The following is a 72089-nucleotide window of genomic DNA, read 5'->3' on the forward strand; positions in this document are numbered from 1 at the left end:
CAGAAAGGGTATGAGAGCTTTCCCTCTAGTGTCGTCCTCTCAGGACCTCCTTATCTGTGTGCATAAGCTTGTATTGTATTATACTCATATTCACTGCAAGTTAAATGGTGCGAATTGTGAGCTAGAGTCCAAGTCTTTTAAAAAAACAAACTGAATTACCTAAAGCTGGAGATTCAGTTCCAAATTCCCCAGCTGTCTGGAAAAGCCCGTAGTTACTTCACACTACCTTTTGCGTTGATTTGCTGTAACAGACTTTCATTATGCAATCATATAAGATTTCTGGTACTGGATTGCCTTCCTCATTCTGTGTGTTGTGTGGAAAGAGAATTTGGCAGACTAGTACAGGGGGGTTGTTGGAGACCTGAAACTTTCAGTACTGAAGCTTTGTAGTGTGTACAGAATGAAGGATGAGTCTGCTGGAAAGAAAAACAGCTCTTATGGCTTGCTAGAGAGGATATAGATCTAGATTCTTTCATGGCTTCTGCCATTGACTTGCTAGTCATGATGGGTAAATCTCTCTTTCCAGATCAGGGAAAGGTAGTAGTACTCCCTGGCCCTTCGCCGCTGTTGTGAAAAGTATTTCTTAAAAATAGTGAAAAGCACCATGAGAGCATCTGCAATGTAAAGACACAGCAAATAATATCTAAAGAAATTTGGGAATGATGAGTTTCAACAGCAATACAGAAAATCTGCCTAGAAGTCAGTTTGAGTCAGAAAAGACAATTCATGTTTCAGCAAAGTATGAAGAAGAGAGAGGGGGGAAGCTGTATTGTTTCTGTTATAAAGTAATTGTTGGAATGTTAGAATAAAGTTGATAAAACAAGGAGCATAAATTTAAGAGCTAGCATAAGCAATAAGTCTTCCTTCAGGAGAACTGCCTTTAAAAGCTTCAGAGAAAACGAGATGAAAAGTAACTTACATAGATTTTGTTGAAAAAAATCTGTGCAAGAGCAGTACATTTTGTATAATGTCGTGGTTGAGGTTTTGGTGTGTTCTTTTCCACAGGACCCTTCAAGGGCTGAATCCAGACCTCACTGCAGAGGTAACTAAACAGATAAATACGCAGACATGTAGAGGTAACTAAACAAATGCAAACTAAACACATACTGCAGCATGCTTAATGGATATTTCCTGATTTCCAGGTTCATGACCATTACCAGGGATGTTTATGGGTGTAGAATGGTGGACATAAACTGAAGGGGCTAAGATAGTTCCATATATCAAAGGAAAAGGTAAAAAAAAAAAAAAAAAAAAAAAATTACTGTTTGAACAGAACTGAGTTTGATGCCAATGAAAAGGAACAGTTCTGAACAAAAGAAACCCATTTTGACATGTAATGTGGTTATGCATTTGAGCGATTGTCAAAATTTTAGTTTACTGATATAATATATGCTTTCTCCCCAGCAAGTGCCCTAAGTACCACTCTTCCATATGTTCAAACAGCCACAGTAACAGCCACAGAGCTGTTTCACAGTCTATGAAAAATAAATCTTTTGCGAGATCCTATTAAGTTGCGCAACATGTAACTTATCAGCAATAAAAATTATTCCTTTTAGAAAGTTAATGCCACCTAGAAAGTTAATGAAAGCTTTTGCCAAATTGAAGTCCTTCTCATAAACGTGGAGTCAAGCTCGCGTTTATCCTGGTCTTCTGTGTATTCAGAGACTGAAGTTTCCAGAAGGGTGATACGTTCTGCTGGGTTTCTCCTCCCATCGTTTACAGAGTCCTTGGATCACTTCCAGGGATTTGCCAATGGAGAGCTCATGAATTGCAGCGTGTGTTATGAAACGAGTGTTTCATGGAAACATCTCAGGGTATGGGCACAGGGATAGGCTACTGTCAAGTAAACACTGAGGCTTTGCAGTGTGTCAGCTGTTTTGGGATTGTCGATATGCCCATACTCAGGATTAAAACAGTAAATCTTCTTGGGCCTTCCGACTTGGTGTCCTTGGAAAGATGAGATATTAAGGTATTGTGGCAGGCAGTACTAGTCTTGGCAGCTAAGAAATAGCTGGTCTGTGGATCCCCAGGGGGAAAAAAAACAGTGAATAGATGAGGCTCATTTCTGACCTATTCTGAGCTGCTGTCCTGGGTAAACACAGAAAACCACCTTCATTTCAAGCGATTTCTGCCCCACAACAAAGCTCTTAAAGCTTCCCTGGTTCATCATCTCTTTGAGGCTGGCTGTGCTTACTGCATTCACTGCGTTCGCACTTCTGCTTTGAGAGGACACTGAGTCGCTTTTACAGCAGGCAGAATACAAGAACTGACGGCTGGTAACCAAAGGCTTTAGTTCAACACCTGTGTATCTGTGTATATCATTTTAAGAGAAAGTGAGTAAATAAAAATTGGTGCATGTTCTCTAGAGCAGCAGGTTTCCCTAATACCTTGTTTGGGACTGATACTAGTGGGGTATGCTGTACAGTCGCTGCAGTTCACCAAACATATTCTGGATCTCCGTGATCATGCAGGGAGAAAGCCCATCAGAACACAGTAGAAAATACAATTAAGTGAAACTGGATCCCTCTGTTTACTGGCAGCAGTATTTAAAAGGAAAAATCCTTCCCTTCTACCCTTCTGTTCACTTCCATTCGCTTATCCTTCCGCTTCCCCCAAAGGCTGCCAAAGCCACAAGGAAATTAAATGTTGTCTATTACAGTTTACATGTTACAGGCTTGTCTCCAAAAATCAGTTTAACCACCACTAAAAATGTGCCCTGCTCATCCTGAGAAGAGAAGGGAGGAAAAGAAGACTCTTTTAGGAAAACTTTCTCCAGACCTTGTGTAAAATCTGTTTGAAAGGATGTTTCCATAGTGTTTCAGAGCATAATTTAATGAGTGTAAAACACAGAAGTAGCTGTAACCATCTGAAATGAATTGTAAGAACAGCTTTTCAGAAGATGTGCTCTAATCAAAGGTATTCATCAACACAGAAGCGGAATCTGGGGAACTACAAGACATATTTAAACTTGGGGTTTAGAAACACTCTCTGGCATTTTTGTTCCTGTTGTTGAAAGGATGGGGAAAAGTAGCCAAAAGGGACAACAGAAAACTGTGATAATTATTTTGTTTTGTTTTATTCTTAGAAGCCTGACCCCCACATATTTTAAGTAGAACATTTACGTAACTGTTTTAGGAGCATCACTTTTTGTTGCACCAGGAATTGCACAAGCATGGGAATTTCTTATTCTGAAGGAATATAGCAGGATTTCAGTCCTAGTCTGAGGAGCTGAGCAAACAAACTGACAATTTACTCCAGCGTCAATTCAGTGAACAACCTAGGTGTGTATGTAAAGTTTAGCACATGCGTGAATGGCACGTGCTAAGTCTCTGTTGGCCTGCTTCCTGCACTGAAGTGTTTCCAAAGCTCTCGTGTTTATACACGCATTGTATGCATTTGCTATATATGTATACATGTCTAAATACATACATAGACTGTTGTCTGTCTTATTTATTCCATGTAATATGGCTATTTACTTTTGCTGTCTCTGTGCTCATGGGAGAAGAAACCAATCTGAGAGGAGTCAGTCTTGCTAACAGCTGAATATGTGAATTACTGTTGATGACAAAGTGGTAGTGAACTCTCTTAAACTATCTTTTCTCTATTGACCTTTCTGTCAGCTGGATGCTTTGCTTCAAAGGCTGCAGCAGCACTGCAGCAGTTTTACCATCAGCTCCTTGACACAAACCATTTACTCACAGTCAGTCCTGATCTGATAAGCTGTAAGGGACTATTTCAGGACATCTACAAAGAATTTGCACTGAAATTCAGGTATTTTGTAAACTGTTGTGGGGAACTGAAGTCTTCTGTGACAAAAATAAATCCAGCTCAATCCCAGTAAAGCCTTGCCATATTTTGATCCTAAAGGGATCAGTAAGGGGATAGAGCCTCAATGCTTGTTAAAAGGTCATGCTGGTATATGTCCAGAAGGGGTATAGTCAGTGCTAATTGTAGTTTGTGCTGTTGGACGTAATGAATCTCAAAGTCCAAGTTTAAGACCAAAAGAGGAGGATAGAAATTACAGCAGCCTGCTACAGAGTAATCTGGATTGATCATTGGATCCACTCTTTGATTCAAAAACAATTTTGCAAACATCGAAGAACTCTCTTGGAAAATGAACAGTGAACTCTCTTGGAAAATGCTTCACTCTCAGTTGCTGCTGATTTGAAGATGACACTATGAAGATACATTTGTCAATTCCTTACACTCTTCCAGGTGGAACTGGAATCTGTCACTAACTTGCTCATATGAACGTGTTACTATCCATTGCATGAGAAAATGAATGTATGTGAATGTAAGTGAGAGAATGTGAATATATGGAAGCAGTTGAAGATCCTATGTCAGTGCAGGCTCAAGTATCCAATTGGATTAATCTGATCTTGAAATTAAGGCCTTGGAAAATTTCTGCAAAGATTACAAACATGTTTGTTTTACTTATTATATCTAAGTAGTGCCTTGAAGCCAAAGGAATTGACTATGCTAAGCATTAGCATACACACACGACCTGCTTGTCTAGGACCATAATAAGGGCTGATAATTTGATAATACCTCATGCTTGGTATAAACATTCAGGAACACAGACATCTCCTGATCATCAAATTATTTTTTCCAAGACTGGTGGCATGTCATACAATCTCTTCCATAACCCTATCAAGCTCTGTATAGATCGGTGCCAAAGGTACTCTGACTCTTGACCTTGATCTCCGCTCAACTTCCTTGGGGACCTTTTGAAGGAGGTGCTGGATGTGGCTTCTGACCTCATTAACTGCATTGACTAGTTCTTTGACATATGACTTTCTCATGAGAGGGAGGTTTCAAAATACTGTTAAATCAAGCTTTGACATTTTTCTGTTCATGTGCACTCAAATTACTAAGTTCAAAGCCACACACTGCAGGTATGCACATCGTATTTCCAATAAATGTCATTCATTTTAAAATGATAACAACTAAAAGTATGCATATGGAGAATCAGGAGGATAGTGCATAAGTAGCATTACACAATGATTTAATTCAATGATGCATAGTCAATTAACAGAAATGGCAATGTGCTTGGGGTTTCAATTCATATATCCAAGATAAAATATCCAGGAGCACTGCTCTTGACATTTGATCAGTAACACCTTTTGAGTTTCTGGAGAAGCCTTAAAGGTTACCACTATATTTCATCCTTCCAAGCTCCACGTTAGAGGGCTCAGTCTCATGAAGCATCACCTGCTACCAAGGACTGGCACTCGTCCAGTGGTTTTTTAAATCACATTCTGACATGGGCTGCACAGAATTTTCACTTGGCATCTTCTTTCCTAGGAAAATCAGTTCCTTTATTTCAAGCATGAGTAAAAGTAGATGAGGCAGACAGAGGCAAGAAGGGGAGTGGAGAGGGAGATAATTAGCCCTGTATTGCAGCCTGGCCTCCAAAAGGAGCAAATGGAAAGAAACCAAACTGCAGAGGACAGAAAGTGAGGTAGAAGAGCATTCCCCACCAAGGATAACATAGTCTGAGAAGTAAAGAAACAGGAGCAAAGGGAATTTTGTGTCCAAGGGGAAGTCTGACGGGCTGAGTGAAAAAGTTTTGGATAGCTGCCCTGCTTAAACCTGCATCTGGGCTTTGGGACAATGTCACAAACCCTGCCTCTGGCAGCTCAGCACCAACGTGCCCTAGGGACAATCTGCATGTGACATGCTCCAGTTACAGGGCCTAAGACAGCCTGAGGAGAAAGCCTTGAGGAAGACCTGGAAAGATAAGCAAACCAGCCTAGTCTGCAGCCTGGGGAATGCTAAGTAGAGGCTCACGCTGAAGACACCTGCTGTAACAGTGGATTGACTTCTGCCCCAAGCAGGAAATGGGATAGGAAAAGTTGAATACCATAGAAATATTACTTTGGTGGTAACTTTAACAGGAAGATTAAATCCCTGGTTCAAGAACTGAAGACAACTGTGGGAGGAGAGTGGCTTACAGCACGGTCAAGGCCCATGTCTGCTGAAGTACCAGGGGAGCATCTGCTACGAGCTGAGAGCTGAGCCACTGAACACTGGCAGGCTACATGCTGGCAGGAAGCAATAACTGCCCTACGAGCCCTTCTCATGACTCTTAGGGTGATGTGGTCCTTGTCCCAGAGTGCTGTCTTTCATTGATTAGAAAGAAAAAAATACATAAAAAGCTAAAAATATCTCCGCTGCCCTTGTGCCTGTCTGACAAAGCGACAGACCCAGCAGGCATACCTCCACAGCGGGCACAGGTCTTGCAAAGAGAAGTTGCTTACTTCTGTATGCCTGCAGTGTTCATCCTTGCACAGTAAAAGATAGATAAAAATAGCTTGTACCATACAAGTCTCTTAGGCCCAATCTGGAAGGACTTACAAAACTTTTTCCAGTGTCTTTTTACTCATGCAACTGCGTATTTCTTGTTTTTCCTTGTTTTACAAGTGAAGAAGTGATTAGAAAGCATAATTTGTAGTGCAGTGTAAGATACAAAAATAAAGTATGAAATGTCACAAAGACCTGATTTTTAATTCTGCCTCTGAGCTGTGGTCTTCTGTTTGCTACATTGTGGAGAATAAGACAGTGGAGATATTTAACAACTTCTTAGGTAAGGCTTTGCAAGCTCTGATACTATGCTATGGTCAGTAAACCAAGCCCATTAATGGAGCAGTTTATGTGTAATAGCTGCTTTTTCCAAACACAGAATAAGAAGCCTTTGAAGAATAATGCCTGGATTTTTTAGAATTACACTGCAAAAATAACTTCTGCATCTTGTTAAAAAATGGCTGATCTAATCCAAAACCAGAAATGAGATGAATATTTTTAATATATATATATATATATTTACAAACATATATGCACATAAACAAACATACATTTATGTGTGTGTGTGTGTGTGTATATATATATATATATACATACATGTGTGTGTGTATATATGTTAGCAAATATATATATATATTTACAAAACTTCAGTGGACTGAGCTGGTGGAAGGAAACAAACTACCATATTTGAATATATAGTCCTAATGAAAGCATAAAGAAGTAAAAAGCCTGTAAAAGTAGTTAGGATTTCACACTATCTGAACTCCTAATATCTGTGACCCTTGGAAAAAGAGTTTCTAGTAATAATGGTGACATCTGCTTTTTTTGTTCTGGTTCCTGAACGTTCTTGTCTGTAACAGCACAGAACCAGCAGAAGTGCTGTATCCTCTTGGCTGCATGCTTTTGAATTAGCATTCCAAGGCAAAAAAAGATAATTTTGTTAAATGTAGTCATACAGAGTGGCAGATTTTTAGTTTTTGCTCCTCATTCTAAAAATTCTTCAAAGCCTTAGTCTTCTCAGAAGAATAATTACAAGGAAAAAAGGGTTTGAAGTGCTGGCAGACTGTTCTTGCAGAGGGGAAATCTCTTATGTCTAGACTGCTTGTGCAAATCTAGCCCTGAGGTTAATTTTCAGTCTCAGCCAACTTCAGGATCTTATCACACCAGAAAATGGTGCATCTGAACTAAATAGCTGTACATTAAAGTGACAGGATTAACAGCTCACAGGGCTGCTGACAGTGTTGAACTGGGCAGAAGGGGAGGCTTCCACTCCTGATACTGGAGTTTCCAAGGGCTCATCAAACATACACAGTGGTGCAGCAGGTCCATCTGTACATGCTATGCAGAGCTACACACCAGCTTCTTCAGGATCACTTGTTTACAGGCTATCAGGTACACTGTGAGATACTAGGTTGCATGTACCAACAGATACTGCCAAAGATTTTGTAACCCAAAGTTCACAAAGCTTTGCTTTAAAGCCATTCCTAACCGATGAGAAGCTTCGGAAATTCAGGTTTCATATCCATTCCCTCTTAACGCAATGAGATGAGAACATGATACAGCCCACAGAGACGAGGGTTGAACTACAGGTGAGGACGTTCACTGGCTGCTGGTAATAGGGACAGCACAGAGAGCTGGCATGGGGTGCTGAAGCAAAAAGCTTAGCACACAACCAGATTTGTGAACTAACCCTAGATGTTTACACTGGCTGCCAATTCTGGTCTCCAATCCAGCTGTCAGTCAGAAAACTGAGGTTGGCAGAGTTCCTCCTGAGCGAGTGGAAACGCCACTAACGCCAGCCTTGGGACCTGGAGGACAAGGACTGGGGCTGCATGAAGTTTGACTTGCAGTGTGATGTGTCGCTCACATTTTATAATGCAATGGGATGCGCTTTCAGAGATGTGACTCCTCCAAGTATATCAGCCACAGTACGCTCTGTGATTCCACAGCACAGGCTGGAGATTATAATAGGATTTATAAGGGGAAATAAGTACTGAGATATCATAGTTTACCTCTGATTTGTCTTGAATATTCCATAAAAGTCTGTTCAGCTGCTCAGGTACATACCGAGAGCAACAGAGCTAGTGCCTGTGACCCAGCAGAGCCCACAGGTGCCAAATCTCATCAATGTGAAGGAAGAGTACACTGACCGCTCTGCAGTCACCAGCACGAACTTTGTTCCTTCCTGTTTTTTTGACAAGTTGTTGAACATGGTGCAGCAGGGCACAAAAAGATGCTGAATTCAAAGTTTTATTTTCAAATTTGCATAGGGCTGAGCTGTGTGATTGCCTCTAACCATCAAGCCAGGAAGGGCACTTGAGATCATTTGTCCGACTCCCTGCATAATTTCCCCAAACTAATCCTTCATGAAGTTTCAGTAACTACATTTGAGGATGTAACTGAATTTGAGGATGTCTTTTGGAAAAAGACTGAAAACTTCTCCAGGAATGGCAAATCCATCACAACCGTCATCCTCATTATTGAAAATAATTATGTTGTATTTCTCAAACTCATCTATCAGCTCTTAATGCAGAAGGGTGTTGTATCTTTATCTGTAACATCAAAACCCTTCAGCTGATTTGTTTTCTCTGTAGGTTCTTATAGAACCTTTAGAGAAGATAAATGGACTTTGCCTCTCATATCAGAGGGTTTTCAGTCCTTCAGATACTGTTGCTCTTTGCTGGACTTTCTCTGATTTTTTATGTCCCTCTTAGTGTGAACTTCAGGACTGGGCACCAAATTCCAGCTGTAGCAGTGCCAAAAGCAGAGTAAGAAAATTGCCCGCTCCTGCTCAGTAACAAGCTGGGGACTAAGTTCAAGAACTGCGTTGACTCTTAAGCGCCTGATACCATACTGCAATTTCATTGTAACTGATTATCTATCAGTAAGCCATAATCTCTTCCAGAATTACTGCTCTGCAAGACAGAGCACCTTATTAGGTGAATATGACCTGCATTTTTTTGTTCCTAGATATATACTATACTGTACCAAACTGAAATATGCATTATTTCTTGTGCCAATTTTTTTACCAACTGCCCCAATGTTGCTGATAATTATTTTCTTCTGGATCACTCCTGAAAAAGACTAAGCTCCAATCCCAGAGGATTCATGTTAAGGTCTTCCAGTTCTTGTTCCATTTTATGCATGTCACATCAATTTTGTCTTATCTTTTATCTCACTAAGAATATGGTTTAAGATTAAGCAATCTTCCTTACACAAGTCTAAGCACATTACTTCAATAGCATTGTATTTATCAGCCAACTTCTCAAACTAATTTAACATTGCTATTAAATTTAGAATATAATATCTTTCATAAATCCATGTTATGCAACACGAGTCTTATTACTTTTGTTCAATTATTTATTAATTGATTGATGTACCAGATCTTCTTATATTATTGGAGACAGGCAGGTCAGTAATTACATGGACCCGAACCACCTAACATTAACTAAACCTCCATAACCTCCATACAAAGCTTAGGCAGTGCACTACTGGGTTTAAAGAGCAGCACAATTCACACTGTATGTGACAAGCCTAAAATAATCAGATCAAGAAAAAAGTGTGAACTCCCAAGTTACCATGTCTGACAGACCTTATCTGACACAAGGGAGAAGCACCATGCATGCCATCAAGGAAGTGACTCATGCTCATGCTCACCCACACTTAGAGAGCGTGTTGTAGTCATGAAGCCCACACCCACATGGTCGCCTTGGGGAGCGCTGGGGTGCACCCAGGGCCCGATGTGGAGCATCCAGCCTGGCTCCCCACTTGTGTGGCTGCAGCTGGGTTGCAGCTGCTGGGCTGTGGCTTGCCTGGGCTCTGCAGCATCCCTGCAAGCTTTGTGTGCCACACTCCAAAGCAGCATGCTAGCCAGTATGTGCCTGCTGTGAGATATGCCCTTGACAGGTCACCTCTCATTTCTGAGGTATGCAGGTGAGATGGTGGCAGTGATGAGACTCCAAGGGCCCATTGTTTCCCACCGGAACCATGCTGCCAACATGGTGGAGAAGTCTCTAGGGTATGTATCCAGTGGGAAATGATCCTACCGCTAGCGCAAAAGAGCTCGGAGCAGCACCTCCGCCCACCTGTGAGGCAAACAGCTCATCTGTAGTGGTGCGGCAGACCCACCTCTGTGTCTATGCACCACGCCACCACATACCATATCACCTTGCAGTGCAACTCATCCCTAGCCTACGCATTCCAAAACCAAGGGTCCCACAGCCTGGAGACACACAGTTCTCCCACACTTTGAAACTGGCCCAATTTGGTACTGCTCCATTCCTACTCTTCTCCAAAGAGTCAAGATGTTTCAGATATCAGATCACATATGCTGTTTTCAAAGCAACCATGGTGGACAGACGTTAGTTTTGCCAAGCACCAGAGTGTGATGGCTTCGACCAGCAGCCACAGGTCACAGTGTGATCGCAGTGCTTAGTAGCTGGCAGCACACATACCACCAAGGAGTGCAGGCCTCCATGGCATTCCTAGTGGACATATGCAGACAGACCCCCTTTAGCCTTCTGTTCTCACCAGCTGTCAGAGCAGCACTTCCACAATGGTGCCATGCAAACTTTGAGGCTTTCTCAAGGACACCATTCTGACTGGACTGCTGGTTAACCTGACAGTGTGGCAGGCCACAGTCGTCACTGCTGTTCCCTTTCCCTCCAACATTCCTCCACATGCTGACCTCCACTCAAGCTATGGCCCTACCAAGCCTCATATTTACTCCTAGGAAACATGCATCCATCCTCTGGCCTGGCCTCGTGGCCTCCCCAGTGTATAAGCACCTTGGTCTTACAGCAGTATCTGGGCAGAAAGCTGCCAGACAGAGCAGGGGACTGCTTCCTTGTTTTCCCAGGATAAGAGCGAGCCACAGGGAACATCAGTGCAAAACCCTGTACCCACCAACTCCTCCAACCTATGTCAGGCTCCAGCAGAACTCTGAGTCCTTAATGAAATCCAAAAGTAGGCCAGACTGTTCAAGGTAGTCAAGCTTCTCAAGCCAGAACTCCAGGTAGTTCCCAGTTGTTATGGGCAGCCTGTAATGACTACAGCATCCTGTGTGTCACCATCCCAGACAAGTGGACCTAGCAGAGGAGCAGCACAGTGTGGGCCAGATGCACAGCCAACATGGTCATGATCCTTGATGGTCTTTCTTCCTGTGTCCCAAACACTGACTGAGAGCTGTCCAAACACATCCTACACCATAGCACACGCAGGAACAAGCCCAGCCAGTGTACTAGAAGGCTGGATGCCTGGGCAATGTACTGGCCTCTTTCATACACTAGTAGTCCCCAGGACTGTTCTTGGTCTTGTATGTTCAAATTTGTTGCTTGGCAGAGACACACTGTCCTGGGCTACAAGTGGCGACTGTGGCAATATGCTTGCTGCAGGCCTTGATGCTTGGGTAATGTTGAGGACTGCAGTCAGTGCTGAGAGGCACAGAGCAAATGAGATCCTGTGTTTACTTACCAGTTGCTTGTTTGTGCTCATAAAGTATTTGGGAACATAGTGGGAAGCTGCTGATGCCTCCATTTGGTGCAGAGGAGCAATGCTATGATCAGGTTATAGGGGCAGATGCTCCAGGTCCACATGACAGACTGGTCCATCATCAAAGAGGTGGGGGCAGAGGCAGTCTATGGCCTAATGCTCCCACCTATCCACATGGTTGAGAGCACAGATGCTGAGTAATGCCCTAGGTGTGCACCTCTGTGAGCCTGTGTATCACCCTAGCAGAGGAGGAGATCCCTGGCACAGGTCTCCATCTGCCTCCCTGGCTGCAGTGAGGCTGTGCAGCATTTCTGAGGGCAAGCAGAGGAGCTGCAGCATGAGCTGAGGCCATTACAACATTTGCATCCCATAGGAGGCGAGGAGCAGCACATGTGCGGGAGCAGCCTACAGTAACACCATGCCAAGGCATCGCTGATGCTGAAGGGAAGTGAGGACACAACTCACTATAGGAACAGTACTGGGAGAAAAAGCTACACGTTTTGCTGTCTTTCTCTCTCTCTCTCTCTCATATATATATTTGTCTAGCAAGACACACATATATATATATATGTATATGTATTTTATATACATATATATATATATATATACACACATACACACACACAAAACCCAGTAAGAAAAACCTATCTATACTCACATACACATACACATTCTGTATGCATACACAAACAAAAACATAAATATACCCCCAATATATATATGTGTGTGCTTGCATATATTTACACACCCTCATACACACATACATATACGCATATACATAGATATCTATAAACCCTCCTTAATAATAGTCTAGAAATTGTATTTGTAGTTTGCCTGAAGCTGGTAAGGTGGCTAAGGCAGTCTCCGGGCAGAGGAGCTAGACGCTGTATTCAGACAGCCTTCAAGAGGGGCTGTGCCCAAGTTGCCCAGACTTTGCAAATATCGCAGGCCAGAAGAGGAGATACAGTCACGGCGCAATGCAAAAGCAGTCAAATTCTGTATAAGCTGCCAAAAACAGAGCCAGCCTTCGTTGTCGCAGGGTGGAGGCTGGCTTGGGAGCCCACGCAGGCGGCGCTTCTGCTGGAGCCCGCAGGAAAAGCGACTCCTAGAAACGAAACACCTACACTGCGTGCTTTCCTGGAGGGAGACATCTCTTTGAAACAGCGCTGCAGAACAGCCCTCTCCGGGCCCCGGGGGAGCAGGCAGCCCCCCTGGTCTGCTCTGCCCACGGGCTGCGCACGGCCTCCCGGGGCAGCAAAGACCAGCGCAGAAGTGCAGGTCCGCAGCGCCTTGCCCCTGGCCCGAGCGGCCAGGCAGCAGCCCCACGGGGGGCCCATCACAGCCCACCAACACCCCAAATCCAGCCACAGGCACTGGCGCACACCAGCTCCTGTCCACGTCTTGGCTGCTTCTGAATTAATCCTGCAGCTGCTTTCTTTCCCGGGAATTCCCCGCGCATCGGAAGAAGCTGTGCAAGCCCCAGGGAAGCCCGTCCTGCGCTCTGCTCCCCGCAGGCGTCCGGCAGAGGCTGGGGCTGCTGGCGAAGCTGCTCCCACCACGTGCCGAGGGCCCCGCTCAGCACCGCGCTGCCCGAGGAGCCACTCACGGGTCTTCACAGGCCCGCGAGAGTCACTCCTTTCCCCACGCTGCCCTGGGAAAAATGCGCCCGAGGGCATTTGGCCAAGAGCTCCTCACCTCTGCCATCCTAGTGCGTTATCTGCATTAATACACTGCTTTGCTAAATGTAACACTTGGGGTAAAAGCCAATTTCTCCGAGCCTGACTGGGCTAGGAGCGACGATGCCCTCCGCTCTCGCAGGAGAGCTCTCTGCCTCTGTCGCGCACTGTGCGACACCATATAGCTATTTTGCTATAAGCCAGGGACGCACGGCTCAGGTGCAACGCTAATGCAGTTCCTGCATCAGCCTTTTTGTGAAAGAAACTCTCGCCTTTGATCTGCTGATCTTTGATCTTCTAGTTTAACTAAAGATCCTGAATTAATGCTGTTGTCATCTACGGCTCTGCCTGCCTGACAGAGTGCCTGATTTCCAGATATTCTTTTGTTCAGTGCACCGTCGAGATGGTCTGATGAGCGGCATTCTTGTGACTGGCTTGGTAGCAACCACGTGCTCAGAGTAGGGTAGCTGGGAAGGTGACAGCAGTCCCTGTTCCAAGGATTCGCCTAATTACAGAGCAGCAGCTTCTCTGCTGATGTAAATTGTCACAGCCCTGCTGGAAGCAACAAGCCATGAAAATTCACATCAGCTGAAGACTCTTTGCATTAGTCAAGAATCTGCTGCAGCTTTGTCTCTCTAGTAAATAAATATTTATGTGGCTGGATCTGGCTCTATCTTGCAATTTGATATTCTGTGAGACACCTAAAGCTTCAGACTGCCTCCTCGCCTCTCCACCTTGTAAGAGATATAACTACAATAGGAAGTGTTACAAACAACAGAGCTGATTGCCTGACCTCAGTGGTTCTGACTCTCGATTCCCTGACACTCAAATCATATTAGTGCTGGTAACAGTGAAGGTGTGTATGGCAGCATATGGATTACCCTTGTTATCTTTGTGGATATAGGATGCTCAGATTCATTCTGGTGCACTAACAGACCCAGAGAACAACTAAGTCAATTATAACTATGTATGGTATTGGAAGCTGAAAACTTCCCCGTGTCTTACTTCTTGTCTTTAACAGAGCACATAGATAAACACAGGTTTTTCAGGCACTAGATACTTGCAGTCTGAAGATCATGTCAGCTATTTAAAGAAAGAACAGAAAGAAATGGACCAGATTTTTTCAGATGTTTTTAAGTGGACTTCTTCAGTGATGTGGTGCAGCAGCGGAGAGCACAGAAGTGGCAATGCAACCATGTCAGCTGAAGGAGCTCTGAGCTGAAATTGTACATCTGTTCACAGTTATGAACCTGAAAACCTCTGTGCAGTGCCATACTGAGGCACACAGATATTACAGGGACCTCTGGTTTGGATCTTAAACTTTCTGAGAACCTTAAGGTCCACCTGGGCAAGGTTGGAGCTGCTAGGTCTGGACTGGAGGAGCAGCTCAGTGCCTCTGTCCACGCATGATACAGATACAGCTCCAGAATGGGCAAATCAAGGCTGCATCCATCTAGCACCCTCATAAGGCAGCTAATGCACCACCATAATCAGGCTTCTCATTAAATGCATGAATGCCTGAGTACCCCACCATCTATTACCTAAGGCAAATGTGGTTATTTGAATTTTCTGTGCCAGAAGAAGATCTGAAAACACTTCCTCCAAGGAGACACAGCAATCCCCAGGAGCCTGCCAGCTGGTTGGGGAAAGGTCCTCTCACTGAAGCAGTATGACAGCATAAAAAGGGACTCCAGACATCCCCAGCTGATGGCTTGAGAACACATGGGATTTGCACTGACCTAGTGGTTCTAGTGCTCCCTCAGGCAAGGAAAACTGGCTGCTTGTCCTCAGTGCCAAGGCTGGCCCCTGCGTTACACTGGAGAGGCTCTGGGCAAAGCACAAATGAGCATAAGGAGCATGACCCAAATCTGCGCTTCTCCCTTCTGGGGAGGTGCTTGGAGCTGATAAGTGAGCTCCAAGTCATTCTTGTGGATGCAAGATGCATTACTAGGAGGGCTCCGGTATGAAGGAGACGGCCTCAGAAATGCCACGTGGACCAGATTGCCTAACAGATGTGGTCAGAGGTGGCCAGATGTGGTCAGGCACAGCATCTGGGCACTGAACTGCTGACATTGGGATCTGCATGGACCTGGTGCCCTAATCATGGCTAGAGCTTGCAGGTACCTCACCGTACCTGCTGGAGAAATTATGAGGGGGTGTCATTTTTGCAATCCTGGATGCAAGTACCTAGACTCCCCTTTGGAAGTGCACCTTAGCAGTGATCTTTTCTAGACACATTCCCAGAATTGGGTTGATAGGCTTTAAATTGCTGCAGTCATCCTGCCTATGTACAGAGCTTTGCAGATTTGCACTTGAAAACCATATGAGCTATATTATATAGCAAATCTAAGTACAAACAGACAAACAGAAAGCCCAGCCCAGAAGTTAAATGTTTACTACCAAAGTGGCAGTTACTCTCTGAATCACAGCTCCTGAATCACCCTATCTGATAAGAAATAGTATGGACTGCACCAGTAAATCACAGTAGGATACTAGTTTGCACATCTTTCTAGTCTTAGCTAAAGTATCATTCCTATATTGGTTTTAGAAATCATAGGTGTGGATAATAGATCACAATTTCAACAGATGACTGAAGACTTCTGAAATGGTGATATAAATGGAAATAGAAGGAGAAGAAGATAGACAGCAGGCAATATTTGAAGGATTAGGCAGAAATTTGCAGAATAAAACTGATCAGGAAGCATTTAGTTAAATATCTAGAAGAAACATAAGCATATCCTCAAGAAATACTTTCTTCCTGCCAGATAAAGATGCATAAGTTTTTATATGCTTACAGATGATGAATGCCATCAGATTTTCCCACAGTACAACTAAAAATTGTTAAGAAAAATTGTTAGAAAAGTAAAACTATCATAAAAAGGGGAACATGTGGCATCTCCTCCTCCAGCTCAGTTTTGAAAGAACAAGTGCTGCTTGACTGTGTGAAGGAAAGGGTCTTGAGGCTCTGTCCTGATGAGTCCTCTCTGGAGGCGCCTCCCTACAGCCCTGGGCGAGCTGTCTGATGTTGGTTTGCCTGGTCTTGCCTTGTCCTCATCATAAAGACTCTCTTAAGGGTTGCCCAGAGCACTGACTCTCTGGTGCCCCATCCTGAGACTGTGGGCTCTTTCGTGCATTGGGGAGGGGTCTCTGGACCCCCACAGTCAGTATTTGGCATTTTACCCTCAAAGGGCAATCACCTAGCTTGTAGGTACCCAAACTCCTAATAAGAGTTGGCTCTAGGGAGAATGCATTTCACTTCTCTTGTGTCATTTCTACATTTTTGTACAAGTTCACATTTCAGTGGGATCTAATGAAGCCAGCAGGTGTTGGAAGTGAACATAATTTTGAGCTGCAGTCCTTGGAGTGATAAAAAGTATTCTCAAGTCAGAAAACAATATCCTCAAAGAACAGAAATTGAGAGAAAACAATCTAAGGTCTGTAGAAGTGTGAACGTGCTATGTTCAAAGCACCTAGGATATTCATCTAAATTTCCCGCAAAATGTAAGCTTTGGAAATGACAATGGCATGTATTAAATATAAGTCAACAGAAGATGCTGAAAGAAAAACAGAGTACAATAGCCAATTTGCTGAAAGAGCAAGAAGACTCAAATTTGATTTTCTATTTGAATATAATTCTAGAAAGAGAAAATATGTTTTCCTCTGAGAAAAAACACATTAATGATTCCCTCTTTTCAAAAAAAAAAAAAAAAAAAAAAAGCCTCAGGATGTCATTTGACAGGTATGAATGTGTGTAATGTCTAAGAACTTTAGCTTAAAAGATTTCAAAGCAGTGACAATTCAAAACTAATAGTAATAGGAAAATCACATTCCTAAGATGCTGAGAAATAATTGGATTCATGTTTATATTTGGATTAAACTATGAAACCAAGGAAACTACTCAATCAAAAAAATAAGTACCTACAAAGGACAGCAACTTGTTTGTCTTACATATGATAATTCTGCCACCATTAGAAGAGGAGAAGGGAGATGGGCTGGTAGGTAAGGTGCTAGTTTGCAATCTACGTTCAGTTCTGCTGTAACTTTCTTCTGTGCTCCCACACAAGTAATTTAGCTGCACATCCCCAAACCATTTTCTTACCCAGCTCCTATTGGTCTTTCAAGGAGAGATAGAGAGGTGTCAGGCACTGATCATCTGGCATGTGTTGATATGGCCCAAGCATTAAAATGTGGGTGATCTTGTAAGCAACTCTTCCAAGGCTGCTGAAATGACTGTGCAGCATAGTCAAAGGGTTTGAAAAATCTAGTCAAGTGAAGTGCAGCACCCATCCAGGAGGGAAGACTTGTATTTTAACAGTCTAATGGCACCCTTGTCTTCCAAGCTCCAGGAGTGCCATGCATAGCCCAGTGCCTTGCTTGGCTCCTTGGCAGTTCCCAAATTGGCTAAGCTGGCAGGAAAGCTGTGACTTAATTCGAGAGGATTCTGCTGCTGACACTCAGGAGAGGCTCTGCTGATCTCAGGAGAAAAGATAAACAAACCTCATGTAATCCAGCCTCCTGCCCAGATGCCCATATAGCGCATCAGAGCAATGGCTACTGGACATTTTCTTAAATAGCTTCCAGGGATGGAGATGCTTCTGTAGGAAACTTGTTACAGGAAAGAGTGTTAGAAGTGCTGCAGAGCACAAGAGAAGTCCAGGCACAGGAGTATGACTAATTCTTGCCCATGGCCAAGAGGCGATGAACCATTTGTACCCCCAGACATTTCTCAGATGCTGACCTGCAGCCACAGGTGACAAGTCAGAAGTTTAGAGGTGATGCTGGAGGCAGTGCTGTAGACACAGTCTGGGGACATGGCACACAAGGGCACACTCCAGTAAAAGGCAGAACTGGGTCCTAGTTCCAGTCCTTCCAGTTGTTATTTTGTCATCTCGAGCAGCTCACCCCTGCTTTTCAGTTTCTACATCTGCAAAACAAGGCAAAAACATCAATAAAGGCATTTGAGGTCATCTTATAAAGAGGTAAGTGTCATTTAGTGGTATTAGTGCTGCTTAATTTTGTGTTGCCTTCAATAAATATGGATGTGGCAAGATGATTTCACAGCCAAAAACCTTTATTTGTATGGTGAAAGCTCTATTTAATGGGACCAGATGAAGTGACAGTCTCTGCTTAACTCACTTGCACCCTTCAAAGGGTTTAAGCAGAGCTTCCCTTGTGCAGCATGAAATTATGTTGCAGCATTAAACCCTAAGCCCTCTGAGAGCAAATATCGTCCCTGCCTTGTCTTGTTAATAAATGCTAGAAACACTGCTAGCTTCACATGCTTCAATCTCCCTCTCTTCTTCAGTCACAAATAAAACTACCTGTCCAATTTTATTGGTAAAATATTTCCTATCGCCTGGGCCACAAAATACTTTTCTCCCTACATTAAAATTGCATTGTATTACTCAAGCATTTTAGCAATGAATAAAGAGCGAGAAGCCTACAACAAATACAAATAGAGCCCTATACAAGATGCACATGACTTCGCATTTTTTCTTCAGGATTATAAAAAAACTGGCTTGACCAGTTGGATTAGTCATGAGTTAAATGCCTGATATTAAATGACATAGGCATGAAACAACTGCTTTTGCATAATGGCTTTTTACAAATTTGCAAAAAATAGACACCTTTTCCAAACATTGGCCCTAGCTATTTTTATCACATGGCTAATCTCTAACTCCACAGGAATGCTCTTCCACAGGAATATCTAATGTTCTTAAGGGCAGACTCAACCAGAAGGCCGTGGACCATTCTGTGTTTATGGTTCCAGCCATTTTCCGTAACAGACATGGGATCCTCCTGTGGTAAATTTAAGCCTTCTGACAGTAGTTTTCCCATTTGTTAGTTGCTTACCATGTATCCTTGGGATATCATGGACTGCAGGTAGAAAACTACTGATTTAAATATCAAATAATTTAATTCTGCAGAAGGATTTCTTTGTATTGTAATCCTGTGAGAGAAAGATCCCAGTCACTACATCCTTGGGAGAGTGAAAGGATTGACTTTGGGGGTTATGGAGGCTCCTTTACTGGATTTCCTGTTTCAGGGATATTCTTGTGGACATTCCCAGCAGGGATAACCTTGGCCAGCCACACTCCCAGAAGAGCCTCCTTTGTATCAAATTTTCCTCTTCTGGGGTTACACTTGAGCTCTTTGGACCAGGTACAATTCCCTGGTCCCTTTTAGACTAGCCTTATTCCCAATCCAGACTGGCCACCTCTGCACCTTTCTTATAACGTACACCTCCTACGGTGCAATTTTTGCCTGTTTTTTTCTTCTGGGTCATTTTCTCATTACCCAGGGCCCTGGGACTCTGCCTCAACTTGTTTCTGATCCCAGCTTAACTCCTGTGTCCAAAAACAAGCCTACAGTTTCTGACATCCCTCAGCTGTGTGTGCCCATTTTTGGTAAGGATGTGAGGAGAAAACAGAAAATCAGCAGGGACAGGAAATATAGCATGTTGTTCGCCACTGTTCCACTCGAACCTCCCAGCTTTCATACGTCGTCTGTTTGGGCTGTGACTCTGAGCCAAGAACCAGTTTGTCTGCCCAGTGAGGAACATGCTCCACACACAAGGATGCTTTCCAAAAAGGAGCTAAGTCAAACAGACTCCTTGTCTCCAGATACGGGACCATTGCCCTGATCTCCAGGTAGATTTGTGCTGGGGCTGGGAAGCAGGAGGTGCTATATGAGTATGCAGAGAGAGCTCCTGGGGTTCCCAAATCAGGGTGCAGCATGGGAGGGACTTTGGAAGACACCTTCCCTAGACATGTGGTCAAAAACACTTGTTACACCTAAACAGCTTGAGGGGAGGCCATGTGCTTTCACTTGCTTCTCTCTCTAGGTCTTACCTCATCCTGTTTCTACACAATTTTTTTGCAGGATGTACTTCTTATGATCCTAAATTGCATGATGCAAGAATTCGGGAATGCGCAACTTTATTGACCTGCAAGTGGCAGTTATACTCAGAAAAAGCTTTCAGTGGATCCCTGCCCTGCAGACCACAAGCCAATTTAGGAAGTCCTGCAGTGTTTGGTTGCCACAAAAATTCTGGGGAAGCGTTGCATGAGCTAGATACCTTTGGGATTAGCCTTTTCAGAGGCCCTTTGCCTCTGAAAAATGCTTTAATTGAAGCATGTGATATAAAGTCAGAATTTAGAGTTGAAAGCTTTCAGTCTGAGCTGTATCTGAGCGTTGCGGAGAGGATGTATGAAGGAAGGACACAGACCACATCACAAGGCCCCAGTGCTTTTGTGCTGGTCCTTTAGTTCTCAAAGCTTTTCCTTAGCACTATCAGCTCCAGTTTTGCAGTTTTTTCTCATTATCAGCTCACAGACTATATTGATTTTCTGCAATCTTTGGTCCTGTAAATATGAACCGTTGTCAATTTGTTTGAGATGTCTACTGCTGGTCAAGAGTCCAAGCACTGGGAACCTTTACCTAAATAATGCTCCTTGATGCTTGCACTGCTGCAGAGCAAGTTTCAGCGTCTGTGACACAAATCCCAAGCAAAACTAGAAAACTCGGAGATGTAGTTAGCTGCGTAAGAGCAGGGCTGTGTTACACAAGTGCGAAATTTGTTGCTGAAATCAAGTAGGGGACTCGGAAGTCAGAAGACACCACGAGTAACGGAAGGACATTCACAAACTTATTGCTGGGCTTTGCCTAATGGTCAACTAACTAAAAAACAAGTCACCAAGCTGCTGCCCCCAACCCGCGCGACAGTCCGTGCCGTCGGTGCGCTCTGGAGCCGGGCTCCCGACAGGGCTGCGAACGGCTCGGCTCGCAGGTCTGGCAAGCAGCCGGGAGCGAAAAAGCTTTGCGTGGGGTTTTGAGAACGGTATTTGCTTTCGGTTCGCGTCAGCGCTGGTTTCGAAGGCTTTTGAGCGCTTCCTCCTTCCCCGCGCTGCCGGCGGCAGGGACGGGGCAGGAGCACACCCGTTCCCCCGGAGCTTTCCCGGAGCCCTTGAGGAGAGCCGGCCGCGGGAGCCGGCCCCTGGCGTGCACTGCGCCCTTCCCGTGGGGCAAAGTGCCCAGCGGCTGTCGTTCGCTCCCTTGCCAACTCTTGTTTGATGCTCAGGACTTCTTTTTTAAGAAGAAACCCTACAAATGAGTAAGTCTCATGAAGGTGACTCACGGCTCAAAAACACATTCCCAGGGTTTTAAAAAGAAACTATAATCTGATTTCTGAAGCCTGACCAGCCACACTGCGTGCTCCAGACGTGCCCAAGTAGCTTGTAATAACTCTCCGCGGAGGTTAAGGTAACTCCATTTAAAAAATTTTTTTTTCAAAAAGAGAAAAATACAGTTGTCCTGGTGATGCAGATGGCAAAGTACTGAGCGAGAAGGTCTCCCACCACATCCAGGGTCCTCGTGCACCTCCGTACACCTGCTTGCACTTTCCTTTTCTCTCTGGCCCCACCAAAGGGAGTGAGAAAATCCCTCAGCCGTCAGTGGGATGCTTGGCCAGGCGGGTGCAGAACAACGCGCACGAGCCTGACAACTCTGAACTGAAGTTCAGTGTTAGCTTTCTAAGGGGCTTCTGCAGGTGTCCTTAAACTCCCTAGTGAAGTTCGTTGAAAGATATGCTACGAGAGTTGTGATCCCATAGCATGAGGCAATGCACTAGCCCATATACCGAGCCTTAATTGTCAGGCTGATGGATGAGTTTAAAATTGGGGCAGGCTGGTAGATAAGTGCAAAATAACGTGCAAATAATTTTCCCGCACGGAGCAGGTCTGCACAGCGGAGACGGCGTGCGTGCTGCCTGCTGCCATCCCGGCCGTGCCAGCAGCCCCCCGTCAGGGCAGCAGTATCTCGGCCACCCAGACCCAGCACAGGACATCACGCTGTGGTTTGTCCACCTGGAGCCCATTTCTGCACGAGATTGGGGCACCAAGGAGCCTCGGCACCGTCAGGCACCGTCCCGCCAGCCTGGGAGCCCCAGAGCAGAGTGCCCTGGACCAGCAGTGCGGCAAGGCAATGACACCTTTTCCGGGTTTCGATGTGGATGAAAGCTCCAGTTTGAAGAAACGAGATAAGACAGCAAAGAAACCGCAGCGTTTGGCAATCCGCCTCTGCCATAACGCTTCCAGGGCTACTTTTCCTGTGCCTGGATGCTAGTGTGCTAGTAGTTTATTTTTGGACCAATCCATGCAATGTTAAATTATTTTCCACGTAGAGGTGTTTATTATTCCACACGGCTTCCTGCATGATACAACGGGCAAAACTAAAACTGTGGTAAAGCCGATAAATAATAGATGGGATCTTTAGCTGTCACTGCTGATCACTCTTGGGAAGCCAGGAAAGCACTCACCAGAGTGCCCTGGATTTGCAGGTCGTGAAAGCTTTACCTCCAAGGAACTTATTCCCAAATCTGAAGAGCCACTGTGCTAACTACCCTGCATGATTGCTACCATTATTATCAACTGCAATATGGCTAGAATGCAAGAAGTAAAACAAAACAAACGGAATGAAAAACCCTTGAGAATTTTTTTGGCAAAGCTAGTCACAGCACTGAGGTGATATAAAGGCATTCAAAAGAGAAGTTTCTTTTCCACAGCTTGAAGAGTTTCATTCCTGAACTTCTAACTCGGACATATTACACATTGTGCTGTTCATGTTTGTGCTGTTCACGTCATTGCAGGAAGAAAATAAGGCCCCCTAAAAGACTAATATTTCCAGTGGAAAAATGTTTTGTCTTGTATTTCTTCTTGCTTGTACAGTTACAGAACGATTACTCAGAGAACATTTTCCCTCTTTCACTTCGTTTATTTGGTACAGTTGACAGGACTTAATGACTCTTCCTATTTACTGTTCCCCTGCATAGTCGCTGAGATCGTTACTTTTCCTGGTATTTGTTCAACTCTTCGGTCCCATGATAAAGGAAACTAAAACTACAGGGCAGTGCAACCAGCAAAATATGGCAGAGGAACTCAGGGGCAAGCACAGGATCTGGAACTATTTTGACTTCTCTCTTTTTCTTTTTACTATTTCACTTTTTTCCCCTCCTACTTCTTTTGGATGACCTAAGCTTTGAGTCCCCTAAATATTACAGTGAAATCATGTAATCATTGCATCACATATACCAGTAGATTGTATGGGAATCGAGGAAAAACAAAATGTCTTAAGGATTTTCAAACCTTTGTGCTAAGTGAGCTTTTTTTTCTCCACAGTTATTTCATGACTAAGTTGAAAAGAAGACACCGGAGAGTGAAACATTGCCTTCCTCAGCTTTTGGTACAGGGCAGTGAGCCTGCTGCTCTGGAAAGCACAGGAGATCCAGCAGATGGTCCCCTTGGACCCGCTGCAGGCGTGCACACTGAATCGCTGGACATGTCACACCTGGAGCTTCAGCTCCTCACCTTCCCAAAACCTATGGTGGCACCTACAGAGGCGCCCAGCTGGAGTTCTTGGAGGTTTAATTTGCTGAAGTTCATAAAGGACTTTAAGCTCCTTGGGTAAATGGTGAAGTGTATAAAAAGTTTTAATATTATTATGGGTTACTTCAGCATATATTTGTGCTTTGTGATACAAATTACTGTAAAGTAGGTCACAGATGAAAGAGATGGAAGATTTTATTGTTATGATAATGCCCTTTCAGCATATAGCACACTGCAGGTAAGATCTTTCTAGCCAGATTTCAAACACACGTGTATCAATGAGACTTTTATTAAAATGCTGCAGTTGAGGGAATTATCTTAAAGCAAAGTTGTACTGCAGGTAGATATACTGATTAGCCACTTACTTAGCTGGAAAGAGATGAGAGTCTTGTAACAGAATAGCATGCACAAATATCACAATTGTGTTGAAATTCCAAATTCCCCAAGAAATAGGATGATTTCACTGATATTTCATAGGAGAAAAAAAAGATAAGGGCCTGTCTGAATAAAATTGAAAGTTCTATTTTGGCATCTTCAGAAAAGAACATATCGAAATGGACCTCAATATTTCTTTTATTTCATTTTCTAATAAAAATATTTCAACATTCAAACCGTTCACATTAAAAACATGTCAACATTCAACATGCAAAATACGAATGCATCAAAATCTTTTCTGAGCACAAAATATTGCCATGATCTCATTCTGTTCTTTTAAATTATAGCCTTCCCTGACCACCGGGTTCTTGCAAAGCTCTGTGTCCTATGGGTTCACTGCCTCTGCATGTGCCAGTTTGTGGCATGTAGTCCTACACAGCACCTGTAAAACCAAAACAGGCATTTAAGCTGGGAACATGGACTGAAAGTGTAAAGTTGAAAATAAAAAACATGCAATCATGCGTTCCTTAATTACAATGCTGCCCAAACCCTAGGACTGCCTAAGGAACCTTATTCTTCTTTCACAGACCTAAGAAATACTTCTACTCCAATATCAACCTCAGGTGCAAATCCCAGATTGATCTCTACTTTGCAAAGTTTTACTAGCTTAGCTATTTTGGTTAAAGGTGTAGGGTGATAGAAATCCCTCACGCAACATGGCTACTCTAGAAAAAGCAGTTCTGCTGGCAGAAGAGAACTGCCCAGCATGTTCCCATCAGCAGCGTGGCCTGAGCCGAGAGACATTAAGGCACAAAGTTTGGATCAGGTCACCAGCTTTTGGTGAACAAATGAAGTCTCTCCAGCAGTGGGGCCCAAATGTTCTCTGTTCAAGGAGTCTATGTGAAAAAATGGTCAGCTGAGCTAGTATCCTTGGGGGGAAATGGTGTTGGCAATAGCAGCAGAAAAATGCTCTGCTCACTTCCACTGGGATTTTGGCAGACCCTGCAGAACAGGCACATCCTTTGGTCAGATGTGAGATAGCTACAGCTGAGACTTGAGGATCTGATCAGCCCTTTGTAATAACTTTCCTGAGATCTGAAGGCACCAGCCAGGGCAAACAGCTTAAGGCCACAGCGCTACAAAAATGTGGGTGCACAAATCTCTGCTCAAAGCAAGATCTGGAACAGTTAACTGCCTGCAAGGAGGCTGGTGTCCAGGCTGGAGGAAAGCAAGATTCAAGCTTTGTGCGAATAAACATTAGCTAGAGCAAAGTGGGACCAATCCGGTAAGAGAAAGGGAGCCACCTTGGCATGCCTTACCCTGTTCTGCTGGGTGTGGGCAAAGGATGCAGACCCCGGCCTGAGAAACAGCAGAGGCTGACTCTTGTTCTGTCATTACTCAGTAAATGCCTTTCTGGTGACCTCTAAGTTAACACAGAGATGAGAAAGCTCTTTGAGCCTTTTCTCTTAAACAGCAAATGCTCGAAGAACTTAGGTTCATTCTGAGGTGTGATGGTGGACATTTACGATTTCTCAGACATCTGAGGGATGGCAAAGCCATCTCCATCCAGGTGTTCCTCACAGAGTTCCCTGGCTAAAGACCTGTCACTGCTACAAGCAAGTGTCTCTGCCTGTTTGGCTTCAGCCACAGCGCAAATAGGAATGCAGCATCAAAATGTCAAGAGTAAATGCAAGTATATGCACTTCAGAGAAAATCTACTTCAGGCAACCCAGAGTTTGCACGCTCTCACTCTAACCTTAACCCTAACCCTATACCTTCTAAATCATTGCTTCATTTCTAAATCCCCTCACAATCTCTAGCAGCAGAAAGCCCACAAGTCGTTGTGGTATTTGACTGCTGTGTAGGACTCCCATGGCCACTGTCCAGCCAGTGCTTCCTACAGAGGGGCCAGGGCAAAAGACCAAGTCAGCAAAGTCATCTCCAGGGCTAAGAAAGAGCCTCCATAATTCATAATCAAGTTAAGGCCTGGGCTGTCATTTCAAGCAATAGACTGGGAGTAAACCCTGGCCATCAGCTTTTGCACATCCAGCCCACAATATTCACCAGGAGGGAATTTTCCATCTATGCAAAGGATGCTAAGTTTCCACGACCACATGCAAAAGTAAGGTGCTTCGTTCCCTCTCTGCCTTTGAAAACTTGTTTCTTTGTCTTCCTGTAGTCCAGGACTCATTAGCCAGAGGAACCTGTATCCCTCCATATATAGCCTGGGTTGATTTTGGCTCTTTATACTTCCACATTTTTGTAGCGATATCCTTTACATTTCACCTATCTCACTGTGTTATTCCATTAGTGATTAACTAAGTTTTCCAAAGGATTGTACGCCTGTGAGCTGAATAGATGGAAGAAGAAATCATTCTGTGCTGTGAACAAGCAGCAAGAAGGTGTGTACCAGTGCTACACTAGGGAAATTTAAGAGACTTCTGTGGCATTGCTTGTGAATTCTCTGCAGGAATGAACCAAAAGCATGTCGCTGGAGATACTTCTAGATGTTGAAACAAAGATGTATTTGTGACTCATTTCATCGTAGAAATAAGTTGCCATGAGTACTCAGCTGGGTTTGCCTGGGCTGTTTGTTCAACTCAAGCATAGAAATAAAAGCTAAGTAAAAGACCAAATCGTTGAGTACAAGATAGGCATGACAAAGCTGTTTCAAAACTGTCCTCTGCAATAGGAGGTAAAGACTAAAGGTGATTGTTCAGCGACCTTTGAGAAGTTTATTGGGCCTTAGATAAACTCCTGGCTGATGAAGGTTCACATAAAGTAACACGCTGTATAAACTCCAAGTGAAGACACAGCGGGAGGTAACCACCAACCACTACAAAGACCCAGGCAGGCCCAGGAGAGGGGGTGGGCAGGGGTGGCCGGTGCGTGGCCCACCTGCGCCCCAAGGTCCCTGGGGAGGGCAGAGCCGAGCTGCATCCCTGCTGCCAGCATACTGAGTCCTACAAATACCCCTTGTGGCCTTTCCCTTTCCCTTTCCCTTTCCTTTTCCTCTTCGTTTTCATTTTCCTTTTCCTTTTTCTTTTTTTCTTTCTTTATTTTTTTTTTAAGAGAAGCGAGGCCAGAAAAAAAATCCCACAACACCCACACGCATGTGACATTTTAGGCATCAGCCACTGCAAGAAGTTGATTTCGGCAGCACCGCTGGGACTGGGTGCTGGACCCTGCGGCGCTCAGGGTTGCTGCTAGCCTTCCCCACAGCAACCACACTTCACTTCTCCTACAGCTCACATGCCACCTAGTGGCTTCCCGAGTAGGAAATTCCGTATTAAATACGCCTTTTGGACTTGCTGCTCCTGTCAGCTGCTAAATATTTCTCAACCTTGCGTTTTGAGAAACGAGCCGAGGTGGAGCACTGCCACTGTGTTTTGCCAGCTCCAGAAGTTTGCTCTCTTTATTTCACCTTCTAAGACGGCCCCAAGAAATTTCCACCACCTTAGGCTTTGCTTGTGGCTCTCCCATGCTTCTCCATCGTGTTGGAAGCCTCCATAGACCCCTTCAGCCTTCAGCTGTGCATTTAACCCCTGCCAGCAGAGGAGACCTGAGAGCTGGACAGCTGGTTGTAGGGAGGCTGCTCTGCCTGCCTGCAATCTGCTGTGAAGGCAGATGCTTTCCACAAAATGCTTAGGTTATTAAAATCCAAGTTTTCTAAGAAAAAAGGAGATATAAAATGTTTTGTTCCTTTTTTTCTTACTAGCTTCCTGTGAGGGTCATGGGATATTTTATTGATCAGCTCAGCAGACAAATTTTGAGTGCCCTTTAGTCATTTTCATTCAGACAGAAAGCACAATGCTGTATCCTTGAGATTAGGCCATTTCTCCAAGAAACAGGAAGGTTTGGTTAAAAACTATGTATGTTCTGTTTTCAAAAGAGTTAATTTAATTTGTCTTTCCCACTTCTCAGCATGGTGGCTTAACTGTCATCCTAATAAACCCTTCTGTGGCTCCATCCATCCCCAGGTGCTCCTGGCAAAGTGGCCCATGCCAGCAGCGCTGGTTGGTGGACTTCCCGCAGAGGACTGCCGGCACTAAGGCTGGTTGGGATTGGCCAGCTCCGGCCCTTACATCCCATCTCAGGACACAAAGCACATACTGTGTTTGCAGTTACTAATGGAAGAGCTTCCTCACCCTCAGACTTGGGCAATGGGTGTCCAAGTCACTTGGGGCAACAGAAGGACCCAGCCCTACCTGTGTTGTCTGTGGCACTTGCATGAAGTAGGAGCAGTAATAAAAAAAAAAAAAAAAAAAAAAAAAAAGGCACTTTCCTCAACTGTTCATTTCTTGCCTCTTATTGCAAATGCTTGAAAACAAAATAATCCATTTGGAAAGTGTCCTGTAAGTTTCCATTTTCTGCAACAAACTCTGTGACCTTTCTTTAATGATCTCTCTCAACAGTTTTGAAATGGTTTATCACTTTCCCATTGAAACCATTTGGAAAAGTTAATTTGCACTTGTGAATGTTTGGGCTGCTCCAAAAGAAGATGTTTGGGGCCACAAATTACCTGAAAAGCATTCATCCAGCTCAGTGCACCGTTCTGCTGGGCCTCTGTATACTGCCACTGCCAAGCGGGATCATGACCAACTGAGGGCCACTAGAATCCCTCTAAGATCACTTCTCCCCTCACCAATGCAACAAAGCAGATTACACATAGTAACTGCCCAGTATGGAAGGAGGAAAAAATGTTCCTTCTTTTCTTCCTTCTCTGTTCTGGCTTTCTGCTTCTTTTTGTCATTGTGACATGCTCGGGGCCTGATCTTGTACTCTGCTCTTCTTAAGTTAACTCCACAGCAACAGACAGAAAGTGAAGTAACACTGCGGAATGATCCTAACAGTACAATCTTTCTTCTTTCCCCTACTTCTTCTAAATTAATTCTCTATCCAGCACCACTCTGTCTTTTTGATTCCCTGAGCCTGAAAACCTGAAGACCTTGAAGATGTGCCACACTGCTTGAAGCACCTCATGCCCCAAACTCTTACCGTCCCCAGGCTGAGTCCCTGCCTTCGGATTTGTTTGCATGGTGCCATTTGTCTCCGTGCCAGTATATGTAGTAAGTAGAAACATGTGTCTGTCTTCCCACCGTTAAAAACTCAGAAATACCAAACATTTCTGCCCTTGCAGGGGCTGCACGCTTTCAGAGTAGCCGCTCCCCAGCACACTGGCAGCTTGTTGCTTTCTCCCATATTTTTTCAGGATCATTTTGGCTGGAGGATATACATACATACATGAACCAGCATTTTTACTCATTTTTGCTCCAGTTCTTATTTTTTTTTACCTGATTTAATGTGAGGTGCTGACCTTATATCACCTAGTATTACACCCTGCAGCTAACAAAAATTCTACAGTTAATACTGACTCAGTAGGCTGCAAGAAAGGTTCTTGTCATTGAAGATCTGGTTCATCTCTGTGGTGAGGTTAGTGCCATGAGTGTATGCCATGAACTCCTGCCCACGAGCTGGAGAGGCAGCTTTTTTTGTGCAAAAGTCAGGTAGCCCTACTTCATCAGCAAAGATCAGACAAAGCCAGCTGGAGGCCCCTGACTGGGCAAGAAGCAGCAGATCCCTGGCAGCATGAGGAGAAGCAAAGCTGATTTTAACTCCAGCCTCCTGTGGAAAAGCCAATAAAGCAGAGACGTGTGTATGCTTAGCAGCTAGATGGCAGGCTCATTTTCTTTAAAACTTTGTAAACACTTTGTGGTTGCAGCGACTTTAAGAGTATTCAGCAGAAATGACTAATCCCTAAGTCACTCAGTGCTAATAGGAGAAGTCTTGTGTGTGTTAATCAGGAAAAAAACAAACCGAAACAAAATACACAAAGCCACTGGTTGCTTTGAAGGTCTTGGTTTTTGCAAATCCTGTTTCTGACACAGCGGGCTGACAGGAATCATGTCCGAAGACTGGAATAATTCACAGATGTGGCCACACCTTACTGCAGACACCACGCAGAGAGCACATGTTGGCCTCCCAAAACTCCTTGACGGGAAAAAGTAATTGAAAGTGTTTACAAATAGCACTCATCAAAAGCCCTTAAGAGGAAAAACTTGTTTTCTTTTGCTTCCTATGCAGAAAATGACTTACAGGACCCAAGAATATGCAAAGATAACTAATCAGTCTCTCCAGATCTCTATCTGAAGTGAGTTACATACTCCATAATGCAAAATTTTCCATTATTTTCTGTGGCCATAAGATCTGGGAGCTCTGTCCATGGCTGTGAGCTAGTCTAAGACTGCCAAAGTGAGGCCATAGGGCTGGGGGTTCACCCGTGGCTTGCCGGGATTTGCCAATTCAGAGCTTGCTGCTGCCACAGTTCACCACTACTGCCGTAGTATAAGCAGAGCTTTATATCTTTAAGGCAAATTTTCCTTCATTTTGTTGCTCCTTAAAAGCACCACTGAAAAATCAGCTATTATAGTATTACTCTTTGCAGTGCCTTCAATAAGCGTCCTTATTGAAATATAAGGGAAACTACACTACTACTATCAGTGCCGTCACAGTGATGATGCCATTAAGGACTAGGCCAAATAACACTGAAAGTGGGACTTGAAAATTAACATAACTTTTCTAAATCATTTGGGGATTTCAAAAGGAAAAAGACTGCAGTGAACTGTAAGCACTTCTCCTATTGCCACACATACAGGCCGGAGGTTTTGTGTTGGAAGAAGGACTTCAGGCGCAGAAGGTGAGCCGCAGAAAAGCACTGTAGAACCTTGTGCCAACAAGGGCTGAAAAACAGCCCCGTCCTCGGCAGTGCTGGGAGCGCAGCTGTTGGAAAAGCCCTGGGGAAGCTCCTACAGGCGAAACACCGGCAGCAAAACCTTTTCAGTCACTGACCGAAATAATCCCATGGCAGCTTTCCTGGGCGGAAGAGCAGTAGAAAGCCCAGCAGAGCAGCAAGGCCTTTTAATTAACTGCAGTTTTGGGAAGCAGGCGGCAGCCAGAAATCATGAGAGGGCCCAAAGGTACAATACGTTGGAAAATAAACAATCTTCCATGGGTGGCATGCCACATAGGGCTGAAAGGTGATAGCCAAACTTAACAAAAATACAATCCTCAGCTAGATACAGTTACTGAGAAAATGGTTCCTTTCACAGCACTTTCTCTTCTGTACCTTTAAAAGCCAAATCCTCATGACTCTAGCATGGACATCTGATACTGGAAGTATTATTCATTTCAATAATGAAAAGCTTGAAGGAAATTTGGATTTGGATAATAAAGATGCAGCTGGAGTCTTGGAGAAGGTCATCTCTGGGGACGGTGCAAGCCATGAGATGTGCTCACCCTCTCCCTTGCCACTGGGCAAAGGTTTCTGCAGAAATGCACCAGTAGAAGACGTGAAGAGACAGATACATCTAAATACGGGTATGTCTAAATGTGGGCAGCAAGGAGAGGTCAGACGGAGTGCAGAGGGAGCTGTGGAGGAGACTGCGTGGTGGGAGAGCGCATGCTGGCCTCGTCTGCCATGCCTTTCCCTTCAGATTATGCTCACAGCCACGTTTTAAGTGACACAGTTTAAAAAAAAAACCAAAACTTCATGGCAGCAGCACCTGATTTCTTGGCAGGCTGCCACTGCAGGAGAAGTGCTGCTGCTGGACCTGGCCTGTGGCTCGGGGCTGTTGTGCTTGGATGACATTTATCTTCCTGGTAGCTTTGGCCTCTAGGTTGCTATGACTCCAGCTTCCTCTTTCTTCTTTCTTTCTCTCTTTCTTTTTCTTTTTTCTTCCTTTTTTTTTTTAAGGAAAAAGTACTTTCTACACGTGTAAGATCCCATCCGATGAAAAGCACGCAAGCACCCCTACAAAGCATGTGTATTTTTCTTTCTTATAAACATGTAAAAACAAACTACAAACAGAATGGGAGCACTTCATCCTGAATTGTGCGGACAAAAGAGAAGCCCACGCAGAAGCAGGATTACAAGGTAACCCTGCCGCCAGCCTGGACAGCCAGCAGCAAGGGCTAACTTTAGATTTAACAACGCTGTTAAAAATAATCCTACTCCAAGCCCTCGCCCAGAAGGGCAGGAAAATTATACTAACCCAGTGTTCAGTGAACAAATTTTCCCTGCTCGCCTATATGAATCAAACAACTAACAGAGAGTACTTTGCTTAAAGGAGAGGAAAAAAGGAGCCAGCTAGGTAGAGGGGAGGCCTGGGGGCAGTGGGGCACAGGGGGGCAGACCCGCGCGGGAACAGCTGCTCGCGGGGGAGCAAGCATGCCTCGCCGCCCGCCACCGGCTTCGGCTGCTTTGCCTCCTTTTCTTTTCTTTTTTTCTTCTCTTCTTCTTCTTCTTCTTTCTTTTCTTTCCTTTTTTGTGTCTTTGGCTTTGTCTTCTTCCAGTGCACGCCACGTGCAGAACCAGGTCTTGCACAAGAACGGCAACGCTGCAGCAGCTTCCTCCTTTTTACCCGTTTCCTGAAACCCCTGCGGCTGCGGGTGCCCTGCTGCAGGTCTGTGCCCCGCGCGCTGCGCCGGGCGCCCCAGCGGCAGGCTGGCCTGGCCACGCGCCCCCGCTCCCTCCAGCACAGCTGAAGACGCGGAGCGATGGCGGAGGCGGCTGCTGTACGCGCTCCATTCCCAACACAGCTCCTTGCTATCGGAAATACCTCTGGATCAGAGCACTGCCAAATGCAGCCCGTCAGTCCCGTTTATTTATTGCTCAGGCACGATGCCAGCGAGGGGGGACCCGGGCTGCTCAGATGGAGGCAGCTCCCCATGCGCTGCTTCGCAGCCGGGGCGCAGCGGCAACCAGGAGCAATGCAAAACTTCAGCACCAAAACTTCAGCAGCCGTGCTTGCAGACATTTGCTGCGTACGGGCAGGAGGGAGGGAGTGAAGCACATTGCCAAAATGCTTTAAAGAAGCCCCAAAAGGCCAGGTACCTAACTGCAAGTTTATTTGTGCCTCTGCAGCCAGCCTCTACCAGAAGAGGCAACAGGAGCCCCAGCATGGGGGGCACGATGAACTGGCCTTCATCCTTGCAGATTTAAAAGGTCTTGTTTCCCTACCACAGAAGAAACATGCAATAGTTATTTGCAGTATAAAACTGATGCAAAGACAAGGTCCTGCTCACTGTCTGCTTTTGGGCATGTCAGTACAGTCCACACCAGCATCTCCCCGCTAGTTCCCGTTTTGATTAGCCCAGGCTGAAAGAAATATCCTCCCTTCACTGTTTTCACTGGCTGAGACTTGAGTGTAAAATATCTTTTCCTGACAGCAACCAGACTGATACTACTAGTTCATTTTATGCAAGCCAAGCTCTGGGAAACAACTTTTTCTCAGGATTAAGCAGCGCAAATTCAGCGCGGTATTAAAGGAGGACAAGAGCCTGCTGGTGCCTCATCATTCAAGTGCTCCTGGGCTCCCCCACCCCCAGCCTCACAGGCTCCAGGCACCAGTCCTTAGAAAACATATAAAATGACAACAGCAAGACACTCGGTTTTTAGCAAACTTGTCATTGATTGTAACAACACAATCTGCTTGCCCAGAGCCCTCAGCAGAATCACACACACATATCCACAAAAGAGGTATCAGAAAGAGAGCTGCAAAGCAATTGCCTTCTCCCAAAGGCAAAGATCCTGGATGGGTTAGATGATCTCTGAGCAGAATTTCTCATAAAAAATAATGGGAATAAGAACAAGTCAGTGGTGTTTCCTGCAGAGATGCATGGGAGGACCCAGCAGTCAATACAGCAACAGACCCATGCTGTCAGTAGTTCCCTTCTGACACAGCCTGGTGGGACATCACATAAAAGGGGATGTATCCTTGCAGTCAGTTGACTAGTAATAAGACACTTCAGATGCAAAAAAAGGGCTTAATCCAGCTGAACCACAGTGTGCTCAGGCTGTTTACTGGTTCACAGAAGAATCACAGCATGGTTGAGGTTGGAAGGAACCTCTGGCAATCACCTAGTCCAACCCCCCTGCTCAGGCAAGGTCACTTAGAGCATGTTTTGAAGGATTGTGTGCAGATGACTTTTGAATATCTCCAAGGAAGGAGACTTCACAACCTTGTGGATTTGTTTAAATCATAGTTCATTTTAATAAATCCCAGCTGTGCCCTTAGCTAGTTGCAGCTTTCCCATGGCTGCAGCACACGCGCGGACGTCGCACTCAGCTCTTCCAGTACTGCAGTACATACTGGGGACATGGCCAGGTTCTTGGCTGGAACAGCTGCTCTCTTTCCTCCTTCCCCCCCCATCCATCAGAGCATACACAGATTTCTTCTGTGGCAGAGAGTGCTGCTGGGCAGGGATCAATCACACCCTGTCTAGTAGGTTGTTAGGGCAGGAAGGTTTCCATTAGGTAAGTAAGGATGTTAATTTATAGCATGTTTGGTTCTCCTCACCAAATCTTCTTCCAGATCAGAGCTCACTCCCTCACGCTCACTGCACACAAAGGGCAAAGATTAACAAGCCTTTTATTTAACTGCAGTGGTTGATGCAGTCCTTCCCCCTTCCCACCCTCCCTTTGTGCTTCTATCCCTCACTTCAGGTTGTGCTGCAGCTGCAGACCGGATCAGAAAATTGATGTGGCTGCAATAAAACCTGAAGAAAAGATTACATACAGATATATATATTAATTCAGACCTGTTGCTCAAAATAGTTCATCACAAAGCCAATAGAAATGCTGAAATCAGTTTAATTTAGCACCATCATTAAATAGTCATGAAACTCTGGCCTAAGAATGGCTCTATAGAGAATTAAGGGTGCAAATGACTTAGAGCATTGCAAAGGCAGAGGCAGGTTGTCTTGCAAAAACTGCTGTTTGGACAAGCTCTAACCTATTGTGTACCAAGAGCTAATCATTAGTAGAGTCTGAATCTATCAAAGCAGAGCTACTTCCTTGCCAGTACTATGAATTTTGTCAGCTTTTGATAGCAAGACGATTTTCTCAGAGCTGAACAACTAAAAGGTTTCCACTGGATCGAGGGGAAAAAAACTAACCACCAAGATAAAGAGTAATAAACATACAGAGCATTACTGCTTTGTTGTTTCAGGAAATGCAATTACTTACACCACATATGCTAGAGGAACTACCTAGTGATAGCATCTGAGAAGTGATGCCACTAGTTTCTAACAAAATACTGGACTACAGATGTAATATTTAACAAGCTGTGCTGCATTTTCATACTTGTGGCAAGGATCTTGAGAAAAGCTGTCCAATAAAAAGAACACTTTCTTCTTAATTCAGTGCCTTGCTCCAGTTCAAGTCAGCTTCAAGTTTTGTCCTTTCAGGTGTAGTTTCTCTTCATTATTATGCAATTTTAAAGGAAAGATCATACCACTAAGGTCTGAGACAGAGGTGAATGAATCTCTTTGCAAAAATAGTGCAAGGTCTCTGGAGCTGCACGTTGCCGGTGGGAGACGCCTACATGATATACAGTGATATGTTGAGATACAAAGAGATGGAGTTATTATGCTTGTTCCACCTAAGTACAAAGCAAGAGAGAATTAAATTCACTGCTATCCAGAAAGACATGTTCAACCCACTGCTTTCTTTTCAGTTTGTTATGTAAGTGCAGATCTAGGTTATGGGGAATAAGCCAGCAACAGCAGCTGTTGCAAGCCCGTGCTCAAGAGGCGCTAAGTCAGCAAGAAATGCAAATGAAAACTAGGCTACATATAAGGAGCGATCTCTTTTTCTGGGTGTCACATGGAGATTAAAAAGTGACAAGCTCTCTGAGTCCTTAAAAAAGTGCTCTGAGAGATGGGAACACATAAGAAAATGATATTATGATTTGAATTACTTTTTAATTTACAATAACCAGAAGAAATCCCAAAGCAAGAATAGAAAATCACCAGACTACTTTGAGTGAAAAAAACTGCAATAATATTCCTAATAAATTCCTACCTTATGTGCCAAATTTCAGCCAAGGGAAGGATTTTTGCCTAGTTAATAAATGTCTGAAAACTTGAGATCAATCCAGAGACTCCAGCCCAGTATTAGCTGCTGAAAATCGTTGGTGGAAGTCACTGCAACACCAGAGCCTATCTTCTTTCTGTTGCAGAGCAGTCTCACATGGATCTGGATAAAAATAGTCATTTATTCCTAAATCAGGGTGTCTCATTCACATTGATATTTTTCTTTCCTCATCAGCAGGACCTTAACTGCAGGAGGCAATGCCTCAGCCTCCTGGCAGTCCCCAGGTGCAGAGCTGGCCAGTGCACTCTCAATGAAGCCTTGTCTGTCCAGGGCCCAGCTCCTACTCACTTGGGCCTTGGGCAGGAATATCTGAACTTAGTGCTCAGCTCTTAGAGACATCAGAGCTCTGCTAAGGAAGACTCATTCAAGGGGCAGCCCTGGATCACTTTGTCAGCGCTCCTCAGGCAGAAGTGATCTAGTAAGAATCTACCAGGTGAATGCTCCATGACAGAGTGAGGACTGTAGTCATCACTTCTGCAAACGAGAGTAGAGCTACAGAGCCTGTACTGAAGGCCACCGAGACAAATGCATGAGCTTTTCAGGTTTGGGCAAGGTTGTGTTTACTCACTTCAGACTACCCAGAACACCTGCTCTGGCCCATCAGATCTGACCCTGCAGATGTTCCTAGCATGTCTGTAAAGAGCAAATCTGAATTCATCTCCAGGTCATTGCCACATTTCTTGGGGAAGAGGTAGAGTCCCCCAGGCTGGGAAGCAGGGCTCAGCTGAGCATCTGCCTGACCTGCACGGAGTAAGTGGACAGTGGCAAGCGTTGACGTACAATTCATGCAGAAAATGGCCCAGATCTCACTGCTGGGGCTGTGTGGAGAGGGTCTTAATACAGCACGTTTTCAGAGATGCTCTGCATTACCAGGGCCAGGCTCTTCCTGGACAGTCCATTTCTCTTGGAGCTGCTGGAGGTAAAAAGAAACCCGAGAAATATTAACTAAAGTTATAGTTACCAGAAGGCTCTCGGGTGCCTGTAACAGTGCATAGTGCTGCCCGTGGGCATTTCACAGCAGCTCTGACGTTCATCAGACTGAGTGAGCTGCATTGCAGTGGGAAGTAACACGTTGTAACGGCACTCACACAACTAGAGGGCTACTTCTCTTTTGCTTTTTACACATACATTCAGCTGGAAATATGTCCTCTTATAAAGTGGAGTGTGAAAAGAAGCAGCCATAAAAATAGTTACATCTCTAGAGAAAAAGCATTTGCCTCCTCTGCACAGGAGAATAGGCAGCAGAAGCCAATAGTTCGTAAGGTCTCTGTGCTCTTTGCTTTGAAGTATAGTGGAGAGGATGGCTTGCTAGTGCATAACTGATGAAAAGGAACATAACAAACTACTGAACAAACCATCGCTGGATCGCAGGATCCAGCTGCCTCTTCTCTGGGTCCCCTCCTGCCATGCAGACCGGCCTCGCTGGAGTGAGCTGTGTAATGTAGTGAATATCTAAGAGAATTGCAAGATTTACAGCTATAGGGCTTGGCTGGTCTGTAAAGCCTGGCTGTGTTTGCACGTGACTATGAGCAATGGAACTGGGCAACTTAAAGAACGGGATTTATCCCTGGTCACATGAGGTCTGTTAAGCAGTGTGTCACCTCACTCAGGTGCTCAAAGTTGTGTCTGGTTCTGTAGTATGGATGAGTTGAAGGGACAGACGAAAAATCACACTGCCTTCATGGGAAAGTTCACCAATAAAGACCATGAGATGTTTTCACGTGGAGGAGGAGTTGTCCTGCAGCACCAGGGCCAGGAGTTGGAGTTAATGATTGCCACATGCATTTTTGGAATTGCACAGACCTATCGAAACTTTTGAATGTAGGGCAAACAGGATGTGGCAATTTCTGAATGTCACTGAGGCCAACTGTAGTTGCCAAATTAACTCCTTTTCTCCTTAACCTTTTCATTAAAGAGACTGCCCATTTATAAATCACTGAAAACAAGAAAAGGTATAATGTACCACTTTGTGCTTTTCAACCTGGAGGACTGAACAGATTAATCTCTGAAAGTCTGAAGTCTAGTTAAAATTTCTTCCTCCAGCAATCACTACTGAAAGGCTTGATTTACACAGGGCTTCTATAGAGTTGGGGTGCCTGAGGGATGAAGACACTACCTGGCTCAGCTGTGTTTTGTATCTGAAAGAAGATAGCGAAGTTGAGTTTTCAAACTGACTGCACTGCCTCATGAAAAACATCTAGAAGAGCACTAGTTTCTTCTTTAGTTCCTTCTACTGTGGACTGTGTTGAACATGGAAGGTATTGCAGCTGCTATTAATTCCCGTTACGTATAAGGAATAATTAAGTTCCTTTACGGAATCAGCTATCTGGAATCTAGAATCTGGAACAAGAGGAGCCACAGCACAGGTGCTTGAGGCAAGTTTGATGCTATGCAGGATCTGAGCTATGCAGGAAAATGCATTGCCAGGCACTGACTGTTAGTACAAACTGCATTTACCATTGGATGCAAAAGAGCTTGGAATTGTGAGCAGTGTTTCCTTATGTTGTAAAGAAGATTGTGCCTGCTCTTTGTAAGTAAACAGCTATTTTTTGAAACAATCTGGACCCTAAAGAATTAACTAAAACCATCCAAACTTTGGCTAACCACTACCATCAAAAAAGGATAATAAATCTTTCTTTTTCCTATTAACAAACCCCACAACTTTATTTATTAAAGCCTCCAACAAATAAAAATGACATCATGAGTAATTTCAGAAGTTCCTAAATGTTACTTCAACAGTCTGGCAGGATCATTCTGTTCTGTCCCTTTTCCCTTCCATGTCTCTCACAAAAGACCTTAGAGGACAGTCAGTCTCCCTCCAGGCACAGAAGGCTTGGTACAAGTCCTTTCATAATGTGAATGAATCGCCAAGAGTTGAGCTGAAACATGTGTGAGGGCAGGGCAAATGGCTTCATCCAGAGCTTTTCTGCAGAGGCCAGGCTACGTTCACAACCATTTGGCAAAGTGGTGCTGGTATTATCAAAAAGCATGAAGAAAGAGTATGGCTTTCCTTGATGGCTTAGACTGCAGACAAATTATGTGATGAGTCCAACTATAACAAATTTAAAGGATACTGTGAGTCCTTAGAGTGGAGAAAGCAATGGAAGGACAGAGGCATTAGTAGCAGAGGAAAGTTGGAGGCAGAGACCTGGAAAAGGCAATGAGCAGGGAAGTGACAAAACTTTAATGACAGTACAAAGGTTATTGATATTAAAAATGAGAGCTGCCAGTCAAGAACTGAAGGAGAGAAAGAGAACAACCTGGCCACGTAATGGCATGTGAAATTCAGTCTAGGTGGATATAAAGCAGTGAATGCATTTAGGGAGAAACAGCTCTAGCTTCACATATAAAACATAGGCTCCATGCTCATCACCACTGCTTGGGAGGGAGGCCTTGGTAGATCTGCTGTAGGCAGGTTCTTCAGCACATCAAACCCCTGCTCATCAACAGTCAAAGAGCAAATAAAATATTACAGATTGTTAGAAAAAGAATAGCAAACAAAATATCAGACATCATTGGTCACTATATAGCTCTGTGTTTGACTCACACCGTGAATACTCTGTGCAGTCCTGACCCCTCATCTTCTAAAGGACAGAGAAGATCTGGGGAAGGTCCAGGGAAGAGCAGGACAAGCAGAGGTCTGGAACAGCTTTTGATCAGGGGTTCGTGCCAGAGGCTGGGACTTCTCAAGCTGGAAAGGAGATGAGTGAGGGCGATATGGTAGATAGAAATCGCTGGAATTGTTAATAACACAAAGAAGGTGGATAGTGATTGAGGGTTCATTGTATCTTCCAGTACAAGAACTAGGGACCAGCTAATGAATCTAGCAGGAGCCAGCTTCAAAACAAACCAAAGCATGAAGCTCTTCATGCAGCAGATGGTAGACCTGCCAAGGAAGTCCTTTCCACAAGGTGCAGGGATTGCGAGCTGTTTACACATCCCCCAAGGATCTGGAAGGGTGTGCTCCTCAGAGAGGTGACAGCAGGAACAGGAGGTCCTCTGTGCTGAAAACGGTGGGAAGCTGGGGTAGTATTAAACAAGAAGCGATAGATACGTTAGCCCTTTTCTTAGTTTTTTCCTGGGTGTCTGCTTACAGCCACTGATGGAGGCAGAACAGACGGGCATGTTAGATGTCTAAACCAGTACAGCATTCTTACCTAGGGCGAGAATATAGAAGGTAGGAGTCAAGTAAAGAGTGGGATCCCAAGGGGAGCGAAGGTGGCAGCACGTAGGAAAGCACAATAAGAAAGTCAGTGATTTGAGTGAAATCAGAACAGGTAAACTGCAGTCACGAAGTATAGGTAAGGAAGAAGAAAAGCTGTAGTTTCATCTCTGTTGATGCTCAGGCTGAGCCCAGACATGCCCTGCTGAATCACTAGCAAAACTGCCACTGGGTCCAGCACATCAAGCCCTAAAGACATGAAGGCAATCAGGCAAAAGAGGAGGTTCAGGGTCAAAGGACTTTTTAAAGATATCGGAAGACACAGCACAGGTGAGTCTTCACAGGCAGAATTTGCAGTTTATTTGCAGATTTTTGATTTTTGATTTTTTTCAATCTTTTTAATATGTATTTTGGAATAAGAATTGTAGCTTCTGCTTCACTCCAAATGTGATATAATGTAGTAGTGAAAAGCTGTGGAGTCTTGGCCTCAAGGCAAGGTATAAAGCCTCAGAAAAGGCAAAGAGTTTCAATTTTCCTTAGCCATATGTGGGTTTGAGATATAAGCCCAAAGTGTGTTTTTTTTTTTTTTTTTAATGGAAGGAAACAGTATTCATTAGTTACCCAAAGTACTAGTTATTACATCAATCAGTAGAATAAATACTTTTCTTCCCAGAATTGAAGACCGCTTCACATTCCAGTGTACATTCCTGAATATCATGATTCTCTTTCATATAGACAACAATCATTTCCAGTAACGACTTTGGAATTAGCGTCTCCTTTTGTGTGGTTTTGTTTTTCTTCAGGACCGATATTTGTTTGTTTTATGAATCCCACATCCAGTTTTGCAACTGATGCTCACATTATGGTCAATATTTTGAGAGAAGAATCTTTGGTGATTTTTTTTTCCAGCTGAACTAGACTGTTTTCCTTGGAGTGCTGAAAACAAAATCATTTTAAGTAGCTGATTTGATTTACTGAGTTAAAGTAAAAATGTGCCAGATTGCTCGGAGACATGGCATAGCCGCTGACCTACACCGAGACTGGAAACTGTTGCAGACTGTGACGTGTCATGGCTATTCGTGTCAGCTGTGCGCTGGGAAATACACAAAGGAAGCGGCACGCTGAAAAATGTCCTTGAGTTTAGGGCTCTAAAAGATTCCTGTAAAACATATTACGGTGGGATGAAATCAGCCCCTTAGACCCAAGGAAGAATGATGTCATCTCTTACACAGCTTTCTGTTTTCCTCCAGTGTGTTTGGGACAGCACACAGATGGACCTGCAGCATCCTCAGGAAGAGCTTCATCAACATCTGTCCCATTCAGCCCACCTGGCCCTGTTATTGAGCCTGAGACCACTAGTTCTCAGCAACTCAGGTTGTTTCTCCTTTTCATTATTAAGATAAAACTCCATACCAGATTGCAGTTATTGGGGTCTGGCATTGCAATTTGACTTCTCCATGTGCACCCTTGTATCACATTTACTTCAGTGAGGAGGATCCCTCAGACACACACTTCGCAAAGCTGGGCATCTCAGCAGAGCCCACATCTTGATCCCCACCATTTGTGTGTGCATATTGGCAGCAGGAGATTTTGGCAGTGGGTCACACCCGGCTCTTGGGTATCTGTCCTCCTGTTTGTCTTCTGAATCAGAGATGTTCACCTTGCACATGGTCAATGATATATAGGTGAATTCTTTCAGTAGCTCTTCCCCTCTGCCCCCATTCTAGTTAACCAACAGATGGAAGCAGCATTCTGCTTTGCCCTAGACTTTATGCTTAATTACTTCCCTTTAGGCACAAATAGACAGGTGGAAACAAGAAGCCAGTAACATGTGACCTGCTTGCCACAGACTACAGCTATATCTGTTTATAGCTTTGACCTTCGTGACTAATTCAGCAGCAGGAGGTGCTACGCAGGGTGCATTAAATCACTCCCTCCAGCACAGCGGCGATCACCATCCATCCAAAGAAGGAAGCTGCAGTTGTAGAGTCTGCAAATTCCTGTAAAATACACAAACCAGCAAGACTGTCCCAGAAATAAGCCAAAGGAAGAGGAATTGGTGCCAGAAGATGAGGCTGGCCCCGCACTGCACCTTCCCTACCTATAGAGCCTGGTACCTCCCATGTGGGGCATGTGCCCTATGGCCACGTGGCAAAGGGATGATGGTCATAACCACGCCACCGCCCTGGCAAATTCTCTTCCCTACTTCTGCCTGCAGATAACAAGCTCTGGACTCCCACACAAACTGAAAGATTTTTATGTGGGCTGTATGCCAAGGTGCCTTGCAACATTCGAAGCGGCAACTCCCAGTGAAAAAAAATCAGCATGATGCGTTGAAACCACTCTGTGGTTGAACTTGAGGCCAGGAAGTCATCTTCCTCAAGTGGCACACTTCCTTGTTTAACAAATAGGAGGCAAAGGGTTTGTGCTATCATAAAAAGGCCCTTTTACCACTCAACCCCCCCCAGAACATCTACTGACTCACCAAGTCCCATTTGCTCATCCATAACACCCCAAAATGATAGTGGCCACTTCAGTCTGCCTCCCTGGGCCTCTTGACCTCACGACCGACCTTCCATGGGACCCCAAAATGCCTTCTCCCACCATTATCCCCCAAACCATATTCTCCCTTCCTGGCCCTTTGTGCAGTCCAACTCCATGTCCAGAGTCTTTTCCTCTCCAGGCCTCCAGGGCTAGCTTCTGTCCCAGGGGCTTCTCCCACACTGGCCCCTCTGCTCCGGAGAAGCCACATTGCACCTCCACAGGGCAGCAGAGCTTGGCTTTGCCAGCACGGCAGAGAAGCCTTGAGATGGGAAAGGAAGCAGCATCTCTCCAAACTTAGTTCCCTTTGCCTCTTCTGCTGTGTACCTCTACACACTCGCGCGGATGCACTGAGCACATCTGTCTGATTACAGGCCCTCCTTTAAAGCTAAACCATTCTGTTTTCTTGCCCCTTATGGAAGGCTTGACTGGAGACTCTCTTTTTACCAACATATCTCCATGTTCTAACCTTCCCGATTTGTTCTGTTTGCAACTGCTTAAATACTAATTTCCACAGCAAAAAATGTGAGCGAGACCAAGGCTTACTGGCAGGCCACTCCAGTTTGGAAGTCCAGCGGCGCATAGGCAAAGCCAGGGGAAGTGGGCAAGTGGACAGAAGTATCTATTTAGAGACAATCATGAGCAATTTTACAAGGACGGAACCACCTCTAATTTTCCCAGTTCAGGTTTCTCTGTTGTGAAGAAAATCAGCATCTGGAAGCACTTTCCAGGCCACACTTTGATCTGCAGGGCAATGCTCCAACTGCTTCTCCTTTTTCCCCATTGCCATTCAAGGACATTGTTCATGATTACAATGCACGGCAAGATCCTTATGAGAAAATCCTCAACAAATTAGCACCTTTGCTGCAGTGGGTGGGCAACCACTGATGGTTCAGGTAGAGGACAGATTTCAGAGCCAGCTGAACATGGAATCTCCATGGAGACCACACTGACACTCAGCCATAATGATTTAACAGCCTGTAAATTGGATAGCCCGACTCATTTTCATGTGGTTTGAGAAAGGCTATCACAAAAGGTGCTGTATGTCGAGGCGGCAATCCCTTCCACCACCACCACCAGGCTGGTTCTGCCACCACCCTCAGCACAGGGTGTTTTGCTGAACCCTTTTGGTGGCTGCTGACCAGCCAGCCTAGGGTGCAATCACAGATCCCATTCAGAGTAATGGGCAAGCACAACTTGCAGGCAGAAGGAGCTTTTAAAATCTTATAGATATGGAAAAAAACAGGAGACAATGGAAATGTTTATCTTAGATATCAAAGTGCCGGGTAAGTCAGCACTACATCCTGACTAGGGCAGTTTGCATGGAACTGCCACACTGTCAATGCAGGATTCAGGGTACAGACTAGGATCTGAATGTGTAACAAGCAGTTGAAGCACAAGCAAAGAGGAACTTCTGCTCCAGGAGAAGCAGATCAGGACACTCTGGGAACCATCTCTGAAGGAAGTGGGGGACAGAGCTGTACCCTCAGTCCTGAAGTTCAAGTCCTGAGGTAACAAGACTCTTTTGTTGTAATACGTAGAAAAACTGGAGGAACAAGCATTAATTTGTAAAGGACCTTGTAGTTTACTCCTGTGTGATGCTCTTCACCCTCAGCTTGGGTTACTGCATGCCTGTCTCTGCAAGCATGAGGATAGCCAGGGAAATCCCCATGGGGGGCTGCTGCACAGCTGAGCACATCCTACAGCAGCAGGCTGGCTTGCTAGGCTTGGGCTGGCACACGCACCACCCACACCAAGCGCAAGAGGGAAACACGATTCAGAATGATTTTACCAATGGCAATAAAGTCCTGCTGAGGACGGACCCCACCATCCTCAAGGCAAGATCTGCCCTGGGGAAAATTGTCCTGTTTCTATTGACTTGTCTTCCACCCTGTATTTCTTTCACTTATAGTGAATTCAGTGCATTTCATTCACTTACAGTTGTTTTACTGTAATTTCCCTCCATTCCTTACTCAGCTTTGTAGATAGTGTCCAGTTAAAAGAGCTGTCATTTATTAAAGGCTATGCAAAATCTATGGAAAGCTATGTGTAGCAGGTATACAAATGGCAGCTTTGCCGGCCTCCAAAGTACAAGAATCATTATTCCAAATTCGAGACAGCAAAGATTTAGTCTGGCGCTGGCGGAGGCAGGCGGGGCAGGAGTCTGCCTGGAGGCAGGGCTGCCGTTGGCAAGAGACGTACGTGGCGCTTGCTCTGGGATCAGCCCCGCCGAGGCGGCACTGTGCATGGGGCGGCTGCAGGCAGCTCCAAGGCTGCGAAAGGGAGCCCACCCTGGCGCCCGCGGCAGCCGGAGTGCATGGGGATACGCGAACACAAGAAGGCAGCTGAGGTCTTTATAGAAGCAGCTCTGAAAGGAACAACATGAGAATGAGGGAGTTGCACTAGAAACACAACTAAGAGCTTTGTCCACCTCCACTGCTAGGTAAAAGCCTGATTCCGTGGAGGCCAACAGGAATTTTACTATCGACTTCAACGAGGGCTCGTTCCAGCCTTGCTTTGTTGTCTCTGCAAAACAAATTTGTGCCACCAATTTGGAGTATTAATACACATCATAGTACAAATCTACAAACTCTAGCTGGAAACGTATTTTTCAGTCTAAAACTAAGACTCTGATTTCTTTTCACTAAGCAATTCTGCATAGGTCTTTTTCATTTACAAGTAAAAATTCCAGGGAATAGAAAGCCAGGTCCTGAAAATTTTCCTGAACCACAAAACCACATATGCCTCATGGAAGAAATGCCTTGTGCTGTGGCACCGCAAAGGTCATACTTTTCCTCCCCCTGTCCTTGTGCACCTTTTGAGCTCTGCAATGCTGGGGAGGCCGCAGGGTCGCTCCTGCGGTGGGAACTGGGAAGGGAAGGCTGCAGGCTGAGCCGGAGGCAATGGAGACTCCCTACGTTGACTGAGTCTACACTCAACTTGCTGCTCAGCCTCACGTAGGAGACAAACTAGAACACGAACAGAGAGTGCTGCTACTGTTAACGTTAAAGTGTTTCCTTAGCTTCATTAGATTATAGTCTCAGTAACACAGGAAAAGTATCATGCTGTTCTCCTCACCCTAAAATGAATAAATCCAGGGTTCAAAACAGATTTAGGAAAAAAATTATAAATATTGCCTGCCAGGAACAAAATCGGGAATTGAGCTAGTAAAGTATTTACTGCAAACAAAGGTCTTCACCACCCAACAGCCTTCAGGATCATTTTGAGACTAGTATTTTAAACACTGGAGAGGCACAAAAATTGGAATAGTCTCTTCTTGTTATCTTCAGTGATAAAGCTACATGGAACTGTGATGAAACTGGATGCTGTCCTTGATGTTTTGCTTCTCCTTCTATTGCCAGCAGTAACTCTTATTATTCAGACTCGTTCTAGTGTGCTTTACGGCACACTCACAGCAAAAGATGACCTGGAGATTCAACAGAAATCTCTTGAAATGCCACATTATTCTACTTCTTAAAGTTTTAAGAATGAGGTTGTAGAAGTAGACTGCGTTGACATTTTCACTTTATTACCATGTGCTAAAATAGCATGAATAGAGGACTATATCTGTAGGAAAAACGCTTATTATGAGGTGCAATTTGTTTCTTTCAGCCCGTCCTTGAAGATTTGGTGTCAGACTTCTTAAATACACAGCAATAGTTTCCCAGGCTCTATTTTCCACCATCCCTAAATGGACAGATTTAATTTTTTCCATATTGCACAAGATACGGTGACCACTGTGTGAGTAACATAAAAGCTCCTGAAACAATGTTCCTAGAGGAAGGATACTCAGACCTCAACTCTGTTTGGGGCCCTCTGAGGTCCCAGGATAGGAGTCTGCCCATGTCATATCCCTTTTCCACATTTCCCATTGTCACTGCTGGAACACCAGCCAGATTTTTGCCTACTTCTAGTTAAGGATATAACCAAACTCTCATGTGACAGGTGCTGAAAAAGATTGTGGATATGGTTATAATGGGAAGGGAGAGATCCATTCACCTAGATCTAAAATCTAATTCCTTTTCATAGGTAAAACTTGGATCAAAAGTCAATCATGGGATACCGTAGTCTCTCTTTTCCACGACCTCTGGACCCCATATGGGGTTTCCAAAGAATGGCAGTGTCTATCCTCATGCATCAGTGGGTGGAGATGGTCCCTGTGACCCACATATCAGCATATGTGCCCAGCCAGCTCATCAGATTATCTGTGGATGGCTATAGTGTCAGAGACCCAACATTATCCAAACTAGATGAAACAGAGAGGTGGCTATCCTCAAAATACCCATCCAGAACACGAGAGGAGACAAACAGGTTGTCTGCAGAGTGGCCCTGAGGCAGGACACCCAGGAACAACTTTACTCAGCCTTAACATGGTCTTCGTGTAAGTCAAAAATTTGATAATAGTTAAGATTCTGGTTTTGCCCTGTGCAAGAGACAAAACCACAGGTGCAGCTGGTGTCTGGTGTAGCTAACCAGCATTTTTGACTTGACACTCATGTTAAAGAACACATCTCTAGGAGCATACTGGGTTTCTCGTGTTTGGCGCTCTGCTGCCTGCGCAAGTCCACTTTTGCTGTTTTTTGGGATTTTCAGTTTTACAATATTTGCCTTTTCTCTTAAATCCCAGTTCAAGTGATGAGTTCAAACTTCATACTAATGTCTGTTATAATACCTGCTACAAAGATGTACCAAGTCACAGTTTAAACAGTTATAAAGGGTTAACAGTATCTTAGAAGATATTTGTAATGTTGGTCAATTGTGATAGATAATTATGGAGTTGGAGACGTTAGCAATTTGTCTATAAATGTGATTTATAAAATTGTATGCTGATACACCTTCAACAAACCCCTCAACATTGTAGTTAATTACAAAATCACATTTATGCATGAATTTAAAATTGTCAAGAAATTACATGAGCATGCCCATGTTCATATGAGAATTTCCTGGTTAGACAGAAGACATGAAACCTGAAGGTGCAGGAAACAGAAAATGAATAAACACTGTCACTTCTCTTCCCTTTGCAATTCGTGCCATGAGTTTGCTGTTAGATGAATTTTTGACTGATTGGCTTCAAGGGCTGGTGGGCCAATCTTGACTCTATTTCAGTGGTTTATCTTAAATTCCATAACCCAACAGTAGCTAATTTAAGCTTGGATATCATAGAGAAACAAGGAGTTTACTGCTAACTTGTATGTTATTTGATAGAGAATTTAATAGAGTGTAATTGGAGGACATCCAATTTACATCTTTTGTTTTTCTTTCTTTGTTAAGTAGAATGGGCTCTCTTTAATAGTATATTTGGTGCTGCAATGGATACTTGGTGTCCAACACCCAGCAGGTGAGCAGCACCCCCTTGGTTCAGCACTGACTCCCTCTCCTTATGTTAAGGGCAAATTGTTTGACCAAAGGGGCTCGACAGAGGGTTTCAGGGCTCCTTTCCACAGGCAGCAAGCTGCTCAAGTGGCTCAGCATCCCATGCACCTGTAGCCTTAGTCCTTTCAGGTGCTTCAGATAAAAGGTCTAAGATCCTTTCTTTTGTGATTATGTTAGCTACCAGAGAGCATTCTAATTTTTATGCAATATCAGGAATACACTTGATGCTTAGTAAGCAACAGGAGACAATGCTTCCCTTATCAAAATGTACCATTCTCTTTTCAGAATTAATTCCTTCCCACAATGGCACTCGTTCACTTCTGATTTTCCAGGTTAGTCTTGTGTAAGAAGCTGTGCTCCACTTTTCCATATGTGCAGAAATGCAAATTCCACAGTTGCTCATGCAAAAGATCTGTTACAGATCCGTCTGTGCACCTTTAATTGCAACCAGAGCCTCATGGTAAATGTAGGTTATTAGAGAGTCCCTAAGACAGCTAGTCCTTTAGTATTCAAGTACTCTAAAGATGGAGCCTAACTCTGGTGCTGTTCAGCTGCAACTCTGTGCGCCATACCTTGTGGCAGATCCATGAATATGGCAACTGCATCGGCCTAATTTGGAAAGCTGGGACCAGCCTTACCACATATGCTGGAGTTGAAAACAAGGATGAATCCAAAGGTGCACAACTCAGTTTCCATCCACATCAATGATTCTTTCTCTCTTGCACACACAAACACACACTTTGTCCAAATCTACCTTTCCACCTTTCTCCCCCCCCCCCCCCCCACCATTTGTTCCAGAAACCTGGGAATATTCAGCCCTATATATCTGGTTCCTGACATGCAGCCTCATTTAAATTACTCTGAAATTCAGGTGAATACCCATGTGAATATGGGAATCTAGCTCAGAATCATACCTAGTTAGAAAGGCTCCTAATATGAACAGATAGTGAAAAAAACAAAAAAATCTCAGTTCATCTGGTTCCCCTTATAGAATAAGTAATTATTTTGTGAGTAGATGGAGTTTTCCAACTCTTATACCCCAAATATTGAATAGTCCTCCAAAGACCACAGTAAATTCTTCCTCACATTACATATAACTCCCTTATGAGAGCAAATAGTTAAAACCTACAGCAACCAGAGAAGCTTTAAAAATGAATCTGTCCCCTTGGACCCCACCTACTGGCAGAAATCTTACAGTAATGGGCATGGTTATGCCTCAGCTTATAGCATGGGTGAACTCAAACCCTAGAAATGGGGAACAAAGTTACATACAGCTTTAACCGGACGGCCAAGAAGCAGCAATTTCTGCTGACAGAGAATCTGTGGAAGAGTCACATACCCGGTCAGCGCAAGGGCGAAGAGGAGATGTTATCCGGCAAGGACAAAGTTATGACATAACGTAAATGAGCACTAAATCATGTGGCATGTCCTGCTCATGAAGCAGAGACTGTTGAGTGCTACTCTCTTGTTTTCTTCACGTTTTTGCTCCACCTGGTTGATAAGGATGATATTATCTCAATCGAGCAACCTCTTTTTTTTTTTTTTTTTTTTTTTTTTTTTTTAATATATGTTTTAAGGGCAAAGTCCAGGACAGCAGCACAAGAAACTACAGCAGCATTTATGAGAATTTAGGCAGAATTTATGTCTATATCTAACAGACAATCTCTGACCAACAGTCCAGAGGCCACCCAGCCCTAAAGGCACCATAAATTCACCAGGTTCTTCCTGAAAAATTTTCATACCTACCAGGCAACACTGAACTGAGCACAGCATGCCACAACCGTGGTTTCCAGCCCAGAATGAGGCTGGCTGACTGACTCTCTTGGCTGAAGGGATTCACACTCAGTTCCGTGACTTCCTCAGACTGTGCCCCAGCTGTCAAGGATGGGACAGTCTGTGCTAACACACCTGCCAGGTCCTACCAGAGATATGCTGCAGATAGGTAATCCTGAGGATACCTGTCTGGCCAGGGTGGCTGAGGTTCCCACATCCAACCACAGCATAAGGCATTAACATTGGGCATCTTGTAGAGCAATCCCTGAAGGACAATAGCTCCTGGGCTATCTGAGTGAGTGGTGTAGCAAAGGCATCTATGATTAAAGGCCATCCAACGAAACGGATATGTGGAGAGCACCAATGTCCTTCTCTCTAGAACTTCCTGTCTCCACACTAGTTAACTTCATAACCTTAATAATGCACTTATAACACAATTTCTAACTTGTGTTTATTTTCCTAAGCTTTAAAAGAAAAAAAAAAAAAGCAGTGCAAGGGACATGCTTGCTCTTTGTGCGAGCTATGCTGAACCCTTTACCTCTTACCTGCTTGCATCAGAGGAGCAGGGAGCCTCCAGGCTCTGATTTTCTCTCTGTTGGTATTTGACTTATTTTCCACAAACCTTCACTTGAGATCTGGCTTCTTCTAGCGATTTCCACCATTTTTGTCTTCCACATCATTACCTCCCTTTTGCAGCTTTCTTCTCATCCAGACAACTCCATGCAGCTAAAATAAACAACTCCATATATCTCTAGGATACTACTTAGACCAAAAGTTTTAAAACAGACATCGATTTGAGTGTTTTGATTAAATCTTGTTCATCACTATGAGGTACACAAAGTGATAGTTGTCTAGCTGCAGTTGAATTATACCAGCTTTGCTCCAGTTAGACTCATATCATCATTTGTTCATTAACTCTTAATTTTGCAAGGGAGTATTATCACAGGGGACAACTGAAGCTGGCTGTGGCATTGCAAATTTATTGATCTCCTCAGTCTCAAGTTCAGACTCTTTGTAGCTAGCATCCATCTATGCTTAGAAGCTACATCCAAATGCAATTTTCTCCACTCTTCATACCAGCTTAGCTTCTAAAAGGATGTAATAAAGCCCCAGTGTGCACAGTAATAAACCGAGTTCAAAGGGCTTGGTATTGAATCTACTTTATATGAGAAGATACGAACCAAAGTCAATGTGTTTCCTCATGAGAAAATTGCACAGATTTAATGCAATCAGTTTAGCAACTGAACTTGTGAAATGGACTGCACTTCTGTAGAGCTGTCCTCACACTGGAGAGCAAGAAACTTCAAGCTTCCAGGTATGATCTGGGCAAATTCACCCTTGCAAATACATGCAATCCTAGTCATACCTCCATGGCTCTAGCCTTGGAGGTTTGCCCTCACGTTCCTTCATGGAAAAGTGGTTGGTATGTAAATCCAGCAATGAATTTAGCTGGATGCTAAATTAGTTGAAGCATCCTAAAATCCTGAAAGCTGAAGCAGTACATCCCTGGCTAAGCCAGCAGGCGTCCTCACTTGTCAGGCCTCTGTGCTGTGTCGGCGGCCCCTGGGCCATCCCCTCTCCCTCCCAGGGGCAGGCAGATGAGCTCCTTTTGGTGTTAGCCCTGCCACTCCTCCCTGCTTTCTGCTTATCTCTTGCTCATGGTGGAGTTTGTCTTACGAGTTGCTTTTGCACCCTGCGCCCAAAGGATAGAGCATGTCTTCCCAGAGCAACGCCTGGTGCTTGAAGAAGACCAGTCCTGCACTGGGGGAGGTAACAATTTCTGCTCTCTTGTTGCCACGCCGTACACCTGGGCATATATCCATCTTGCTTCTGTTAGCCCTTAAAAAATACTTTAAAAAGGCAGGACACCATGAATAGGGAGAAAATCCATAGGCAGCCTCCAGGAGCACACTCCTGATTCCCACCAAAGCCACTTCATATGCTCACCTCCCATCTATATTTTAACATTTCAGCCAGTTTTGCTTGTTCTTCACTGAGAAATTTCATCTCTTTCATTGCAAAAGTCAACCACTAGACTCAAGAGATGAATTACCCTATTGCCTCAAGAAAGCTTGACATTTAGTAGCTTAGAAGATATTTATGACTGAAGCACTTCTTCTTCTGAAATACAGCATTCATTTGGGGAAATTTTCCACCAGGAAGAAAAAAAAAGACAATGACACATGGAAGATGATAAACTCTACCAAAATAGCATCTTAACTCTTCACCTTAAAATGGTGAAATGTACACAAATGGTGAAAAACTGTTCAGAAAGTTAAGTAGCTTAGTCCTGGAGCAATCCAGGCATTTCAAGACAGATCTACACTGCAATAAAAACTTGATTATGTAAGCTCATAAATGGATTCAGTGTGTTAGAAGCCAACACTAAATCTTCAGCTGTTTACCAAAAGAAGGGCAATAGGGGACTATGCATTAAAATGATGATTGATTTAGGAAAGCCTAGCATAAATGAAATATGCTGACATAATGTGTAACCAGAAAGAAAGCAAGCATAAAATTAACAATCATCAAGCTCTTGTTCCAGGGAGATGACTATAGAGAGTGATATTAATTGTAACACTAGTCCTTGAGATGAACTGCAGAAGTTTGATAAACCTTGTCAAAAGTTTCCAGGTTCCCGGTTCAAAACCTGTGTGATCCCAGACAAGAGGGAGAAAGACTCTAACATTTAGTGATGCAGTTATCACTGGCTATTAATGATAACTGGAAACAATAGCTTTCTCTTAAAATCACAAAAAATCCAATCCACCAACTCCTGCCTTTTCTGCCAGGACGGAGTCCTGTGCCTGCCATCAGGAGCGTGAGCACAGCATGCCTTCAGGGGGCTGTGCCACAGCCAGCTGGAAAGATCTGGGGGCAAAGAGGAGCCTGGCCTCCAGCGCTGCTGTGCAAATACCAAGGTATTTCTCACCCATAGCCACAGCCAGTCAAAACATTTGGTGAGTCTTATCACATTCTGCAACATTATTTTAATTCTATTCAAAACTGTATTGTTAGCAGGCAGAGCTGCTGCTCTTGCCAAGCAGCAGCGGAGCAAGGAGTGAGAAGAAGAGCGGTGGCAGAGCTGCGGTGGCAGAGCTGCATGCCACTGCTTGCATGACCTCTGTGGACCCCGAGGTGCCAACCGGAGCTGCGAGTTTTGATTTTGATGGTCAGGTGATGAGGAAGCCAAGAAAAAAGGTGTTATGTCAGGGTAGGAAGGTGGATAATGAAGACGAGGGTGAGAGGAGAAGAATGTTAGGTTATGGAGCATCTCATTTTGGATGGGGATTTTAATGAGTTAGGAGGAAGAAAAACACATAAAGTAGATTTATAAAATGATACTCAAGAAAACTGATCATAATGGATGTTCTGGATGTAGGAGTAGTGACTTCTGTACACCTCTTGCTCAGAACCAACATGGCCTTCAGTGGTGTGGGATGATGCAGTTCAGAAGTGAACTTCAGGTACATTAAATGCAAATCTGGCTCTTCTGTTCTGGTCAGCAGTGTTCACTGGGGCTTATCGCAGCCAGAGTCATCTATTTCCAAATTTTTTTCAGGGGAGGTTTTCTGGGTGCTCCTCAGTAAATATGCCTATTATTTGGTTTGGTCTAAAGTATCACAACAAGTTATTGTGAACTCCGTAGCCCTCTTATTCTCTCTTTTTTATCTATCCAGCTAGGCTGCACTTTCTATCATTGTATTTTAATTGCATTGATCTTTCTTTAAAACTATTTTCATTATAATTCATTATAAACTGAAATGGGCTCATATGTGATTAGATAAAGATATGCTGTTAAAATTTATGGATTATATTGTTGTTGCTGGGGCCCTTTTTCCCCTCTCTTCCCCCCTTTCAAAGGAGGGTCTAGCAGAAGCGTTTCATGCTACAGTTGTACTTAAAAAGCACTAAAGTTGGGATTAGATATGATCCTTTTTACTAGCTGTATAAATCAAAATGAATAAACCAAAAAGTTCCCTTGGATTTTCCCTCCAGAGACACATTTTAAACCCTGAAAAGAATCCCAACAAATTACGCTGTCTCTTTTGGAACTAGGTCTGTAAACCGGTAAGTTGGCAAAGCAGTAACTATTTTAACAAAGACTGAGTCGGTGCTGCTGGGCAGCCGGCTCAACACAGGAGCTTCCTGGTGCGCGTCCCAGCAGCCAGGCGGGAGCCCGGCCGGCTGCATGCGACGGGAAACACGGCGGAGCAGGAAGCCAGGCCAGTCTCCAGCGGAGTTACGGGAAGGTTTTTAGAGCTCCTGCTCCACGCTGTGCTGCCTCCTGCTGCTCTGCAGCACAGCAGCTCCTGCCCTCTGGCCAAGGGGCGTTCCTTTCCCAGGAGGGTGCCCGAGTCCGTGGCACTCCTGGGATTTCCCCAGCACACTCCACCATGTGAAGGTCACCTGTGACCGAAGGGTATCCAGCGTATTCCAACTCAAGGACAAATGACTGCAAATGTTGATGCTATATTAATTTAGATGAGGAACCTGGTTTGATTGTTTCTCTGTACAGAAAAAGGCTATCTAGGGCATTTTATATCTATAGTGGAGTTTATAAAAAGGGAAAAGAAGTATTATGGTCTTGAAAGAACCTCATTTTGTCCCACGTTTGGTTTCTTATACTGATTGATCCAGTGATTCTGTCCAAATGCTGTCTATGTTGCAAAAATATAATAAAAGGAAGAGAAGAAAGGTAGAGGGGGTGGAAGACTATATCTGGATGACACAGCACATTATTTTATCAGATCTTGCATTTGTGCTTAATTCTGACTCACCTGGGGCAGGATTCATCATACATCAGCTTAGGTTATCTGCAGTGTAGCCGTCTGTGTCTGAGCTTGTTGTACAGGCTGTCGTCATAGTCAGCAGGGGGAAAAGGCACTTTTAGAACGTGACTCACCTCATGCTAATGCTAGTATCTAACCTAGTCAAGACGAACTGTGCTCTGGAAGTGCCTCTTTCCCTCCACTGACTAAAAGGGAGCCTAGGGCACCTAGCTCTGACACTGGCTGCACGGCTGGTTGGTATATAACGGGAGGTGAGGTGAATCCCATGCCTGCAACTGAGTAATTCAACCCGCCTTAATGTAATGGGATAGATTGTCTCAGATTTTGCTATATACACAGAGCAAAATTTGAAGAGGAAAGAGAAAAGAAGGAGCTGTATCTTCACTACTCTGTGACTTGGCGTCCCAGAGATGAGTCACTCCGCTCTTCCTGTGATAGCCAGGAGTTGGGTGGGTAACTCACATCAGTGTCAATGCGCAGACACATCCATTAGCCACACTGACAAAGTCATGAAACCCTCATTTCTTCAGTAGGTGTATAATTATAGTAAGAGAAAAATCTGAGTCATGGGTGTAATTCAGCCTCCCTTCAGGTGAGTGACACATAAGATATTAATCAGTTAAGGACTGGAAAATACTGAAGCAATCTCTATTCAGTACTGGTGAATCATAGAGTGAAATTTCTTGGATGTGGCATATACAGAAGTGGCTTGAAAAGCATGTGGGGCAGCATACTTAGTGATCTTTTGCAATGGTTTTTGCAGAAAGATGTCTCTTATTACATCTCAATTATTTGTAAGTAGATTCTTCCAGATAGTGTCTGAAGTTGTGGATTTCCTTATTCTAAACAGGTGCCATTAGAATTTTAAAAGTTACCTATTTGATAGATCTATCAAAAAATTAACTTGGCTTTGTGTACGTGTATAAAAGGTGGGGTTTATGCTGTTACTCCAACAGATAAAATGTCATTATCATGAAACCAGTTGAGAAAAGCCATGAAGCCAGTATAAAACCCACCATGGAACAAATGCAATCATCTCATACAACAAAGATTCAAAAGGAAAAAGTTAAACGTTCACTGACAAGAAATCAAAATATCTCAGGGTATAGAAGCATACATTTAAGATACATGCACGACCTTTTCCAAGCAGGTACCATATTCCATAAAATGAATTAGTGCAACAGTGTAGTACAGTTGCGATGGAGGAACTCTACCGTCTGCATATATCCAGCTCAGAATTAAGCTGATATTTAAAGATGCTTTAAAGAGGGTATTTAATTTTCTTTACTATTCTAGAGTAATTAGTGGAAAGATATAAGGTTGTTTAGATAGCTTATCTAAACATTTCTATCTCCTGATGCAGTCTTGTGATTTGGCTAAAACTATTTTGACAAACATGGAGTAACAGCTGACATTTATTCAGTCTAGAAGCAGGAGCATTTAAATGATACATTATTTGGAAGTGAGTGATGCAGAAGATGCTACCACTGAAGCATGGACCAGGCATCAGCGCTGGGCAGGAGCTGCACCATTGAGCTGCTGGACATCCCACAAACAGGGCTGCAATGTAGGAGCTCCCCAGCACAGGGGTTGCTGAGGTCACCTGCATCTTTGGGAAATTCTGGAAAACACCAGAGGGTGGGAACAGGAAAATCCACAGACATAAACAGAATTGGAACAAACCATAGGAAGAAATTAGGTCATTTCAACACGACTAACTCTTGGCAAGCCCCTGCCAACTTAATGTCTGAGTATCTTCTCACCAGCACAGCCCAACCAGCACCATAGGGTTTACTTTTTTATTCAGCCTTTTCCAGACTTTGAAGTGACCCATACTAGCTCTTTCTTTTTTTTTTTTTTTTTTTTTTCTTTTCTTTTTTTTAAGTTTGCCCTCTTTCCAGTCTTCTGCAGCTTTGCACATCCTCTGAGATATGATCAGCTCCTTGCCTGGAGGCCTGAGATACTCTGGGTGATGGAAATAGGGAATCATACTGGTCTGTAGGAATACGATGTAGAGATGGCCAAAGGTCTTCTTAAGAAATTAGCTGGGATCTAGTTGGACTTCTTTTGGATTTATAATGGACAAGGCTTTTTAGGAGGGCATTACAGTAGGCTTGAAATGACCTACACAGCTTTCCTCACATTGCACCTAAGTTAATGATCCTCATGGAGCTTGGCATGGAGTATGACACAGGTACGTGTATGCACAGCCAGCTCATGACCATTCGGGCTTTCTGAGAGAAGCCTTGACCCACATGGAAGTTGTTGGATTATTTCCAGAGCCAATCTGACCCTGGAATCACTAACGCTTCACTCATGCAGTGCTTTTGCTAATAAGCCGTGTCAGATCCTAGCTATCTCTGCATCTGTGGCACAGATAATCCCCAGACTGGATAATTCAACTGCAAGAGCCAATTTTAGCTGCACACACTTCTGTGATTGCTTCAGCTAGATCCCTAGGTACTCCTGGGTGATTTACAGCAGACCCAGCCAAGCTGAAAACATCTAATTGAAGTAGTTCCTAATCTGTTCCTTCTCTTCTAGTTTGAGTTCACTACCTTTCATCACTACTGTTAATTGCATTAACCATCTGATAGCAGTTAATCTTTTCAGTGAAGGCAGATGCAAAAAAGTATTAGGCAACTTAAGTGACCACGGAAGTCTAGCTGGAATGGGCACTTGTTCTCAAAAGGGCACTTGTACTGGCCAGATCTACCAGTCCTTATTCAGACAACATTCAGCTGATACTGCTGTGCAAATGCATCCTGCCTTCTCAGTGATTCCTTCTAGGAAACAGGAACCCTATGCACCATTTTGCCAAAGTAGGATAGGAGGATGAGACTGTCTGCACAAGCCATCAGCGAAGTCTGAGAAGGAAGGAAGGAGCACAGAAAACAGGCAACGGACAGCCTGTAAAGCAGTACTGTAGTGAAATCCAGAGCTCACTGTCTCCCTAGCTTATGCTTTCACTCATAGGTGGTGCAGAAAGCAAAAAGTAGCAGAAGTTAGAAACAGAAAAAACTATAACCTCAGTGCAACATGTTTGGTACTTTCCTTGCCTCCTGCTCTTCATGACTTATCTTCTGTCTGCCTTTGTGCAGCCCATTCAGTTGGGACAGCACAACCATTTGTAGGACTGCGTTTTGACTGGATTAGGGAACTGATCTGAATTAAAAAAAAAGTCCTGCCAAGAAATGTTAGTTCTGTGATGGGAATGAGTGATAGTGAGAATAATTGAAACCAGCGTTGTCACTGAATGCGCTGCGTTATGAAACCACAGCCTGGCTGGGCTGTTTTGCATTGTTCAGACGTGCAAGCGAATCTGCTCTTAGAAGCTATGAATCCTCTTGCTTGGGATCTTTTGTTTGTTTGTTTTGTTTAAATAGCTGAGTACTGACGTCTTCCAATCATTGGAAATATTGTGGCTGTCTTACTTAGTGATTGTCTGGCATCTTTTACCATGAAAATTAAATTCAAAGATGCAAAACTCTGTTGGAAATGGCTGAGAGGTGAGAGTACATATTGGCAATTTAAGGATGCAAAATATAAATATAATTCCAGTTACAGCAAAACAAAGCATTAAAAACCCACACAAGTCATAGGAAAAGCTATACTTTAAAAAAAATTAAAATAACTTCTTTTTGGCTACACATCTCTGCACTCTGGAGGAGGTGTGCACCCACCCATAGCACAAATGCTGAGCTTGGTGTCATCAAGGCTTTTGGGACAAAGTATGTCTGACATGTTCTCCTGCTGCCAACGGAAAGTGCAAAGGGGTGGAGCTGCCCTGCTCCTTTCTGAGATTTTCTTCTCCATACCAGAAGCTGAAATGCTCAGACTAAATCTATATCACTACATTTAACTGCACTGGGAATGTCCCTGAACATGCCCAGTCCCCTGCACTGTTAAATTGTTAGCACAGGTCATGGCACATTTTGTGCCAGTGCCTGTTTCTCCCATACAATTTCTGTGCAGAGCTCAGGAGATGCTTTGGACCAGGGCATCTTGTTCCCATTACCAGTTTCCATGTGGCCACCTTGTTTTGGAGAGAAGGGAGTTCAATGCTCTGGGTGCAGCTGTTCCTTGCCAGCTAGCCTCAGTGCCAGGGAATGGCTCTAGTCAAATTAAATTTAGCAATATATACCCAGCTTTGGTTTCTTTGTGCTACCATTCCTCTTGCACTAACTTGCATTTTAAAACCTTTTGGATAATAATTTGCTTGTGATGTGATAGGTGTTTTATACAGTAATTTATGGACTTCAACAGATTCCATTTTTTTATTTTCCTAGAACGAGTCTGCTGTAAATATTGATGTGTCCTGAGGCTTTAGAGCAGCCTCCTGCAGAGCTGTGATAACTGCTAACAAGGGGCACCAAGCTGGGCATTTAGGATAGGCAAGAGACAAAGCCTCTGTTTGTAAATGCTGCTTCTTATCTTGCACTAAAAATCCGGAGATTTACCTTAGTAGACACTTCCTGGAAGATACCTTGCATTTCTTGGCAACTCAAAGCACAGTGGCAAACTGATCTTCATTTGCTAATAATTTTCTGATTTAGAGAGTTGCCCCAATGAAAAAGACATCTCAAGAGGAGGAGCAGCAGTCAGCCCCCAAAGTCCCAATATGTTTCTGCCTTCATTTTGTCCTCAATTCCCCAACAAGATTGCTGTGTACTGCAGTCAAACCAGCTGTGTGTTGGTGAGCCAGGCAAGTACTAATGCCCAATTTAACATGCAGCTCATGTGCCTTTAAATAGCAGCGAGAGCCGAGCCAAGCCATCCACTGCAGCAATTTCTGGACATATGTGCCGAGCCCCCCTCCTTCCCTGAGCCCTCCCAGCCCTGGAGCTGCTAGCGTACACAAGCTGTGTGGAGGGGCTGGGGATTGGTGCAGCTGCCTGTCATTTCACAGTCACCCCACTGACGTCTCCTTCATGCTGTTGACTTGATCCTGTTTGTAGCCAATGTAATTATAACATGGAGAATCAACAACTGTTAATGATTTAGGTTAAACGCAATTTAATGCTCTGAGATTACCACGCTTAGATTAGATTTCACTTCACGTGAACCACCCAGAGAATTTGAAGAGCCTGCACGCTTCTGTTAAAGTAATTCTGGACAAAGGAAAGACTGACACTGCCTTCCTCAGACTCTATTAAATGCTTCAGCGACCTTGGCATGAGTTTCCAATCTGTCTTTGCTTTTGGAATTCCACACGCAAGAATGAGATCTGCTTGAGAGCAGAAGTTCAAAATCCATTCTCGTGGGGGGGGGTCATATATCTTAAAGAAGGAGAGCTCAAAATCCTTGATCATCTTTAAGGGTTTGCTTAGCCCCTTGAAGAGACTATGCCTAGTTTTCATTTACAGTGTCATTCTATCTATAAATCATGGAAGATATTGTGAAATGTTGCTGATGAAAAGTCTAAGAAGTTGTCACAAGTCTAGAAACTCAGAGAGTCCGTCGCAGAGTGCTCTTGTGCTACTAGGCTGGCTGCCAAGGAAGGCATGCAGATTGCTATTGCTGAACTTCTGAGTGATGAGAAAAATAATGGGACTGCGCTTTTTGATATCAGACTTCTCGACATAACAGACACTTCCCCCAGGGTGTCCTAAGTGCACAATAGGTCAGTGAGCATTGAGCAGTGAGCACAGCTGCTACCTTTGATTTCTTTTGCTAGATCATTTCTAGTTGAACTGTGCTAGAACTTCATCCCAGGGGCTGGGGCCAAATCCAGAACACAGATTTTAATCAATATTATCAAGTCTATAAGTCAACCTAAGAGAAAGTTCCCTAACAAGGAGACAGCAAAAAATATTGCCTGGCAGCTTTCAAGCTCATCTGCCATCTCCCCAGATGTAGAGTAGTTGTGGCTTTTCCGACCTTTCACTCCTCCACTGTCTTGCTAGGAATATTGGTAAATAAAATTGCCAGCTATCCTTTAATTCTCAAGGAACTCAGCAAAAAATACAATCAAGACCAGCAACTTTGTATGGTGTTGTGACAATAGGCCCTTTGTTTATCTTAGTATTGAAAGTAAAGAGGATCTCTGACAGTGATATTTTTTGATGAAGTTATTTATATGCTTGACTTTGGCAAGATCTGTGCCTGACCGGTTGCTTAGATGACAACATTTACTAGCAGCAGCTTGTAGGCCTACTGGTTCCCAGCAAATAATAAATAGAGGAGCTTCAAAATTCTGTATCTCACTGTTAAACAGTCAATGCTTGTTTTGGGTCTTGCTGGCACTTCTAGCTGTCCTGATCCAAGGGTTTAGGAGTAAGTTCATACTTCTTGTAGAGCCTTTAGATTTTGAGTGAGATGGGGTGACTACTTTTCAGGAAGCGGTTGCACTGCGCTCCACCATGTTCTCCAAGAGGCTATCAAGCAAGCTTTGACTTACAGTAGCTGGAATCAACATGTCAGTTTTCTTGACAGCACCCTGACAAGAATCTCTAGCCTTGCAATGAGGTTTTCAGCAAAGGGTCGGTGCCAGTTTAAGAACCAGAAACTGATGGTGACATATAATGACAGACTGGTTCTGGCTGTAAGTAAAGAAGTTATGAACTAATCACACAAAGGAGCAAGCCATCTTTATCCTGTGATGTGAGACAAAGATCACTTACATAGAACACTTTCTAGTCTATTAAGCTTTTTTAGTTGTTTGGCAGTGTGAGTCTTCCCAAAGTCCAAACCAATCTATTCTCCAGCATTATCAATATTTTTCATATTTTATATAGTTTAATATATATCAAAACTGCTGATTATAATGTTGTTTAAATATTAATAAAACTGGAGGTGACCTTCCACAGTTGGTGACTTACAAATATTCATTACAGTAAAGTCACTTATTTTATTTGCAATGACATATAATTGTATTAACTATGTTGCTTCAGTGGAGTCTCTGATTCATATGTTGCATAGAAAATGAATCTCTGCTTCTGGTGGAACAAGAACATATTTGATGATTTCTGATCAGCACTTTCTTCTTTGGGGCTTTTTTGAAGCACGAACATAGCAATATTTTGTACATTTCAAGTATGCTACGCCTGGAGCAAGATGAATCTCATCATACTTAACTGTGGAATTTGTAGTCACTGCAAGAGTTGCAATGAAGGATATAATGTTGTGGTCAAATAGGCTAGTAAAATGATTGCTTTTCTCATTAGAAGGCACTTTAAAAGTGGTCCCCTGAAGTCGATAGGCTCAGTCATGTAACAGGAAACATCATAGGATGATTGCCAGCTTCTTCCCCCTCAAATGAATTTGCCATCTGGAAGGAGTTGGAATCCATTTCTACTCACGTAGACTAGGTTTAGAGACCCATCAGAAATGCGTTCGCTGATATAACTGAGAATGTAATGGGACTTTCCAAAGGAAGGAATGGACAATGAAGCATTAAAACCGCCAAAAAAAAAGGGGGGGGGGGGGAGGGAACGAGAGATGGACTATTTCTACTGTGCACTAAATAGATCACCAACTGAAACAAGATTGAACCTGATAATGTAAGTAAGGTGGAAGAGTTCGATATTCTCACAGATTATCTAAGGTGAACTGAAAACTTCCAACAGCAGACTACACACCTATAAAGACTGAAGGCCTGGTAAATTTGTGAGTTCTTTTCAAAGCAAGTGATATGAAGAAGGAAGCTCCAGCAGAGAAGAGGGACTAAATTAATCTCAAAGGAAAGGACAAAGTGCATCATGATAGAATTGCCTAAGAAAGATTTAAGTGATCAAAACACCTGCAGGAAAATAACGCCCCTGACTAAAGAGTCTTTGTAAAACTATTCTGAATAGAAGCTGCAGTGCACTAAGTGCAGCTAGCTGGCTTCTTTCCTATTTCTTTGTTCAATGGCCATACCTTCTCGCTACATAATGCTAATGGAAAAAGAAATCAATGGCAGCTAATACTCCTACATTTCAGTGACTGTAGGAAAGCATTGACAGTGAAGATGCTGTAGCAAGACACTGAACATTTACCGATTTCCTTGTAAAATCACTCACATTTTCCAAGGTCTTTCTCAGTACACCTGAAACTAAATGACTGCTTTGATGTCACTGCTGGCAAGACAAAGGTACATCATCTCCCTGCAGTGTTGCGTTGTCTCTGACAACAGATATCTGGCACAGAGACTGGAATTCCAGGGGTGTTTGGCAGTCTCCATTTGATGGTGATATCTATTCATCAACAGAGGAGATGCAACAAAAGACAAATGGCTTAGTCAGAACAGCAAAACAATAAGGTCTTACAGTCAACAGGTCAAAAACAAAGGCAATGAAAATAAATATGACCTTGTGTGGCACTACTGTTCAAGAAGGAGTAACTGCAAGCATTGTTGTCACATTTATTTACCCAAGCAGCATGTCTCACAGCCCTTGTGACTCTATCTGCAGTGCAGGACTCAGATGGGTAAGCGAAGCACTGCTGATCTCAACACAGAAGTCTAACACAAATAATGTCTGCGCTGAACTGTGGATTGGGGGGACCAATAGGTTTATCAAGCACAATTTAAACAACTTCCTTCCAGATATCAGTATAAAATGATGAGATAAAGAACAAAAGCAATTTGGGGTTTATACAATTATCAAATAGCTAGACAAAAGCAGAGATAAGAAGGTAGATATACCTTGGCCGTATCCTGACAATACTGGACAACAGGCTTCATGACTCAAGGGTAAAAGGAAAAGATACTGACTTGAGGAATGACTTAGCAGGACATGAAGACTGAAAAAGCAACCTCAGACATTAGCATGTGGTTCACATTAAAAGTACTGCTCTAAAATAGGGTTGGTTAGAGACACATGGACCTCTGCTTTATGGATCAGCATGGTGTGAGTGGTGGCCTGCCTTACAGGTATGGGGGTTTTCCAATATTGTCAAGTCAACAGCTATATACCAACTATTATAGGCAGCCTTGATTTTGCTCTGAAGACCAGTTTTGCCTATTCTATCCATTACAAGCTTGTAAACTTGCTAATGCTTGCTTTGGACACCTCATTTCCAGCATAACCGTGTGCTCAATGTAAAAGATTTTCTGGTACAATCCACTCAACCAATTTTCTACTTTCCATTGAAAGTCCAAGACATTCACTTTCTATTAACAACTGTGATAATATCTTTTTTGATCTCCCCTTATGGGAACAGAATTAAAAATATGTGTTTATTGCAAGAAATACACCAATCTGGACTGCATTTAAAATGAAGGGAAGACTTGTATGCAGTTACCCTAAGGAAATGGGCCAAATAATCCTTTTAGAGGGGCCCTTTTAGATTCCCCAAACATGTCAAGGAACTGACTGAGATCCTAGTACTGTAAACCAATAAAGTGCCTGTTTCCATCCAACAGGAGAGTTTCTTCTTAACACAACAGATAATTGCACCGAAGTGTATTAAAAGAGTGTTCATCGTATAGATATACAGTCATAGGGCAGTAATAATTACACACCAAGAAGTCTTGCAAGTCCCAACATGACTGTTTACGTGTCTATTTTCAAAAATAAATACCTGCTTAAGGTGTGCCCATGCTGAGGCATTTGTCCCTCCACCTCCTAAGGCACGGTGATGCATGGGTTTCTATAGCTACATGGAGATCATAGACAATTATTGGTGAACACATCACTCCAGACTATTTCACAACTAAATTAAGGTATTCTAATACATCTGTACATAACAATAAAAAAAAAAAAGAAAAAAAGGAAGGAAAAAGGAACAGATGGCAGCAGAAAGATGGAAAAGGGGAATTTTATCTTGTTTTTCCTTGAAACCAAAAACGCATCCTTCACTGAACCTTTTTTAACAGGGTAGAAAAACATATGTCAGGGGAAGAACAAAAGACATTTCATAGCCTTAGTGCACAGACTTGGACTAGATGATCTTTTGAAATCCCTTCCATAAGCTTAGAATGTTTTTGGATGCTTTTCTTTTTCTGAGCACTTTTGACCCTGATGAGTCAATGTCTCTAAAAGGCAACAGAGGAAGAGCACGCAGAAGCCAGCTCACTCTAGGTCTTCCTGTCAGTGGCTTACTCCAAAAGCAGCCCCAGAGAGAACCAGGTCAATCCATTTGCATGGATGGAGTTTCAAACTTGAGGGGTTCCCTGAGCCATTTTATTGTCTGGTAGCACCAAAGTCTGTGTTGGCAGAAGGGAAAGACCAGAAGAGGAGAGGTCATGTGTGTTTGAGGTGTGCAAAAGCAGGACTTTCATTTACAGCAAGGATTTGAGCTGGCTCGGTGCAACTGGAACAGGAGTATAAGTCACTGTTAAGGCTCTTTGTTGGAGCCATGGTAATTAAAGGTTTCTATTTTCATTATAGATCTAATTTGTAGCTGGACTTCAGCTCAGGGAAGCCATTATTTGGATGTCTAGTTTCACTCAACTTGGGAGTTAAATCACAGGATTGAACTGAGAATTAATGTGCTAAATTTTGTCAGTCTGAGTTCAGTGCATAGTTGTGTTTCACCTTTCAGATATCTATTTCTTCTATTAACACAGTAACCGGTCTGCAGAACACCATGGCCTTCCCAAGAGGAAACATCTACTTCTGTGTACCTCCTCCAGGTTCTCGTATTTCTTCTTTCCATTTTGAGCTATGAATGTGGCCAAACTTTATCATTGCAGGACTCACTTAGAAGGGGCCAGCAGGCCAGGTGGCTCTGATGGATGTGGAGCCTTGGGGTAGCACCATCCTCTCCTCTTTTGGGTGTGCCTGGGAACTCAAACGGAAGAAATCACCCCACCGGTGCAGTTGGCTTGTTTTCTTTGTGGCAATTCTGTTCCTTCAACATAAACTAATGCTTTTTTTCCTGCTCAGGCAGGAACTCAGCAATGGCTTTGTACACTTGTTTTTGGTCTGTAATCCCACCCTCATTTACTTCTAGAGACTTTCACATTGCATTTTACATGTATAACCACAGTTAATTACAGTTTAAATTAAGTGCACAAAAATCAAGACCTGATGATGTGTTTTATCAAATCAGGCAGTGTAAGATTAATAGCTATTATAAAATGAATGGAATATGTAGATAACTCTTACCATTTCAGTAGCTCATTTATAGAGCCATTAATTCGCTGGGAACACACTGAACATTCCAATGGGGACCAAGTCACTAAAAATTCATTCTCTTCCTTTGTCTTCTTTCTCACCAGGCTGCTGCCACAAGCACCCCAGAAACCACAATTTCCTATCGTTTAATAACATCTGATGTTTTCTACCCTGAACTTTGTGTCTTCTCTTTTGCTTGCCTAACTACAAGCTTTTAGTAGCAGTCTTCACTAAGAAAGAAGACAGCACAAAATAATAAAATAAAAGATTTTGTTAATAATGTATCTCTTACTATAATGTCTGGGTCTCTCTTTGCTATTCTTCAAGTAGAACAACAATAAAATTAGCAGAAGATGTTGCAATATCCCTTCCCATGTAGAACATCAGAACATGACAGGTTCAGCTCAGTTGGTTAGAGCGTGGTGCTGCTATTGCCAAGGTTGTGGGTTCAATCCCCGTACAGGGCTACGCTGAGGGTTGGATTAGATGATCCCCAGAGGTCCCTTCCAACCTTACCATTCTATGAATGTGGCCATTTCTCTGACCCTCCCATGACTACCATCAGGCTGCCACTCAGAGCACTCTGGAAAGCAGGATTTAATCCCCTCATGCAGAGATGGGGATTACATACAAGTCTTCTGTTGCCTCCTGATCATGGAGTGGTAGACTGTTGTGTGAAATGTGGATAACTTCTCTCCGACATGCTTCGGAATCCGGCTTCTAGCCAAAACTGCTGGGCTCATTCTACTCAGATATACAAATTGTTGGGAATAACTGAAACAGCATGTGGGACGAATTTTTTTTTTTTTGCAACAAAAATTTAAAAAGTAACAGTTTGCCCAGTTGCAGGTGTAAATGTCTTCTATGTTGTATAGAATACTTGGTGACATACCCATGGGGAAGAGAGGATTTCTTCTAGCAATACAGTAAATTATTCAGTAACAGGTTGTTAAAGTGATCAAAAAGAAAAGTGTAAGCTACTTTATTATTTTTAAAAATAAATGAAGTATTCTTTGAGGTACTGATCAAACTGAACAGAAAATTCAATGAATTGAAGATTGACTTAAATGGAACATAGAGGCTTCTGCTGAGAAAAAAATGTATTATTTTCCCAAACCACAGCAGTGCCCTCCAAGATAAATTATTTGATTAAAAACAACTTCCATGTTGGCTGATTTGTTATTCAGTACTTGGGACTAAGAAGTGAATATTTGGGGGGAAGATACCAAACAAGTTGTATTTGAGTTGTTCTTTTATTTAAATGAAATAAACACAAACATAAAAGAAAGAAAAGGACAGAAGCAGAGAACAGGGAAAAACTCTTATTGGTATTAATATTATTTACTCTCATTACTTTGGTGCTGAACAGCAGCAGTCACGAAGCAACACCCCATTATATGAGGCACTGTGCAAACACAAAATGAAAGGCAAGGTGTTGCTCCAAGTAGCTCACCATTTAAACGTAACCCAATAGACAAGGGGCAAATATTGACGAATGGAAAAGTACAGGGACACAACATTTATGTGTATCTGAAGCAGCGAGTAGTGTCAGCCTATAGTGGCCAGCAGTTACTGCAGAAGATCTTCCCAAGGAGTCAAGGCAGAGCTTCCAGGAGCTCCTCCCAGACAGCACTGGCCACAGCCTGACACTATAGAGCTCTTGTTAGAAGACATGACAAAGGGGTGGTGGGCATCTTCCAGGCCATCTGAGAGATAGTAAGTGCTGATCTTGCAAGGGACTTATGCAAGGAGTATGCAACAGGAAGGTAGGAGAACAAGAGGAGATGCTAGAAACACAGCGCAGAGAGCTGGAAAATGGTCTTTTTGCCCCTGGGAGATGAACAGAGGCTATGCCAGTTCAGACAGGATGTGCGGCCCTTTCCCACTTTCTGGGAAAGATTAAACAGCAAACCCGGGGAAAAAAAATAAAAATAAAATAAAAATAAATAAAAAAGCTAGGATTTGCCTGACACAATGCTAACTAACTCAATGGGATTAATTCTTTGAATCCCTTAGATATCTAGCAGAAGACTGAAATCGTTCATCCCACTGAGCCGAGCAGGAAGGAGCACTCTAACCAACCCAATTAACCTGTAGGTATAAGTTACAACTAAGACAAGCAAGCAAAAGGAGGTATGGATTTGCAGCAGATGCAGATGAATCAAAGCACCGCGCCCTGACATGGCCTTGCTAGTCTTATTTTCTGTCACTTCCAGTAGTTGGGCAGGTTTTGCGCACAACTTTACCAAGTTTTCCTTTTATTCAGATAAAATCAACTTATTAACAGGGAAAACCTGCAAAAATTAAACACCAACAAAACTTAACCACAATGATTGCTAAAAATAGAGTTCCCAAAATGGGGTTCCTGGAGCATATTACCTCCCTGCACAGAAGTAAAGAAACTCAGTTGCTGCAAACCTTTTCTCACCATCCCAGGACAATATAACCTGTTGTAATTCTCGCTGTTTGGTTCCAGTTCACAACAGTAACTCCTAGCGCTGCCTGAATTCCCCCTAATTTCCTGCAGGCTTACTGAGGTCCTTCAATCAGAAGCCAAGTGTCTCTACAGTCCTTCTGTTGGCAACATGAACAGGCAATTCAGGTGTTAGTTAGGATGACTCACCCACCAGAAACACTTCTCTCTTTGTTGGCTGTGTATGGAGCCAAACAGGCTTGCCACTTAAGTCCTAACATGGGGTGAAAATAGACCTATGCATCTGTAATAATCTCAGTCTCTTGCAGATTTTTTCTTAGCCTTCCTTTTACTTCTAGTTTTGTAAAACACACTTATATTCATATCCTTAATACAGAGATTTTGGCCCATAGGTGTGAGAAAGCTGCATATCATTAAGAGGGCACAACCCATCACGATTCTCAGAAAGTAAAGAAGAAGGAACAAAAAACAGTGATTCAGATTTGTGTGCTTAAAGATTTGGGGGTAAAAACACCTACTCTGAATGTGTAACTGAAGAAAATTGCTGTTTAAGAGGTGGTGGTGTGGAAAAATCTAATAGTATGAAAGAAACTGTCTTTTGGGTAAAAGAGAAGAGTAGGAAACCAAACACACTGAGGTGATCAGTGAGCAGGGTAAGGAAGAGAGATAAAATGCCAGCAGAAGAAATAGCAGAGAAAATGTTTATAGGACAACAAATATGGTAGAGTATGGAGTGATATTGATAAAAGTAAATAAATGATCATATGAGCATAGACTCATCTATGACAGGACTGAAAGGGAGCAGAGAAGCCATCTTGTCCCCCCCTCCCATAACCTGAGTACATGATGATTATATCTAAATCAGTCCTTACTAACATTTTACAATCTGTTCCTAAAATACTGCTGGTCTTCTAGGCCATTTATTCCAGAGCTTAATCATCCTTGAATTTTTCCTAGTGTCTTTCTACACTGCTTGCTGCTCCATGCTTAGTACATACAAAGACAGTCTGGTCCCTTTCCTTTTGTAGCACTTTTTAACATAGCTTGTAGATTGTTATCGTAGTTTTTCCTCTTCAGTCGCATCTTGTCTAGTCAAAGCAAAGCAAATTCTTCCAACTTTTCCACCCGGACCAAGTGTTTTGCCTTCAGGCATCTTTCCTGCCCTCCTTGGGGCACTGTCCAGTTGGTGCGGTGAAGTGTGGTGCTCCATAATGGGCAAAGTTACAGAAGCCTTGAAGGGATGAATAGAGTGAAGGAAGAAATACTAACTGTATCTTATTTATGATTATATATTCAAGCATGGTATCTGCCTTCTTTCACAGCAGCACAATGCTGATGACTCATGTTCATCTGTAATCCAGCTCCCTCTCCGCAGAACTACTGCTTAGGCAGTTACCTAATTTGTATTTGAGTAGTTGCCTGTTACTACTCATGTATCATACTTTGCCCTTATCCTTGTGGGATTATTTCCTACTTATTTTAGGTTCTTGCTGTAACTGGTCAGGAACTTTTTCAGTTCTAATCCTCCCTTTCAAAGGACTTGCAGTTCTCCCCTGGCTTGGATCCTCCTCAACATCAGTGAGAGAGTTGTCTATTCCTGTGTCAGGACCATTAATGGATATACTGGCTTCTGCTTGGCCTGGGACTTGTCCCTAGGGAATCTGTTCAATAGATCCTTCAAGCCTGACTGTGGGCCGCTGATAACTATCTTTTGAGCACAGTTTTCCAGCAGATTTGTACTACTATAAAACTACAGTTTTATCCAGCCATATTTTCATAGCATGCTCATGAGACTGTCTTATGGAACAGTGCCAAAGCCTTGCTGAAGTCACTAGCAGGTTGGTTCTCTGAGTCATTGGCATTCGGTGTTCTTAGGTAAACATTGTCCACAGGTGTATCCAATCTCTGGACAGATGTACCTTCTAAGCACTTAAGACTGAGGAGTTTATCATTATCCAGTGGGGTAGTCCAATCCAAGCTAAAGTTACAAAGAGTAGCATGCATTCCTAAGCCCAAAGGCTGTTTCAGTCTTAGTTTGTGGAGAAGCTTACTAGATTATTGTGTAAAGGAAAAGGGGAAAAGAAAGTGAATTTATACAAGAAAGTGAATTTATACATGGGTCAACGTATCTTAAACAAGATCATCCACTTGCCAACTCTCACCTTGGTGATCATGAAGTGCCTCAGGCATTCCCAACTGCGAAAACATTTTCAATTTTGCTTCAAGTGAATAGTTTTCAGATTGCTTCAAGTGAATAAGGATCTCAGCAAACCCTTGCCCACGGAAGGGTCATTTTTCAATGCTTTTAAAGGACACAGAGCTCTGTGAAGACCTGAAAAGAGCTCCAAGTTGGCAAACCTGGCTTTAGCCAAACTCATGAGCAACTTCAGTTCAAGAAGTTCACCTCAGGTAATCAGAATTACATCTTGCAAAGGAGAATCAGACCAATTCAAACTACCAGACAAAACCTTGTCTTCTGATCCAGCTAAAAAAAAAACACTTCCTGCAATGAAATATTTTCCTTCTCCCCCAAAATGAGGATTCCTCACCTGCAGCATATTTACATCCTCAACCAGAATTGCATCCTCATGGTTGAGCTGACCACAAATACAGCTGCCTTTACCTTTCAAAGTATTTGGGATTGAAGAGATGCAGAAGTCTCCTGGAAACAATATTCAAAAATCATTCACTAGAAAGTCCAGATTAATTTTCTCTAACAGTCCAAGTAAATAGATCAGCCTTCCTTGAGTAGCTCAAGAAAAAATGAATATAGCTGTCACTGGGACCCTGCCTTGGGCAGAACAGGCTGAGATAATTCACAGAATATTCAGTATCTCTGGCTGTTACAGCACTGGCAGGAGACTCATGCTTCATATACCGCCCCATAATGAACCTCTTCTCTGCATACCAGAAGAGTCCCAGAATCCTTAGTTTCTTGATGTAGAATATCATGAGGCTGGTCAGCACTTAATCATAGCAGCTTCAAGAGACTTTTCTCACTGCTCTGAGGACTGAAACACTGAAATGTGTAGTTTAGCCCTTTCTTAGGGCAACCAAAGGCTCTGGGCCCTCAGGCGTTCCAAGTGAGGGCTCTCATCCCAACAGGGAAGGATAAGGCGTTTTAGGGAGAGATGTGAGGAAGAATGGCATGGCAGGCCAATGAATTTGCCACTGTGGAAGAGCAGACCCCATTGTACTGAGGGAGGGTGTTCCTGAGAAATAGGCAGAGTTTGATATTATTTGCAGAGTCTACAACAGAGTTAGCTCAAAGGGTCACAAAGGTGCAGGCTTCCTCTCAGATGCCAGCAAGAGACAGGCTAACCCATACTTGAACTGGATCCCGGCCGAGCTGTAGAACTTGCAAATCCCTGACAGCAAGGTGACCTCAAGGTGACCAGAATCAAATCCAGATCTGCCACCATGAAGTCCAGGGACAAGACTTAATTCCTTAGCTTTCTATCTGTTCTCCAAGAGACCTGAGAAGGTAGGGAGCTCTACAGTGACCTTGCAGGAGGGACAAATATCCTATTGAATCCAAGCAGTTATTTTACCTGATGCTGACAGGGCACACTCACAGACACTGGGGCATGGTCTCCATTAGAATCTATTTGGCTTTCTTCCTCATATTTTACAGTTGTTGCTGGTTACTTCTTAAGCTTTAGCATGCTTACTTGAGCCAACTTTTTTGGCTCAAGCATAGATGAGGACTGCAATGCTGCTGCTGAGCTTCACTAGTGGCCATTTTGGGCCAAAAAATCTGGTAAGGGGTAGTACTGCGTCGAGGTTAAATATGAAGACCTCTTATCCAGT

At 43.6% G+C, this 72089-nt stretch overlaps 1 long non-coding RNA gene across 1 annotated transcript; it reads right to left on the reverse strand.

Annotated features, from left to right (window-relative positions):
* Window positions 1–24418: 24418 nt before the first annotated feature.
* LOC134143822 (uncharacterized) lies at window positions 24419–54847 on the reverse strand. The gene is made up of 3 exons (XR_009959195.1): window positions 54792–54847; window positions 50556–50736; window positions 24419–24668 (listed from the first exon to the last, which is right to left on the reverse strand). It is a non-coding gene; the product is annotated as an uncharacterized LOC134143822 (long non-coding RNA).
* Window positions 54848–72089: the final 17242 nt, after the last annotated feature.

Source organism: Rhea pennata, chromosome 1 (assembly GCF_028389875.1).
Source record: "Rhea pennata isolate bPtePen1 chromosome 1, bPtePen1.pri, whole genome shotgun sequence".
Classification (NCBI taxonomy): Eukaryota; Metazoa; Chordata; class Aves; order Rheiformes; family Rheidae; genus Rhea; species Rhea pennata.